Here is a 68145-nt window from a genome sequence, read left to right as displayed (position 1 = left end):
AGTTCAGGTCAGCTGTCCTGGCTGTGCTTCCTCCTGGCTTCTGGTGCACCTGCTTGTTGAGAGAGCATGAGATACTCCAAAGTCTGAAGTAAGCACTACCCAGTAACTACTGAACATCCATATGTTATCAACATTATTCTCATCCTAAATCCAAAACACAGCATTGTACCAGCTAGTAGGAAGAAATTTAACTCTATCCCAACCAAAACCAAGACACCATCACATCACTCACAAGTCTCTGTTCACAAAGAACAGGTCCAGCTGGGTGCCTCCTCTTGTTGGCTCACTCACCAACTTGCCTAAGATACAAATGTGCCAATAGTGCTTCATTTTATCCAAAGAGTTTTAAAAAAATAATCCTAAAGGTAGTTATAATCTCAAGACGGGATGTGGAGACTATATGCAATGTAGTATCACACGACTGTAAGTGGAGCACCATTGCCCATACAGAGCAAAGATGAATTATGTCTCTTAGGATGGAAGATGAGCAAATCTTCACCTTATTCTCAGCTTGAAGGTATTTTAAATTCTAGAGTTGAGAATATTTGTTCACACATCCAAATGCACGTCTGGTCTGGGAAATCATAATGAAAAGAAGATAATGGCAATTTTTTTTTCTCCATCATTTCTAGATTAAATTATTTCAATCAGAAAATGGTCTCTTTCTTTACCTAAGGAGGTCACTATTTCTTTATCCTACTCTTGTAGAGCCCACACTTCCCTTTTGGTACCAACTCAGGACATAGCATAAATCAGCAACCTGTCCTTTCATGGCTTCTCCTGTTTCCTGCCTTTGCTTATGTACCTCTCTTGCCATAGCATGGCTGCTGCAGTTCCCTCCAGCTTGTCTCCCTTTGCCTTGGCTGCAGCACTGGTGTTTTGAACTGGTGTCCTCAGCACATGCCTTCTGCTGGACTTAGCAGTACTGCTGTGATACCACCATTTATTTGCACTTTCCCAGCAGATAGGGATAGATATAGAGATATATAGACAGATATAAAGATAGATAGATAGATAGATAGATAGATAGATAGATAGATAGATAGATAGATAGATAGATTATAGACAGATAGACATAGATGATAGAGAGAGATGTGTGTGATTGAGTGTGGGCATTTTTTCCTGGTGGTTTCTAAGAAGTGATTTTGCTTATTTTGTTCCAGGAATGGGCAGAGGCAGTAGCATTTTCTACTGTTGTTTTGAATAATGGTGTTGTGTGAATAATGGTGTTATGCCTAAAAGAAGAGTTTGTTCAAACAAACACAAAAATTTTCTCATTTCAGATATGAACCCAGCTGAGTCTGTCTTCTGCAGACTACAGTAACATCTCCGATAACAAGCTCAGTGACTTTCCCTTTTCTCTTGGTAGATCACTCAAGAAATAAGCCTTATGGGAGAGAGATCAACAGTCATTCTGCATTTTGAGGATGTGAACAAACTTTCCAGGGTGATTTGTTTTCAGTCTCTAAATATCTACCTTCTATACAGTACCCTTAAGTGATACGTAGCTGAGGTTTTTTAAACTCTTATTTTTACTGAGTTGTGTAGGGAAAACCTGTTCAGTCCACATAGCTTTAAACCAAATTGGGATCAAAGTGCTTTATCGATCTGTCAACAATATGGTATTAAGCAGCAATCAGTGAAGTGTTGCATTCAAGTAGTAATGCAACAAGTAAACCTCCAGACTAGACACATTAATGTTAATGAACACTGGCAAATTTCTGAACACCCTCTGTAACAAATGCAAAAGAGATTTCTGAAATGCTGCAAGTCTGCCCCTGGCTACTCATGCGCATTGTGTTAATGCTTGTGAGCATCGACTCTGAAATAGGTTCAGAAAAATAAAACCTTTTTTCCGCTTGTAACCTTTCTGTGTGCTTGAGAGTTTTTTTTGGAGCTGACAAAACCCTGGTATTTCATGCAAATAGTGGTGTCACTTTTATTAAACTAATTGTGAGTTCAGGCAATAGAATAGGTTTAGATTACATATTAGGAAAAAAAACTGATGGTGTGCATGTTGATGGTGCCTGATGATTGCATTATTCTTTAAATGTCTTTCTTAGTACCCAGCATGATCTACTCCATAATTTTTCAACGTACTGAATCCATTTTGCACATCAAGTTGCACACCAGTTCTACATCTCCACAAGAAAGGGACTGTTATAGTGCATATGTTGAGGTCTAATGATTCTACTGGACCCCACTGTAATTCAGGGCTTTGTGTTCAGTGGATTCTTTACCATAATTTGAAACTATTGACCTGAAACCAAAAAGCACTACAGAAAACCATCTTCCTAGTATTTTAAAGAAGTGTATATTAGTGAAATCATAGATAAATAATGGAGTCTTCTCTGCATAACAAAGAAATAGTACTTTTATTAATTCATTTTTAATCATATGAACAGAGTTGCAGTTTGGGTTTTCAGTCAATTTTCATTTATTTGATTAATTGAAAAAAAACCAGATATATACCTGTAAAACTATTAGAAAGAAGAAATTTTTCACCAGGACAAGGAAGGCAATCATGTTATATGCTGAACCTTCAAACTTAATACTCCAGCTCTTGTACTAGGCCATAAATCCTGAGAAGGCAGTAAAATCAGAGATTCAAGGGAGAAACAGCATCTCACCTTGTTTTCACAGACATTCTACAGTTGTTGCAGAAACATCACTGTCTTTAACTGAGCAGCATTTCTGATTATTCTGTATTATTCCATCTGTTGTACCTGATTACTCTGCAGTTTTGGATGCTATTGGTAAACATTTCTTGGTTTTGACAAGTCACAGCACAGTTGATTTTGAGTAAATGCATCTCTCTGAATCCAAGATTTTATGTTTGGCAAGCACACCATTGCTCTCACTGCAATATAAAATCTGACAAAGAAATCGGTCAGTGCGACACTTTGGATGAGGAAATTTAAGGCAAGAGATACCACAAAGATACATCTGAGACATATGTAAAAGTGAATAAAGAGGTTTTGCTTCCTTAAGAAACCAGGAGTTACGAATTTTGATTTTCAGTATAATTCTCAGTGATGTCTGTTCCAATAGCCTAAGCTGCAAATTCTCAAGTATTCAGTAACTGATGTTAAAAAGTCATATATTCTTTTTCCTTAACAACAACCAAAAGCTAGTTTAAACTAGATAACTACAGTTAAACACAAATAAAACAGAAAAATACTGCCCATAAGCAATAACAATTTCTCGTTAGTGTGGACATGCTATGGTCAGCAATCTAAAAATATCTCTTATTTTTGTGGACAATCCATTTCAAAAGAAGCCAAGAGAATGACACCAAGAAAGATAAATACTGTTATGGCGGCTACTATAAAGAAGTATATATTCTCACAAGTTGGACAACAGGAGACTGCTAAATGTATTTTTTTTCTTCCAGTGTCTGCAATTCGAAAGCTGCTTGAAATTCTTTACCCAACTTTTTTAATTACCAATCAAAAGGCAGGCAATGAATTGTGACTCCGGGTTTCCCAGAATCACCAAATGCTCTTTATACTAAACATACTGGGAGGGTAAAGAACCGAAAACCTATTTATTCCTTCCATCACCAAGCACCACAAGTAGCCTGGACAAGACACATTTATGTTGAACAAAAGCCAGGTGAAACAGTGTGCAGGCGGCACGCTTCCAGTCACGTGAGAAATCTTTGTGTCCTGACAGTGTTAATCATTGCACTAATGATCCAGGTGGAGGCGCTTAAAACTTTCACTTTTATAGAATAATACAGTCTTTAGATAGTATCTTTAGTAGTCTTCAGATAAAAAGCAGAATTCATGGGCTTCCTGTTGAAATTATGTTGTTTTTCTAAATTGTCATGGACCCAGAGGTGGGCGTGTCTGTCAGTATTCTGCACATCATTGCTTAGAAAACCTATCTTATCCTCTCAATTTAGAAAAAAATCCTAGTTATATCTATCTTTTTTGAATGAGTTGTTGACTTACAGTTGGTTTTACACCTGCAGGGCTAGTTGAAGGCATAGTTGCTGGGTTTAAGCATTTAAAAGTGTAGTTAGGTATAAGACATAATTTAGATATCTCACATATTGCTGCTTTTATTTCAAATGCTGTGGCTAAATCAACAAACCCTAACCCATCTGCCATCGGTAATGATGGTGGTGATTCAATAGATGGCACTCCAGCATGGGATTCATGTTTTTGCCTGCACCCAGCCCTGTCAGTCTCCAGCAGGTGGAGTGGCTGGGTCTGCACTGGCTGGGTGGGCATCGACTAGGGGAAGATGCTGGGGAACCACAGAGGACCTCTGAGAACACCTGGTTGTTCATGGTCTGAATAGCGTTGTGGTCTTGCAGGGAGTGAGTTACTCTTGTGCCATCCTGTGATGCCTAAAATGGAAAAAAATTCTCCAAACAATATTGGTATAGATAAGGTAGGGAGCAGTTCTTTAATGAAAGCTTTCAGGTGCATGGAGTACACAGGCGCACACCCACACACAGAATTCTCACACTTTTATAACTTCAACTGATTACCATATCTAGTGGGTACATCCAACCTGAAAACCATTTTGCCCTTGGTACCATCCTCAGAACTGCCCTATTGGAGGCACTCGAAGGGTTCTGGGCCCTCTATCTTGTTTCGACTAAAATATATCTTCTTATTCTGGTCGAGGTACACATCCCAAACAGGATGTCCTTGCTAAAATATCTTTCCTTGGAAAGATTGTTAAACAGAAATTCATTGGAATGTTGCAAAACCGTGAGAAAAAATTAAGTAACTGTCTAAAGTGTCTAAGGTGAAAGAAAACTATACAGCTATATTAAAATCTACAAAATGGCTAAAAATCTTTAGGCATCATCTGCTGTTAACTCTTCCAAGAGTTTCATGGCTAAAGGGACCTTAAGCTGTTGTGTTTTAACAGCAGATTGCTGAAGTCTGTTCCTCTCCTTTCAGAAGCTGTTGATGCCTGGGGGGTGATGTTTGCGTTTTCCCACATAACTGCAAAGAATTCATAGCTGGTGTGCTATGCTCCAATGACATACCTTTTGACTGCTCCATAGGATGGAGCAGTCCAACCTACAGAATAGTAAGGATTGGGGTCAAATTAACAATGTACTGTTTCTCCATGTTCAGTGCTCCTCAGTAAATTTGCTGCTAATGCCCTCTCTAGGTATCATATTCAAAGTACTGTGCACCATCTTTCTGACAACCACTAGTACCAAATCGTTCTTCAGGCATATCGGCCCTTATCTTGGTGGACAACTTTGACGAGTTGGAAGATGGGGCTTTGAGCAACCTGGTCTAGTGGAAGGTGTCCCTGCTCATGGCAGGGGGGTTGGAATGAGTGACCTTTAAGGTCCCTTCCAATGCAAACCATTCTGTGATTCTATTCTGTGATTCTTTGGCACTGTGACATAGCACAGACAGCGCTGGAGAAAGAGGATCATGAAAGCAGCTCCTTGTGAAGCTCCACTTAGGATGTACTTGTGCCAAGAATGGAATGGCAAGCAGTGGCCAAAGAATTTCAGAGGTGAACAGTGACTTCCCTCAAGATGGTTCCAGACATTGACACCTCCTTCAGGAATCTAATTATGCTCATTCCTTTCTAGTGACTAATCTATTTGCTGCCAGTAGATCAGCAGTCAGAGCTGCTGTCATGAAGATTAGTGCCTCCATTAAGAGGATGTTGTGTTCATTTAGAGGGAAATAAATGGACCACGGGAATGAAGATAGTAATGTAAGTCTTAAATATTAACGGCTTAAATATGGATCAGGGTTTGAATAAAGAGACTTCGATTTTTTTTATCTCATGGCAGACATGCAAGATCCATGCTGAAGTTTGTAAATGTATTTTTAGGATGAATGACAACTAAATGTTAAAGTTAAAAAGGAATAAATTAAGTGGAATAGATATGTAAGATAACATGAATTAGAATATTAAAATCCCTTACTAAAGACATTGTAAAGGACTCTTCTATCCTGTAAAGGACTCTTCTATCCTGCCAATAGTTCTGATGAAAAAGAAAAACTTTTCAAACTGATTTTGGGAGAGTCATATTTACCTTCTTGCTTGTGATTTCATGGCTGCTAGTCACACTGGTGGTGATGTGATGTCCTGAAGATACAACTTACTATTTTCTTCATTGGTTTCCAAATGTCTTTACTGATTTTTGGGCAGGAGGCAGAAGTTGTTTAACTTCATCCAGGGCAGGTGTGGAATAGCAGGAGAGAGCAGATGTGGAGGAATGCAGACTAGCTGTACATAGTGATGTGCACAGTTTGCCTGCTGTGCCTACGTGCAAGAGCAATGGAAGAACCAGATCAAATGGTGGTAAACAGATTTGGTGGTAAATTTTCTCACCAGTTGGAAGTGTTGCCTCTGCAGAATACAAATATTTCAAATTAGTTAAAAGACTATGCATTGATAAATTACTACCTTTCCAGTAAAACTGTTGTGCTGAAACAGCCCTTGAAGAAGCACTCACTGAAACATTCCAGTTCCTTTTGCAGTAACATCAGTAAATGCTGGACTAGACTCACAGAGCTGACCTGCTGATGCAAGGCTGACAATGCAGTAAAGTGCCTGAGGAAAAACAGTGGAAATAAATGACAGCACTTTATCCATACAGATAGAATTATTGGAATATATACTAAGGATGTTACATGAAAAGGACAGACATGGAGCATTTTGCTTTTTTTTTTTTTAACACAGTTGCAAGAAACCTACAGTACCAATGCCATCACAGGCTTAATGCCTAGTCCCTCACTCTTTCCCATGATTAATAATAACTGCTGCCAAAATAAGAGATGCTGTATTTTTAAAGAGGGGCAAACTGGTATGATAGTGCTTTGGAAAAGCAAAACTGAAGTTTAAGACAATACTAAAGCTTGAACTAGTAGAGGACAATGTATGTACCTAAAGCCATGAGCACTGGAGTAGATTTCGAAGACAGAGTTACAAACTCTAGAGATACTCTCTGTTAGTGGAGAACTGAGGCTTAAACATCTGAAGCAAAACTGAGGTTCAAACATCCTGCTCTTCCTTAGCACCCTTCATATTCCTTGCCATCTGAGGCGGCTCAATTAGAGTGGCTACAGACTGCCCACTGCTTCTGTCTATTTTGAATAAGCACAAAAACAGATCCAAGTTCATCTTTTTGTGTCTGGCCCAGTCACATTTCACTATTAAGACAACTTGGCAGGCTCTCATTTAGAATTTATGTACTTAGTGAGAAACTGTACTTTCCTATACTTAGTGAGAAACGAATTCCATAGTGTCTGAGGCTGGTCTAAGTGGAGTTTGGTGTATCAAGGGCTGGACATTGCAGACATGAAAGAATACATGCTATGGAAAGGCATGTGAGAGTGACAGGTAAGGGAGAGTTGCTTATGTGCTCCCTTGAAATCTTAGTTCTGCCTGTTCCCCAGATATTACACAATGTATCTGTAATCAGAGTATAATCTGTATAAGGAAAACAGCATGCCCAGCTACCATGCTCTCCATTCACAGGGACATAGTGCTTTTTTATTATTTTATTTTATTTTGTTTTAGTATTACGAAAACTTTCTGAGAAAACAAATAAATTATTGCAAAAAGGCTTTTGTTTTTTTGCTTAACTGCGCTAATGAAGTGAGAGAGTGCAGCACAGTACAGCATGGAAATACTTACTTGAAATCACAGCAAGCATGTGGCAGTCCCACATCCCCAACTGAGATGAGACAGGAGGCATTACCAACAAATCTGAAGGTCAGACCAATGAGTTTTGTAAAAATTTAACTTAAAAATTCTTACCATTCTTCCCATGTTACACTAGTATCCAACATTGATTACAAGCTAATTAAAAATAAACCCGAATATTTTAGAATTTGAAGTCAGGAAGAGGGAATAAAGCCACAAGTGGAAACTAGAATCACTCAAATGCCCAAAAGCATGTTTAATTAAGTAACACACTTCAGATAGACCTTTACATTAGCTTTTTTTGCCAAGCAATATAATTTAAAAAATCACATGAGGACATTAAGGGCAGACAAAGCAATGATCTACACCACAGGGCTTGTCTACACAGGAAAGACCTCAGAACAACCACTGCAGAGTATCTGTTCTGCAACAGCTCCCCGAGGGGATATGTTTTTTTGCACTAACGATGCATTTGTGTGATTTAGCTTAATACACATGAGAAGTGAACTATGTTGAAAGCAAACAAAGGCATTCATCATGGAAAATAAGTGCATCTACTGGAGGAACTGGTACACCATAACTGGTGGCCTCTCAATTCCGCACTTCAGATTGTTTCCCAGTAACCATCTTACACAGATCAATCCAAAGTGCACTACTCCTTCATTGTAAATGTACAAATTGAAGGAAATGGAACAACAGACCACATGGATTTATGATGAGGTAATAGTTAGCCAGAAGCTGCTTGTGGTGCTGAGCTATTGCTGCAACTAATACATTTAGTCTCACAAAGTCCAGGCTGCCAACTGCAAAGAAGCAACAATAGTCCAGCAGCACTCACACCCTCCAAGGTGTTTCTGTGGCCGTAAATGGCATTGCAGGTGTTTCTAAGTCAATTAAGAAGCTGCTTTAAATGTACTAGTGAATACAGTATAATTCATATTGTAAGTTTAAATATTACATAGCAGTGACTGCTTATTCCCCATAGATTTTAGAACTAGTCTGAAAAAAATAGCAGCATTTCTTCACTGTATTGACTAAAAGATAATAGATATACTCTTCTAAAAGGAACAGAATACATAGTAAACAGGGAGGGCAAAGCCTGTCTTACGTGGCTGTACCAGGAAGTAGGAGATACCTGATCCACCTGACTTACTGTTGAAAGAACTAAGCAAGACCCCCTAAAATATAAGAGGGAATTCTGAACAACAGATAGTTTAGCTCACCCATCTGCTTTGTTGAACAAGCCGGCTGGTTCAGTAGATTTCAGCCATAGGTACTTGTAAAATTTATTCAAAGCAACAAGGTATTGATATAATTAAAAGTGACAACCATTGGCATGTTAAATGCTGTAGTTAGAGGTTGCCTATGTATGAGAGAGAGTCATAGCATCACATGGGAGTAGTATCATTCTAACTATCACAGAATCACAGAATCACAGAATCACAGAATCACAGAACATGCTGAGCTGGAAGGGACTCACAAGGCTCATCAAGTCCAATCCTTAGCCCTGCCTTCCTCATGTCCACAGTTGAGGTTTTGCTGCCACTTTTCCTCCTGCCAACAGAGATTTTAAACTCAATCTCCTCGTGGTCGCTGTGGCCAAGATGTCCACCAATCTCCATTTCTCTCATGAGATCCACTCTGTTGACAAGCAGTAGATCAAGGAGGGCATCTTTCCAAGTTGGCTCCCTTATGACCTATTCCATAAAGTTGTCATCCAGATTTTTTAGCAATCTTCTGGCCCGGGTTGTACCAGCTGTGTGATGCTCCCAGCTAATTTCTGGCAAGTTGAAGGCCCCCATAAGGACAAAGGCAGTAGACTTGGAAACGTCCCTTAGTTCCTCAAAGAATAATTCGTTGGCATCAGCATCCTGGCTGTGAGGTCTGTAGCAGACTCTCATGATGACATCCACATTATTTTTTTGCCCCTTGATTCTTATGCAGAGGCTCTTAACTGTGCCATTGCCAACTGTGAGCTCCATACATTCCAACTCTTCTGTTACACACAGTGCCACCCCTCCGCCTCTTCTGCCCTGCCTGTCCCTCCAGAAGACCCTGTAACCATCCAACAGGGCACTCCAGTCACAGGTCTCATCCCACTAGGTTTCACTTATGCCAATGATGTCAAATCTCTCTGGATCTGGGCCAAAGCAGGTGTGTCTAAAATAATCAATACTTGTCAAAGATTTCACTAAATTGGCATTAGGAGAGTGTAAGCTTATGATTGTGCTGAGAAAGAGCATAAGTTATACTAAGGTAACATAGCTTTAAATCAACATGATACATTAATAGTAGGAATTGTACCAGTATATTTATTCTGGTAAAAAAATACCGCCCTAAACAGCACCTACACCAGCACAAACCCTGCATGTAACCAGGCTGCAGGGCCAAGGGGTGATAATGGCAGGAAAAATCCACCATAGGAGCAAGCTCCCATTGTTCCTTGGCCTGAGAAATCCATGTCAGAGCACTGGGAAAGCAAGGTGACAGGCTCTAGCTTAAAGTTTTCTTGTTGCCTCCTAAAGGAGATTGTATGCTCTGGTATTTACATGAACCAACAGCAGCGTCAGTGAAACTTGGCTAATGCACAATAACTTGTTCAGCTGCCACATCTTTGGCAGAGGCGTAAGCCCTGAGCCTTTGCTGTCAATGTACCAATGGGAAATGTTTGTTTGGTGTGTGACTGGAACAAGCCCTCCAGCTGTTAGGAAAAGGGGTCACCTCCTCAGTGACCCAACCACCTCCAGTAATGCCAGACCCTGTAAATCTTGGTGTTTCAAAACCTGCTTCTCCTAACTGCCTCTCGCTTTCTTGATCCTCTAACTCCATTGGTAGACACCTGGCTGCAACTTCTCCTAAAATATTCACCACCAACTTGACCCCTCCCATCTGTACTCATCTCAGAAAAAACCCTGTCAATCCAAACACCTTTCAGAATGACTAATTCTTTAGTCTTCTTTATTGTCACCCCTGCTCCCCATCGCTTCAACTTCCTTCTGCCTGAGGGGAACAAAAAGTTACCTTAGCAGGTCAGTGAACAGACACTGTCTAGAAGTCAACTGCAGAAGTCACCTCACTGGATGCGACCCACCTGCCCCTCAGTCTTGGAGTACCATGAGCAGAAGAGGCAAATTTCCAAGACTTCAAGAGTGTGGTGAGAACTGTGGGCTAATCTGCCAAAGGAAACAGATGATCATTTGGAAACACACACGTACAACCTGCTGAAAGCAGGGGTCCCTCTAACGTTTATAAAGAATGGCTAATTTTTTTAATTTCATTTTATTTTTCAAAACATGGAATAAATGGTACATGAGAGTTTATCACAGGTTTCTTTCACTGAAATTAAAACCAGAAAGGTTTGTACTAACTGAGAGTATTTGGACTGAGAATATCACAATATTCCACCCTTTTTATGAATGTATCAGGACAATGGTGGCAGTACACAGTAGTCCACATACGTACTGTCTTTTGTATAACATGCACATTTTCTGTGCTAACCAAATACCAAATGCCAGCTCATGGCCAAAACTACCATTTTATAGCCAGCCTGACCCAGTCATCTCCCACTTGAGGTGTAGAATTGCCCTCAGCTGCTGCCCTGGCCCCTGGAGGCACAGGTGTTCTCAGAGGACAAGTTAAATCCTAGGCAATCTGAATTGTCTAAAAGAGATGTTTGTATCTGCCTTGACTACAAACATCCAAGTAACCAGTATAAGCAGGGAAAATAGGACAGCCAGCTCCTTGGCCTTCTCGCCTTTCATCCCAGTAAAAAGGGACACTAATAGGAAGGGAAACTGTGAAACACTTATCTGGAATCCCCTTCAAGAGGAAGATTGTTCTGGTCTCATATTCTGTAAGAAACCAGCACACAACCAGTTAAGAAACTGCAGATGCAAAACCAGTGCCTGAGGCTCTTCCAGTCAACCACTGCTTTATGCTGTTGTTACCTTCTCTGTAATAGTCACAAATATCAAGCCAAATTTGAGGGCTATATATTTTGTTACTCTAGGATTTTCCCTGGATGTTGATTTTAATTTGTCAGTCTGGAGGATTCATGAAAGTAAACACAGTGGGTCTATGTTATTTTATTAAACCTAACTCAGAGAAACAAAGTTCAGCTGAATAAAAATTGCCTAGAAATAAAGGGAGTAAACAACAAAAACCTTGTAAGAAGCAAAGTTAGAGAGGAAAAAGGAAAAGAGAGTCTATATTACTTTGCTTCTATCAAATGTGTAAAGGAGGAGTCCTTTTAAAATATTTCTTTTTCTTTCATCCTTGCTTATTTTTACTGCAGCATATCATGCAAGTCCTGGCTAGACAACTCTGTGAAACACCAAGTGAATGGCAATGAATCACAGCTCTTTCTGATGGTTTTCAGTTTTTAATAAGGCATTTGGCTTCCACTCTAGTTCAAAAGATGGCATAAGATTTCTTTAATAATCCTTTTTTTCTTGTAATTTTCTTCTTCACACTAGAAACACTGAGGTCTTTCATTTTACCATGTCTTCAGATCAGATATAATACAGAAAACTGGAATTACTTATGAGTAAAAAAGAAAAAAAAAAAAAAGAAACAAAATAAACAGTCCTTTTTCGTATTACATGCAAATCCAAATAATCCCCTCCCTCCCAGAGTCTGACCCAATTTTGCTTGGGCAGACTTTGTGCTTCTAAGCCAGGCACCTTTGAGACTGCAAACTTAGCAGATACTACTGAATATGAGAGCACAGCACTTGCAAAATCAAGTTTCAAGCTATTGCAGTTATGGCACTAAAATGTCCAGTGTACTGGCAACTTGCCTGTTCGAACCAAAGTCCTGCCTTACCCATGCTCACATAAATGGACAAGCCAAAGCCATGAGTTTTATTCCTTGAGCAATTTTAGATATCAGAACATCTGCCCAAACTGCATGAGGGAACATCCTATTCACAAGGAGAAGTATTTATCGCCATACATACTTGGAAAATGGATACAAATTATTAACAAGACATCAGCAAATGTGTGGATTTCATGCTTTATTACAAATAAGCTACAAAGAAGTCACTACTTTTCAAACACAATGTGACATCACAGTTGAGGGACAACTTGTTTTCCACCACAGAACACAAACCAGTAAGGGGAAATATTTGCTGAGTTCTTTCTATTATTCTTCTCACTGTTTTCTTAATCCTTACACTTTCAACAAGATGAAAACACCGAGCATCTTTACTAAGAGTTTTTCAGAACTGCAGTCCTTGCCACAACTCCTCTGCACTCTTTATTGATGCTTCCTGATGGTAATTCCTAAAATCCCACTGCAGCCTAATGCTGCATAATTTCCTCCTCTCTTTAACCACAGAAAGGAAATGATAGAAAAATCTTAAAAATACTTTTTTTAATTTTGTGTTCATAGTATGCCATGTGTCTTTGTTCTTTAACTCTAGTTCTCTAGTTCAAAGCAGTACACTCTGCAAATTTAAGAATCTTTCTTTTTATCTCTAAGTTTTCATTATATGATCAAGCAGTCAAGATCCAGGGAGTTCTGTAGCATTTTCTGAATGCAGAAATTTATTCAAATGTAATGAAATAATCACTCTATGACTTAGGATAGGTCTATATTAGCAAGCAGCATGATGCCAACAGGAAAAACTCTGCAGTGCAAACCAGTTTCTGTGGAGGAAGTGACCTTCACCCTCCTCATGCTCCGGAAGGTTTGTTCCAGTCTGGCTTCATCAGTGATTGGAGTGCAGCTTCTTGTCATGTTTCAGGTGAAGCGTTTCTTATGTGTCTTCTGGGGCTGCTCTACAAAATGAATTAAAGAGTAGGAAGGGAAGACAACCAGAGATTTGCTTTGAACAATACATACCTCATCTGAAACAAAATGTTAATGTAGATGAAGGTACATTTAAGTTTATCCATAGGAATAAATGGATGGCCATAGCTGTGGTAGGTTTAATCTGAAATAAATCAAACTGATGTAAAGATAGCAGAATAAAACCTCGTTTCAGTAGAAATTTTGAGAGCTGTTGTGGAATGAAATTCCCCTCCTTTTTGCCTGAACCATGAAGAAAATACTTTACATAGATTCAATAACTCCCTAAAACGCAATTAGTTTATCACAACATTGAGAAGGAAGTTCTTGGCATAGAGGAAGAAGTCCCCCCAGACCAGCAGGTCAGCCAAGGCCAGCAGGAGGCTGTATCACTCATACCAGCACCACAGCTGCCCCCTGAGGAATGCTCACAAAAAACCTTGAAGCAAATGCATTCTTGGACATCATCTCTGGACACAATTCTACTGGCACAAAAAAAACTGGACAAAAGTAGCATGAGAACTTAACAAAAAATGCACAGGAATTTCCTTTATGCAAATTCTCATCTGTCAACAGAACTAAATTGGCAAATTTAGTTCCAGTTTGCAGTTCTCTGGTAGCAAAAACTGATACATTGACTAAACTAAGCTATGGAAAGAGAAATCTACCCCTTTGAGGAAGTTCATCAAGGAGGTCTTGGACAGACCTTCCACTTCAGAACCACAAAATGTAGATATTATGATGATTGGCATCTGGTCCTTTTGATGCAAGCTTTCCTATCAAAATAGGGAGGAAGAAAAGTCCTATAGGAGCATCATTCATGTGTTCATTCTCCTGCTTGCCACGGTCATCTTAGTAAGGCCTGATGTCTTTCAGTTTCCATTCTTTTCTAGAATATATCTGCACACCATATGCTTATGAAAAGTGGTAATTCAGTATGGCATTGAAGTGAGATCGGACAAAAACAGTCTGGAAAAGGAATTAAGGAATCAACTCCTACAAATAAGTGGTTTGGAAGTTTGAACAGACCTTTCTTAAAAAATAAATTGTTCTCTTCATAATCGTTCTTTAGATTTTTTTCATTAAGAATGCTTGCCAGTTTAGCCTGTCTTTGCTAAATTTAACTATATCTAATTATGATTTTCTTTTGTTGGCAAAATTGTGTGGCTTAGAGGTAGGAATATTCACTTTTACGCAGAGATAACCAAGTTTTATAAACCTCATTGATAATATTTTTTTAATACTAGAATATAAGAAAAAATTGATTTCTGAAAATGAGTTTATACTGGCAATCTGCAGAGAGTGTTTTAATTACCAGTTAGCCTCATTCTTCCCTTTCATTTCAGCCTTCTTCTATGCTGGCCTTCCTCTGTGAATCACTTCTTGGACAGGGTGGTTACTCAGTGCCACTGCTCAGCACAGCATCTGACAGTAATAGCAAAAAAAAGTGAAGTTCAGTCTTGGTGCTTTCACCATCCTACCACAAAATTTGCCACTACAGCACAAGTGCCACTCGGAGCACTGTCCACACCCATATGGGGTTTCCACTGCCAGTGATGGCGAACCACCACTACAAAAAGTGGCAAATATTTTGTGGAAAAGGCTGATGTAGCCACCTCATGTAATACCCCCCGTAATTCTCTGTACTCTGTTGCTGTGATTCAGTAGTTATTAATTTTGACCTCTACCTGTTTGTGTAGAGTTTTGCTTAAGGACTTTTATCAAATGAAAGCTTTGGGGTACTCAAGGCAAATTAATAATTATTTTCTTTGAGAATTTTTGTCTTAGAATTTGCTTCATATTTTCTTATATCATGGGAAAAATTAACCCAACGGTTTACAGAAAAAGGCTAAGAAAAGAAAATATTATGGGGTTTCGGTATTTAGAAATAAAGTAAATATGTATTATGGTATTAAAATTATTTCTTTTTTAAAATAGGAGAAGTTGCTGATTCTTATCAGAACATAGATAAGTAAAGATCATTCAAGCTTTTCAGAAGCAGAAACACCACTTCTTCTTGTAGCAGAAAATTTACTCTTTTCCTTGCACTCTCATTAATGGATATTTCCCAAGGTGCTTTCATTTATTCCTCTTAATTTCAGCACTAAGAAAGAGCCTCAAAATCAAGAGACAAGCATTCTCCCAGATAAATTATTTCCCCCAGCTTGCTAAGCTCCTTTTCATAAGCCAGATTCCAAAGGCTCTGGAGATGTTGGCATAAAATCACCATACTATTATGAAGAAGATCTCCAAACATTGGCATATGATGTTATGTATTTCAAATCCCTCTGGGATCTTTAGCATCTAGTCAGTAAGGAAACAAAATTACTGGTATCTTGGTTTCCTGAGAAATCAAGTAAAGCTGAAAATAAACCTTCATGGTAGATTTTATTCAGTCTTCAAAAAAATTTAAAAATTAACTTATCAGTCATGGAGTCACAGAATCATTTAGGTTGCAAAAGACCTCCAAGGTCATCAAATTCAACCTTTGAGCCATCACCTCGTTGTCAACTAGACCATAGCATTAACTGCCACATCCACTCATTTCTAGAATGTAATCAGGTAATCAGGTGTAATCTTATTTTCTTCCCCTTCTGAATCGAAAGGCTTCTAAGAAGCCCCAGTAAAACCTGTGCTTTCTTCATTCTGAGTAAGGTGCGTGATTAGGGTGCAACATCATAAAGCACATCGGGTGCCTTCAACTGAGGCGTTACAAGGTGTAAACATCAAAGAGCCCAACTCAGTCGAGGTGATTTGATCACAGGATGCAGATCTGATCATGATGCAGATCACAGGGAATCTCCACGCCCTGTTCCATCAGCGGGGCCTCAGGACTCAGCACCCCATACACTCATCTCCCGAGCTTTTGCGACTAAGAAAACCTCTGTTCGAGGAAAGCCATTCCGTGCGTCCCGAGTTTCCAGGGTGCGGGCAGGGCGGGGGATCGCGGCCCCGCCCGCTGCCAGTGACGCGCCGGCTTCTCCCGATCTGCGTGCGGCGGGAGCGGCGGCGAGCGGCGGGTGAGCGGGGCGGCGGCGGGGCCTGGGGGTGTCAGCCCCTCCGGACAGCCGGGGTCACCGGAGCGGTGCGGGATTGCTGGGGCTCGGTGTGCGGGGGGTGTCTGTGTGCAGCTGGAAGCGGCGGGGCGGTGGTGTGGGGCCGCTCTCCTCCGCTCTCGGGTGACGGTGGGGCGCTGCCTGGGCTCGGTCCCATCGGCCGTGGTCCGGGCAGCCGCTCGGGAAGCCCCGGTACGAGCCCGCTCGCCGGGCTGCCCGCGGCGGCGGCGCTCGGCTCCACCCGGCCCTTTGAAGTGTGTTTGCTCCCCTGGTTTTTGATAGAGGGCTCCGCCGCGGTTTACGGCGGTGTAAATGACAGGTTTGAGCAGTGGCTAACGCCGGGCAGGGGGAAAATTCGGTTTGAGTCATTACTAATCTTGTTTTAAACCGCCGCTTTTTGTTTCGCTGTGGCAAATCCATCGCCTTTGGCAACTGTGACTTTTACAGGGATGTGCAAAAGCTCCGCGTGTGTGTATATGTATATATACACACACGTTGTTATTATTGTGTATACACCTCATGCATATTACTTTATATACTAATATACAAATCTATAATGACACCTATATCATGACTTCATTTGTATTAAATGTATTCATATTCATTGTACTATTTTCTTAGTCAGGAGACTGCCTTGTTTTTAAATTCTGTGTTAATCTAAATTAAGCAGCGCGAGAATTTTTAGGTGCATACGAAGACAGTCTTTGGAAACAGAGCGTGCAATTAAAACTAACCAATTTATAAAGCAAAGGAAGTTCCAATGACTGAGAATTGGTGGGTTTGCCATGGGATACGTTCTGGAGTTGGGCACAATAGGCACAGGGGCAGCTGCCTGTGCTTTTCCTTGAGGCGCCTGTGTTTGCTGTTTGTCTCATACACACTCACTGGGATCATCCCCGTGGAGACAGACAGTCGCCATCGGATCAGCACAACAGACTGGGTGTTCTCACAGCCCTTCTAGGATGTGGCAATTCTAAGTAAATATTGCCTAGTTCTGCTAGCAGTGTCGAAGGGATAAAGGGAGACGGAGGTGTGGAGCCAGGCCATGGAGGATCAGGGTCTGTCCCGCTCGGGTGTGTTTGAGGCTGCCACCTGGCACGTGCCCACGTCACCCCTTGCCCAAGGGAAACAGCGGCTGGAGGTTTCATTGCCCACTCTGCTTCTCACATTGACAGAAATAGCTCAAGTGAAGGGAAAGGTCTTCCTGTTTGTGCTAAGGACAACTGAAAGCGAAAGTAATGCAAGGCAGGGCTTTCCTGAATGACACAAGACTGGACTTCCTTTAGAAAAGTGGAAATGCCAGTGTTTTCTGTGTGTAGAAGATGCAAATTATAGTTATGACTGATTTAGCCTAGGGTATTATTTATGATGCTTGACTTGAAATCCAGGTGTCTCTTGTTTACCATGTATATTTTTGTTGACTCTAAAGAGTATTTACCTTTTAATGAATTTAAATTTAAAATTCTTGCATTGGTACACCATACTTGTATTCATATAAATAGTTTTAAGTATTAGCTTTATTATAGATTATTATTATTATCGTTATTACTTTAAATTTTTTTTGGAAAATAATTATATTTTAGTATTTTTTGAAAAAGGAGAAAAATGTTCTGAAAATATTACTACTAAAATATAAAGATTTGTGTTCATGTACCATTGCAAAACAGCAGTTGCCAGCTTGCAGATGCGCTTTTCTAAAATTAGCTATTTTATGATAGAATCTGCTGTAGTAGTTTTTATATTTGAATAAGATAGTAATTTATTTGAACCATGTGGTCAATTTATTTATTCATTGATTATACAATTAATAGGGGATGTTTGTGGTACAAACAGTCAGGGATAGTTCAGTAGAAAGCTGGAGTAGCATCACTTCACAGTGTTACTGTGTTTCATGAAATACTACCTCGATCCTCTCTCAGCAGACTTTAATTTTTTTGGTTTTCCCTTGTTCCCTGCCCTGCAGGCAGACCTGCATAAATATTGCCTTTACTCATCGAGACCTTTCTCTCTCATCTTTTCATACACTTAGAAGTTGTTTTCAGCTGTGCTTTTCCACATTAACTCCTGAAGAACAGCTGTTCTCAGGCAGTGTCATTAACCAGCCCTGGTGTACCTGCTTAAGCTGATTCTGTGATCACTGCATGCCCGCAGGGATGTGATGCTTTTAGCGCAGATGCAGCATACAGGTCAGATGTCAGCGGTGCCCTGCTGTGCCACTGGCTCCAAACGTCCTGGGACTTCCCTTCCTGAGCACAGTGCCATACAGTGCAAAAACTACTGAGGGTTTGGGTCAAACTGTGTCATTCTCAGACATAAGAGGAAGTGGAGCATTAAATCAAGCTAGCAATTGGTAGACATGTGATGTGACCTCTTGGATCGGTGATGTGACTAGTGCAAAGTAGTACCACTGACCAGATGAGGACCAGAACATGATAAGGCTGAAGGCTATGTTCCCAGAAATTTTAGAGTTCATGCTGCTGCTCCTGCATGTGGATGTCTTACAGAATAACTTTTTCCACCCAGAAAAATGTTGTATCAGTCATCAGTTGAAACATTCCTGTATCCTGTTTCTAGCTAAACAACCCTAGAGCACCTTTCCTTCATACTTCCCTCCTTCTTCCCCTGGTAGCTTATTTATCCCTACCATAGAGCAGCATTGCCTTTGGCCCACGGGGCTAAGCCTGCTGGTACAAAATATGCTTGCTTCAGTGTGGTGTTCCCCTCTGGCCACCCATCTCCTGATCCTCTGATCCTGTGGAGTGAGAGATAGGGTCGAGGGTATCAATTCAGAAGGTAGGACCTTTCTGACAGTAAAGGGCTGAATCAGTCTTGCAGTGTCATTTTAGTCAGTTTTTGCTCAGTGCTTTTCCAAATTGTCATAATTTCAGGTTACTGCAACCTTCCCTGCTTTTATTTTGCAATTTTGTAATTTCATCATATGAAAGAAGGAAACACTTCTCTGGCAGGCTGATTTTTAAAAAAAAAGCAAACAAAAATCCAAACTGAAATAAAAAAACAAACCCCACGCTATAATAAATCACAAAGCAAACATTTACTCAGCAGGATGGACTGCTGGAGGTGTTTCTCGCTTCCTGGAAGTAGGTAGGTAGGATAAGACAGGTGACGACTTTGGTGTATCATATCTCTGCAATGTGTCACATGGATCTTATTTCCATGTGTATGGTATGCAACATGCATAAGATTTTGGCTTTTGTAAACAGACAAGTAATAGAGAGCTCATTAATTTAGGATATTGTGATTTTTCTTTCTTCTCATTAAACATTTTGCATATTTTTATTATCTAAAAAAAAAAAAAACCAAACCCAAACCTCAGCGACCTTTTTGTTCTTCTGATACTAAAAATACAAGGGGGAGAGTATAGCTGTGTCTCCTACAGGAACTTCCTGACTTCTTGGAAAGATAATTCTTGGAACAGAGAAGCAAATCATGCTACATGACTATGTGCACAAGTTTGACGTGTAATGTTTGGCTTTGGATCTTTGTAGCATTGCTTGCTAAATCTCTACACAGAACTCAAGAATGGAAACACCTTCCGTAAGCATTCTTCTTCCCCAGCTTAGAGGAAAAAAACAAACCCAAGGGAATCCTTGTGTTTACAAAATGTTCATGTTTTGCATATAGATATTGAAGAACAAGGAAGCAAAAATAAAAAGCTTATCATGTCACTTCATTGGTGGCTGCAGGTGGCTCACAGAAAGCAGCCTACCACCATGATTTCCTTGTTGGCAGAAGCTCTCACTGAGTCACACACTTGGTCAACAGCTCTCTGTGCTCTTAAAATCGAGTGTCCGTGGGAGGGAAAGAGCAACCAGAGAGACTGCAAAGACAGCTTGGAGCTGAAACCACTTGCAACAGCCCTGGCACAGACTAGCCCTCATGGCTGGAGATGTTGCAGATGGAGCAGAGTCTCCTGAGCAATCCTTCCCCAGTGCATGTAGCACCAAAGTGCTGCCTGTGCAGTGTCCAGCAGCTTGGGCATGGATCGGTTGCCTGCATGTGGGTGACTGGTGCCTTCCAAGGTGACCATCCAGAGGGTCCAAGACACCTTTATGAGGCTGGCACCCTGACACATGACCTACAGTTGATCCCCCTTTTCTTGGGGGGAGCAGCTAAAGAGTAAGTAGGACACCTTGTGAGCACCCACAAAGACACAGAATATTCATGTCTAGCTATCTGAATCCTACTTGCCCAGATTTCTGCAGACCGGGGGGAACAGTGGTAGTTTTAATGGAACATAGTGCCATGATATAGTCACAAATGATCCTGCATTTCTCACAGTGTTCCTCCAGGGATCCTCTTTCAACTTAGAGAACTTCAAAATAACAGTTATCTTCTCGAGGTCTACTTAGTGATATGTCTTCAGAGAATCCTTAAATGTCCTCAGGGCTCCTGGTTTCAGAAACCAGTTTCCTTTCTGACTTTGTTGGGCGTGTTCTTCACAGAGTGGGCTCTAAAGGAATCAATAGCCCACACTGTCTGCCAGCCTTGTGCTGGCCCTGGACTTGCAAGGTTGTGGGTTCAATCCCCATGTGGGCCATTCACTTAGGAGTTGGACTCAATGATCTTTGTGGATCCCTTCCAACTCAGAATATTCTGTGAATATCCTTTGGTACTTAAAGGACAGTCACATAAATAACATACATACTACATTCTTTCCTGTTTTCTTCTGTTTTGCTGAAGGTCTGCAGTTGAGCAGGGTATGTCTTTGGGTAGATGCCGTGCTCAGGATGTCCCCAGTACACGGGCACTGCACGGTGGCCAACTGGCACCTCAGCATGATTTATTTCAGACTGTCTCCTAGTATGGCAGATGAGTTCCTCAGCTGGCATGAACCTTACAAAAAACCTTTGCAAGTCAGCATGACCCTGTGAGGTACATGATTGGTTTGAAGGTAGTTTCTTTTTGCTCCAGCTTCTTCATGTGACTGGCATTACAGATTGTCACAGAGCTGATAAGCAGGGTGCACACCAATACGTTTCATTTGTTTGAGAATAAATAAAGCAACAATGATTTTGGTATGGATCTTCCCTCAGTTAACTCTTGTGTATAAAGAGAGTGCCATTTATTTTGTGTGCCTGCTTTTTTGTGGTATGAAGGAATTCCTGTTTCTTGGTACTGAAAGGATTTGTGGTTTAAGAAAATTACTTCTTCCTTTCATTTTCTTCTCTACCAGAGATGTCTAGGAAGATACACTCACTTATAGGTAAAACAACTCTTCAAAGCAAAACAGATGTTCTGCTCCGGTAGCAAAGCATCTGTTGTACTATGGAGTTGACAATGAGTAATTTGCCCTGACTTCTGTTTCTGTGCTGCCAACGCATCCTTCAAGTTCCTGCCCCTCCTTTCCCTCAGGGAAGTCCTAACTGCTCACCTACCTTGCTTCTTGTGTACAGCAACAGTCACCCGATTATAAGTTTGTGCCTTCTAATAGTCTCATCATTTTAATTGTTTAATGGTGATGTATGGTTTTAAATTAGCCATAACTTTAGCTTCTGTTTTAATGAGATCTTCAGTTGTCTTCCCAGAGGGGAAGGCTTTGTTTTCCCAAGAGCAGTGTGCCTTTTCCCAGAAGAAATGAATTTCTACTAATGAGGTATGAAAAGATGAGGTGGTAACGGTAATGTTGGTGAGTGGTTACAGAAAGAAGGAGATATCTGCAAGTCTCAGGCCCTGAAGGACATGCTGATAATGCCAGAGCCTGTGACGTGCCAGGTACTTGTGTGTATAAATAGTCACATTGATGTGTAGTGTCATTGTGGTCATGCTTGCCTTGAGAACAGCTGAATCTAATACCCTGTCTCTCATGGCACAGCCCAAAGATTCCCTCACATGTCTTCAGACATGGGAAATAATGAGTCTGATGTTTAACCCCTGTGACAACAGTTGGTCTGCTCCCCAAGGATTTTGTGACTTGTTAGATCTCTCTGGTCACTGAGTGCAGGTATGACTATTTGGAGTTGGATCAACAGGGTTGTTGGGGAGACAGGAAGGCAAATCCCTTATTCCAGATGAGGTAAAGTCCCTTGTTTTGCCCTCTCTGGGTAGACAAAGGTAGGGGTTCCTGTGCAGATGGCAAGGAAGGCAGCTAAGTGCCTGTGTTTAACAGTCCCTCCACCTCCCAGACCATGAAACTGAGTTTGGGCAGTAAGGTTGAAGAATCAAAGAGAATTTAAGGCCAAAATATTATTTTGGGGATTTTATGAAGAACTTTTATGAAGACATTTGAGGCACATAAATACTTGTGCAGAAACAAGGCCTTCCTAATCTACTCATCTGCAAGGAAGCTTTCTAGCTGCTATTTTGTCATCATCACATATACATTTGGAAGGAAGATCTGTTTGACCTGCTGGCCAGGAGAGGATGTCTACACTGAGTGTGTAGTTGAAGGCTAAATCTTAGAGTAGGCATGTAAGATCCAGCTGAGGTCTTTTTCTATGAGCTTTCCACAGCCAAATCACAGGGGTTTAATGCAAACCCCAGGAGGTTGGTGTTAATAGTGCAGGTCACCTCACAAAGAAAGCAGATAGATTTTCTCAGAAAAACTATCCATCAATACTTGCATCAAACCTTGTAACTAATGCAAAACAACTGTAAAGATTATTTGGAGTAGCGTGGACTACTTTTAAGAAAACATAAAGGCCATCTTAGGCTTCAGTCAGGTTAAAAAAAACAGTACATTGTAGCATATGTTCATAAGCAGTGATTTTCTTTCAAAAATGATTCTTCCATTTTCTCCAGGATTTCTAGAGCCACAGATCTTTTTGTCCAAGGAGAATTTTGCAAATTAAATATCTTTTCTTAGAGTAGTATGTTTGTTTGGAAACATAAGGCTTTGGGATTTACAGCATTTGAACAACACTGCAACAAACACTAGTTGACACTACAGAATTATTTTTACTGCCTGAGGATCACTAGAGCTTCTGTCATTCAAATCTTGGATAGTAATTGACTTGTCCTAGACATCTGAAATATAAGTCTGCTAGCGGTGTGGAAAAATGATTGAGTCTGGTGCATATGATTATCCTTCATTGGATTTCTACCAAAACTTAATTCTGAGGAGAACTGTCTTTTCTCCATGAGCTCGGCTAAACTGGATAACTTTCAAACTTTGAATAGCTTTAGTCTGTGTTAAATTCTGGATTTCAGCAGTCATTTAATGGCTAGCTTTTACAGTTGCAAAAGCTGTGTTGTTTTTAGGCTTGATGACAACCATTCTTGTTCCTGTTCTCCTGCTGGAACAGTAATACAAACCCTGTCAAGGACAGTGCTATCCTTATATAGTGCTTTCTGAGTATGTAAGGCACTTGCCTTTGTATAAAGTGGTGCAGGATTTGAAACTCACCTATGAGGTGGAATGTGTCCTCAGTAATGGCTGTTTACATCTCTGGTTGCAGTAGTGACCCAGTTGTGTCAGTTCTACAGAAGATTTACAGGCAGCGACAGAGTAGGCTGGATACCTGCGGTGGGGCTTTTCTCTGTGGGCTCCCAGCTGCAGAGGATGTGCTGTAACTGGTACCTTCTGCTCCTCTTCATCTGGGCCATTTGTTTCATTGAGTTGCCTTGATTGCAGTTTTGTTCAGCCCTGGGCTGAGAAACTGTGGCCCCTGCGACATTACCGTGTTTCTACAGAACAGTAGAGCGGGACAGAATCTCTTGGTGGTTGTCCGATCCCACCAGCCATGTGATAGATGTTTATTATGGATTTAACTGTAGGACCACAAAGTAGTATTTTAAATATGTCCATACAGAATGTGTAGGTTTCAACTGGCTATAGCTAAGGGTGCGATTATATAAATTGACACTTGTTCTATTTGAAGACCGAACTGTGCTTTTTTTGGCCTGAAATAGATATATTTAAGTGAACTTGAAATAAGCCTTATTTAATACAAACCAGTTTCATCTGATCCAAATCTTGCAATACAAAATCTGTGCAATCTGCTCATTTAGGCAGCATCTGCTCCATGAGTGGGAAGTCTTTCTCCTACTGAAGGCAGAAGTTGTCCTTCAGACCACTTGGTCAACTTGAATTAATTGCTGGAAAAATATCACATGGGTTTGGGCACTGTGAAAACAAGCTGTGGGTTATATTTGTCCTGCAGGCATTAAGTTTTCTGTCTTTCCTTCTTTTATCACTTGACCTTGAACCAGGGTTTTTTCCAGACTGATCAGCAACTTCTTTGACTTGGCTGTGATGGCAGAACAGTCAAACCCAAGTGCTGCTTTTCTTCTCTCCCTCCCATTTTTGTGTGTTTGACATGTGTCCTGCTGTTCTCTCACAACTTCTGAAAAAAGTTTACCATACTAGAAATGTGCCTTCTGTGCCAAGAGCTGGCCAAAAGGTGATGTCAGCCTTATAAAGTCCTGCGGCAGCAGTGGGGCAAAAACAACTAAAATCACATCTTCAGATTTAGTAGGCACAAAATAAACAAGAAATGGAAAATCCAGGACATGGTTGAATCACTGATTTTCCACCTGTTTTTCTTATTGGTCAGTCTCATGAAAAGTTCCTCCTGCCAAATGGCATTTGCTTCTCAGAATTGTCTTCTTTAGTAATAAGTAACACTATTTAGAAGCTATTTACTTCTAAAATACTGTTTTCAGGCTACTGGCGTAGGCTAGCACAGAAAATGAACAAAGGCTGTTGAACAAGCAAACTGCCCAGTTGAATTCATTGTTAATATACTCATAAGTGGTTAATTTGATGGTCAATACATCCAGCTCACAAACTAGTGCAATATGTGGATGCAGCTACACAGATACGCAACAACAGTAAGGTTTTGTGGTAACAGTGGGCCATCTGATACATTCTTCAGGGGAAGAGAGCCTGAAGGGTGAATTGCCACATTGTGAAAGACTGGACATCTGATCCAGCTGCACTGTTGTAATGATCCCTCATGGGCATGGTCAACCTAAAAGACAAGAAACACAGCAGTTTGAAGAGAATTCATCAAAAAGTTTTATGGGCACACTGTATTGACTGCGGTATTTCCTATCTTACCCACCTGTTTTGAGCTGCAGTTATACAGACTGCTTAGGATCGATCTGTCTCAGGATGTTACTGCTTAACTGTTCATTTTGGTTTTGTCTGTATTTGTGCTTGGTCTTTCCCAGCCATCTCCCCAGACAAATGTCATGAGACTGGGACTTCTAATTCTGTGGTTATGGTTGAGACATGTCTTTTGCTTCACTTTCCTCTCTGGGGACAAGACCAAGTCCTAGCATTTCCTGGATTGGACTAGGTGGCATGTCACAAAACCAGCCGTTTTGGTAGAATAAGGAAATCTGCAGCAGGAAGGAAGCCAAGCTAAAACACGCAGCACTCTAAGTAACAACAATTCAATCAGCAGACAAAAATTGTATCATAAATTAAAAGAGTTTGAAATGAACAAAAAATGAGAAATTTCCAGCACATGAGATTCAAAATGTTCCAGCAGGTGAGTCAGGAAAGGAAGGATCAGGTGATGGCAGCATTTGAGAGACAGAGAAAGAAATGTTGCAATAAGACTGCGTGGCATTTGCTGAATTTGCTCTGCTTACTCAGCAGCAAAGATACAGCTTCCATCCGCCCTTCTTTTCCTGTGATAAGTAAAAATTAGTTATTACAGAGAGATACCTGGAGGAAGGTGCTATTTTTAAGGCAATTTAATTTCTGAACCTTTCTTCAGAAGAAGCATTTAATATTTTTCATAGGAATTTCATCTGTGTTCTGAAATGCTGATAATTTAGTTTCTCTTTACAACCCCCATCTTGTTGGTTTGTAATCCAACTTGTAAAGTGAAAGCTGTCTGATGTGTTGTTTGTAACTGGCATCATGTAAAAAATACCTAGGGGTTGCTCATCTGTCCCTGTTGGTATATCTGATAAAATCTGGTGTCATTTATGTGTGCACAATATGTACATCTTCACTCATCACTTTTGTAACTGAACATAACTCTCACTTGGAAAGTACACAGGTACTATGTCAGCAAGTGGTTTTAGCCTGGAAATTACTTGCTTTTTTTCCCTCTGTTTTCAAAAGTAGTTTCAGTGCCGGTGGTGTGCCCTTTCTGTGTATCAGTAAGAAGCCTAGTGCTTGTCCAGTATTTTCCATCTTAAGTACGGCTGTAGCTAAAAGATGGTTGAATTTACCAGATTGCCAAGGTTGCTGTTTCTTCTGAAATTGGTTTCTTCTAGCTCAAGGGATCTCAAAAGCTCTCTGGAGCAAGCATGCTTTCTGAAACTTCACCTTGAAAGTCACCAATGCTTCCCTTCAAAGACTGCCTTATTTCTTTATTGGCCTTCTGAAAATGCCATAGCAAAAAACCGGCCAAAACCTGTGATCATTTATGCCACAAAATCATTTCATGTAGTTTAAGCTACTTACTTTGCACCATAATAACTGGAAAGAGTAGCAAAGGCAGGCTCACATGGCAGACCAGCTTGACAGGCTGCCTGGAAAACACAGGAGCCAAAGCTGCAGGAGAGTTTTGAGTGGTCCCCAGGTTGTCTGCAGAAACTGTGGCAAGCATCAGATACTTGCTGTGAGGAAGTCTGACAGGTACTGTTCTTCCGGTGTCTTGACCTACAATTACTGTTCACTAACCACTGCCTAAAAGTCCTAGCTCCCAGTGTTAGCCTTATCAGTATTTTCTAATATGAGAAAACTGAAGTAATAGTTGCTCTGGGATCAACAACCCACTGAAACTGCAGAATATTCATGAAGTCCTTTGGTTGAGGATATGTCTGCAATTTGAGACTGAAAAACAAACAAAACAAACAAAAAAAGAAAAAAGAGGATGATGAGGAAACATCTGATGCTCTCTCCTACTGTGAACAGATTTCTTAGTACTTATTCCTTGTTTAGGCTTTTAGACGTTTCACAGAGGCTTGGTGGGTGAGTCATGCTGCTGTCCAGCAATATGGTGTTAATTTGAAGCAGTTCAAAGTGTGGTATAATACCAAGGTAATTGGAAATCTGTGATCCACACCTGACACTGTAATCCATGTGATGTATTTATTTTGGAGGGGAAAGGGAAATTAGTATCTTTGATTAAGTCTTTGATTCTGAATTTTCTCTGAAATAAATTAAAATTTCTTGTATAGTGTTTTGGTTTGGGTTTTTTTTTAAATGAACCAAATTCATTCTTTTGGTAAAACAGGTCTTAATATCTAGGAAGATTACAGGACAAAGGAATGGCTGACTGGGGAGAAATGCTAACATAATGGTTATGTTAGCATAACATACCTGGTGGCCATAAACAAGCATTTAGCAACCAAATGGACTGAAATCCCATAGGAAAGAAGTAGTTAACTAAGCCTCTTGGCGGTGGAGGCTGGAAATCAGAATTTCAAGTGCGGCCGCAAACGCGTGATTTTTTTGGCAGTATGTTTCTTTGTGGCGTTGTGGTTGGAGGGAAGGTGTGTGAATTCTGTCAGTGGTTTGGAAGGCTTTTGTTCTTTTAAAAGCAGGTTAGACGGTGTGCTTGTTTCCTGCTCAGCAACAAGGTGATTCTTCTGCTACTGTTCTACCACACTGATGGAAGGGGTACCTTGACCCTGGAAAGTGAGATGGATTTGCTAAAGGGGTACCTTATTTTCTTGACTTCACTAAGTAATCTGTGCACCCCTGACTGTTGTGCAGAGTTTAGATGAAAATGCTGATGTCTTTCACATTCTTTTCACTTCTGATGAGCAGACCCCTATGGTGGTTTGCTGAGAGAGGGTGAGGGGTCATCAGAATAGATGAAAGAAGGGAAGATGCTCTGTGACCTGCTCAGTCTGGAGTTTCAGTCCTCACCATCTGGTTCATGGACAGTGAGGAACAGAAGGCAACACATGACTCTGATCAGCACAGTTGGGTTGACCCCAGGTATTAAAGTGGACCAGGTGAAGTACAAGACATTCGCTTATGCTGAGACTGAGTTTCTCTGGATAGACTGAAAATCCTTGCTTGGGGAACAGCATTTGAATAAGACTTTTTCCCATCAACAAGATGGGATAACCATGATAGCCATGTACACAATTGCTGTAAATGCCGAGCTGTGTTATGATGTGGTCAGTTTGGCATCACAGAATGGTACACTTTACACAGGTGGCATACATTTATACATATATCATTTTCATAGTTTTCCCCTCAGAACATGGGATTAAGCACTCAAAGTGTTGCCTGTTTCTTGTACTCTGAGGTTCCACTGTGAGTCACCATCTAAGTCATTGTTGGACTAGATGGACCTTTCCACTAACATATGCACTATATCTGATCTTATGGTTTCAGGCAGTTTTTTTCCATAAACAAGTTAACATTGCTTTCTCCCACTTATTATCCTTTCATTTGAAACCGATAGTAATATTTCATCCATGCTTCTGACTAGCTTTGAGTTAGTACTAAGTGGGGATTTAGCTCCTTTATTTCCTATTCCCTTGCAACAGCAGTGGCACAGACGCCTCTTAAGTCCTCTGATCTATCCAGGAGCTGTGAGAGATGGTCTTTCTGCATCAGTGACTTTCCCTGCCAGTGACTGACCTTTAAGAATTAGTCCAGAACCTGATGCTTCTGCAAATCCAGTGAATGTTCCCCAAAAGAAATTAGGATTATCCTATCCCAAATCTAAGTAGCAGTTTTGTTTTAGCATGGAATTGAGTTTATTATGGTCTTTTTTTTGAACTCTACAGAGCTAATATCTTCTCTTATTTATTCTTCCTGTTCTCCCCCTCCCACCATCACCCCTGCATGTATATCTTCCATATAAATCCATATGGATTACTTGCCTTTCGGGAACATAGTGTGGTCAGGTGCATGTGGGCGCGTTCTGTGATAACGAACTCAATGTATGGATGCAGCTGAACTTTCTACAGGCTTTAGATTAAAATTATTATGACTTTTTGAGTCTTGAATAAGCCAAACATAAAATACAGGAAAGATCTGAAAGCATTTAGAGATTCAGTTTTCATCTCTCTCACTTGGTCACATTGAAGCCCTGAATAAAAGTTTCATTTGATACTGATGATGGGAACAACCTTGAAAGTGCAGCTGAGGGCTTTGCTTGTGACTGGATAGTGCTTTCAGTCATCACCAAGGTCTAAAAATAAATCACACTTCCCCATTAAAGCCTGAAGGTGGTTGTTTAGTTATATGATTAGAAATAACCAAAGGTGTGTGGATAGATGAGCTGAAGATCAGCATTCATCCTTGAGGGGAAACACTGACCACATAGAATCCATCAGCACTCCCAGAGTGGACAAGCACATTGCATAGGCCACTGCCCAGCAAGGAATGAAGTAATAAAATTTCAGTGCAACTGAACACAGCTACTAGTGAGGCAGCCAGGAGGATTTCATTTGTGCATGCTGTTCCGTTGTCATGGATTTTGTCGGTGCTACAGCTTCAGTTTTCATCTTGCAGTTTGGCAATGTAGGGGACAAGTTACTTCCTCCTTTAAGAGCAATACATTTACATGATAAAAGGGTGTTCCCCTAGTAATATCAAATTACCTGTTTTAATTTAGATTTTAAAATATAAAATAATCTCTAAAATATTAAATGAGATATAATACTCAGTATTATTTATCTATTACCCTGAAGAAGAGCACAGCAGTTTACCTGTTTTCTCCAGGAAAAGCACTGCAGTACTTGGGTTTGTTCCCCACTTCTTCACGATTCTCTTTTAGGCAACAGAAGTATGGCAATTCATCCTGTGTAATCTTTTTGCTTTGGGGTGATTGTTGTTGGCATTTGTGGAGCTGCTTCCTGGTAGTTTTGTTGGTTATGCAATTAAGAACCGTCAAAAATATGTACTGCAAGGAGCAGTTGATATACTAAGTATATAAAACTAACTTAAAAAAAAAAAAGGAAGTCTTCAGACTGATAATGGGTCAAAAGCAGAACAAAAACATACAGAAACCAATGGGGTTTTTTCCCAGTCACAGCAGAAAGTGTTTTATCAAAACTACAGATCTACCACTACCTTTTTTGATTCTTTTTCCTGGCAGCCCTTCATTTCTCTGTCAGAGGAAATTTTTTTTAATGACTAAAGAGACCAGCAGCCTTCTCTTTGTCTTCCAATGGCTGCTTCTCTCCATCACTGCTATTTTGGGTAGGTTTTTTCTCAAGATAAAAAGACAACTTCTTAAGCAGAGAGTTGAACCGTTCTGCTTCACTGGCTTCTATATGTGTTAAAGAAGTCCCCAAATATATATCTTGCTACCAGACAGAATGTTGCGTTCGGTGTGTTTGGAGTGGCTGCAGCATGACTAGGCAATCTCGCTGAAATCAGTGGAAAAAGGCAGCTTTGGGGGGCTTGCGTTTCCATTATTGATTTTTTTTTTTTTTTCAAATTACTTGATGAAGAACTGATGTATTTTAAATATTTTAGGAAGCTTTTTTGTGTTGAAATATTAATTTTCTGTCACTAAAGGTTTAAAAGTGGGATGGCTGTTCAGAGTTTAAGCTATTCTTTCTAACCTGCACTAGCACATAACTCAGTCTTTAGAGAAACAGATGAAAAAATGAAATGTATTATTTCAGCCTTGTCATTCACGAGCTGTGTCAGGAATGAGGTATTTTGGGCTTGCATAATTTCTTACATAAATCAGTTTAGAGACAGGGGAGAAACACGCTGCAGCATTTGATGGAATAAAGATATATTACTGAGGAAAAAAATTGAATTGCCATTTTGAAAGAAACCACAACATATTCAACCAAAGCAGAAAGGGGGGAAAATAACCTCAAACTATATAGGTTTACAGCTATACCAAATGGGAAGAGATAGGTTTGTGATGTGGGCTCGTGCTCTCCTGTAACATAAAAGCTATTTATGTCCCCAAAAGGAAAGTTCCTAATATACTTTTGTATTAACATTAGTTAGAACCAATAAGCCAAAGTCTTAGCCTCACCTTGCAGAGGTACTTGGAGCTGCTGAGCCTGTGCAGCAAGAAGTGTCTGAGTGCTCTTCTATGCCTTCAGCTTGGAACATACATGCAAGTTAATCATAAATACATTGAGTAAAAAAAAAAAAGGAAAATTTGTTTGGAGTGTGTTTTTGATATTCCTCTGTGTTTTTGTCAGCATCATTCTAGCTCTAGAAGTGAAATGATGGTGACTTATCTTCATGGAGATGGGAACTGTACAATGGCACCCTTAGGATGTCTGAAGTCCTGTGTATGGACATTTTGATTTGAAAACAGAGTATCCTATTTTGATACAATTGATCCTCTAGAAATTTGGCAACAGTGTGTTTGTTCCAAAATAATTTCTTGGTGTAAGAAATGTATGTGTGACTATCTTTGTTCTGTATTTTATTAAAGTGAGTGGAGTTTGTAATTTGAAAGTTAAGCTGTTTATAAGAGGCATTGGGCAGTGGTGGGGTGTCCAGCACTCCTTAGCTGGGCTTGACCTAAATATCTAGTTGTATAATAACAAGAGCGTCTTCAAGCTTTGTATCACTAAACCTTAACGATAACCATGTCCAAAAATACAGCCGTGTGTCTGCCTTGGCACATGTGAACATTTTGCAGGTGGCTGAGAGCAACTCTAGGGATTGCCTAAAGAAAGCTGCAAATTCACCTTTTCCAGTGCGAGGTGCCTGCCTGGAGGGATGTGCAGGAGGATTTTGCTCAACTTCTCCTGCTCAAGCGGCATCCATCCTGACCATGGCATCAGTGTAGGGAGTTATAATCCTGAAGTGAAAGGGAGATCCTGCTTGGGTCAGTTTGGAAAGAGGAGGTTGACTTTTAACAGCTGAGGAGGCAATGGGATATTTCTAAAGCTGGGGGTCAATGTAGGTGTTAGCTGGCAGTGGCTGGCTGGCATGTGGAAGAGGTAATGGGGAAAGGCAAATTGCAAATATATTGGAAATCCTTTTCCCACAGCAGTTGTTTTCGGGCAGGTGGTGTGTATGTAAGCTGGCAAGTAAATAAAGCTGTCCCGGTCTTCCCATGTGGATATCTGTCCTAAGCAAACTGTCTGGTTTTTTGGACTGCAGAGGTCGTTAAAAATTTATTGGGATTTTCAGTGAAAGAGTAGATTTAAAACTTGAGTTAATGACAGGATGGTTTGATTTGATCTAATTATACACTTCCCTACATGAAGGTTTTAAAACCACAGACACTGTGAAATTTAGCCTGAGTTTTAGCTAGCCTGTTTGTCTCTCCAGTTCTCTCCATTTCAGGGAAATGGTTGAGAGGGGCATTTGGTTCTGTTGACTCAGATGTTTTAGAGTCTCTGGGCTTCAGCTGCAGTCACGCAGACCTGTGCTTGGGCACCTGGGATGAGGCTCAGGCAGTACTGCCTCAGCTGTGTTTGTGCACTGGGAACACTGGCTGCACAGAGCTGCTGGGAGGTGGGTGCAAGGATGAGCCCTGAGAGCGCTCTTGGAGCAATGAGGAAAAGCAGTGACTTCAGAGATGGACAGGCATCGCTGGACTGTCATGTATGACAAACACAAACAGAAAGGGACTGGACCCAGTGCTTCTAAAGTGGGATTTTTTAAAAAATGAATACTTTCTGAGGTACAGTTAATGCAAGCATGTATTTTCTAGCATATATGGCACTAAGCCTGGCTCTTTCCACAGTCTACTAGTAAGTAGCAAAAGTGATAATGACCTTAAAAAAACTACTAAATGCCAATCTAATGTCTATTCTGGGTTTTTTTCAGGTTGATTTTTATTTTGCTACGTACCAGTGAGGATGACACCAAAACATGAAAAACAGGTAAGTCATGTCTAAGCTTTAATAAAAAAGGGTTGAAGTTTGGCAGTTGTGGATTGAACTTCATTAAGGTTCACGTGGATCAGAGAAAATTGGCTGCATTCTTCATCCTTTTAGTTGCCAGGATACAGAATATTCTGAAGTGATGGAGTGCCAGTTCCTTGTGTTAAAGTTTGATGGAAGAATCAGATATTCATTTAGAGCAAGTGACTGTGCATAAGGGGCTCAGACACAGTGACAGGAGAGAAGAACTTGTATGGAGTCTTCTTTTCATCAGTCTTTAGATATTTTCTAGGACATAATGGTTGGAGCTGGGTCTGAACTCTGATTACCAGCTGTGTGGACCACAATTATCATACTTGCCTGTTCTATTTTACTCATTCCAGTGAACACCAAAAGTTTCAACAAATTATTTTATCTCAGCTTATAGTCTCTTATCAGCCTTATTACACAGCACGTGTGGAGTGAAGATGCCAACACCCCCAGTGTGAAAAGCCCCATGTCCTTTGTGGCTGATCCTTTTACTGTCAGGCAACCTGATGGGATATGCTGTTTTTCTTGGAAGCTTTATGGAAAATGACTCTTCAGGGATTATTGACTAATCAGATGTGTAACAAGAGCACAAGGTTATCACCTGATACAGTCCTGAGCACAGAGATTTGAATTAAAATGCAGCTGGAATGATTAATGTAAATAATCAACCAATGTGAGACGTTTTTTATTCCACCTCCTTGTGTTAGATTTTTTCCCTCATATTAAAAATAGATATTTCCATGTCAGATTTCCTATTTCCTAGTAGGAAAATGTTAAAGAGACTTTTCAGAAAGACAACTTTTGTGGTCAAATTCTATATAATAAAGCTTCTGATTTACCCTTGTCTCTAAACAATCCATTGCATTTTGCAGAAATGTATCCAACAAGAGAAAGGAGAGAGGGGGAAGAAAAAAAAGAGAAAAACTAAAAGAGAAGACTTTTTGTGTTTGCTTCAGCTGCCTTTTTGGTGTGTTCTTCGTTTTGAGGCAAAACCAAATGGGAACGTTTCGGTTTTCCATAGTTGCGTCTATGTGACCTCAGTGCTGCCCTTTTACTCTGCTATCTAAGCACTCATGTTCTTTGCACAGATCTATATCCATGAGGGAGAAGGTGTAAACAAGATTTAGATGTCACTTTGGCCATTTTGTCAGTGACTCTAACTGCTTGGACTACTCCCAGCCTTGAGGACAAGGTAGCAAAATACCATCAGTGCCAGGCTTAAACTGGCTGTTTTAGCCAGGAATTAAAAGGCACATCCAGTCAGAGAAACTGCTCTGCAATTCCTGCTTATTAAGTAGTTATGACTACTTTTGCTGCAGATTTGAAAATTCTGAATATTCGCGAGGATGTCCAGGCCAGCATGGCTGCTGGGACCCATATCAAAGCTATAGCATTAGCAGTTTGGACAGGAAATGTTTTGTGTTTAATTTAGCAGTTTGCAGGGAGAAGGAATAAATGGAGATGACACTTCAGTAGCTTTCTGTTGAGTCTATATTGTGTCTAGTGCAGTAGGCCTCCATGCCCAAGCCTGGACACTTTGAAGTGTCAGCAGTAAATTCTGGTTTGAGAGAATTGTTGCACTGAAGTGTTACAGGACACATATCATTCTTGAATGCATGATATATATGCATGTGTTGTGCCCCTCAATTAGAAAAAGCAAACCAGCACAATCAAGCAAAAAAACCCAAACAAAACTGAAAGTATATGTAGTGTTGCATAATAACTAGATCTGCAATTCTGGAAAAACCAAGCAGCACTAGGCAGGAGAAGGAGGCACCTTGGAAAGGTTTGCAGCTGGCAAAAGTAAAAAGTCCCTGAAACCTTGTCTCTCTTTGGGCTGAACTTCCCATGTTGTACAGCTGGTCTGCAATCCAGTTTTGTGACAAATAATTAAGTTAGTCTTCAAGTGGGCTGTGGGAGGAAGAGGTCAGCATCACCTCCCCCAGGTGGACAGAGGATAGATGTGTCTGTTGAGAGTATCCTAATTTTTATAGGAAAATAGGGAAGGAGTGGAGTATAAACAGAGGATAAAGGCAATTATTACCCAGAACTGCTGTAATCTTGTGATTGTTTGTGAGTAGTGAATGCAGGATGGACTGAGCATAAAACAGCAATCTCACAGAGGAATATTCTGCCAGCTGACTCTGCTTGGACCCTAACATAGCCTATATGTGAATATTGGTCTTTACAAGCCTACTTTTCTAGGGATGCAAAAGCATAAACACCTTTTCTGTGAGTGGATCGTCATTTATACTGGACAGTTAGGACTGCTTTGATTAAATCAATACTGTTTTCCCTGAGGGATCTTGTATCCTGGAGAAGAATTAAAGGTCAAAAGATAAGGAGTAGTCTATATGTGCAATGACACTGTTTCAGAGCAGCAGAACCTTTGCAAGAGGAACTGGGATTAACACTTCCTAGATTCATGAGGTTTCTAGGGGAAGTAACACTAGATCTTGAGAAAGGCTGTACATTATTTTTTATTTCTAGTTGCCTAATGTTTATCTTGCTTCATTCTAAACTCAGTATTAACATTCTTTGGTAAATAAAGGGGAAAAAGGAACTTCTGCTGAAATCCTGGTGTGTTAAATCAGAGCTGACAATGACTGTATGAGGACTGCAGTTCGCTGAGGTGCTCTGCTGTCCTGCAGATCATTTTTGCTCTTGGCTCAGTGCTTTACTGCTTAGACACCTGCCTGCCAGAGTGCCTACAGCAGGTCTCTTTAGTAGGTAGAGTGTGAAGGGCTTTAACTTCCTCTGTATTGAAATTCAGTGATTAGTTAAGCGTGAGTTGAAAGAGTACAAAACTTTTTGTGTAAATCTTGTGGTCTGGAATGATTTGCAAGGTAAGCCATAGCTAAACCACAGCATATCCAATAGCAACTTCGGTATAATAAAGGTTTGAAAGAAGTATTTTACTTCAAAGACTATTTTGATTATATACAAAGGACAGGGTTATAGAAGGTTACGTGGAAATGGAGTAATTTGGGGAACCTGGTCAAAAGGAAGGTCAACAAGAAACTGATACAGCAGTAGATGAGAGGAAAGGGACTGAGATCAGGTTATAAGCAGGCTGTCTGCAGTTGTGACTCCAGGGCTGCAGCAGTTGAAGGGAGGAGGAGAGCAGCATCCTGTTGGAAGCTTCCTGGCATAATTCCTCTTCTTCCTCTTACAGGACTGATGCATTTAGTGCTCAGCAAAGAAAAGACAGTGTGTTTAGAAGTGGTTGCAGCTCTGGAGAGGAGTGGGACACAGGGAAATAGGAGTTTGGGGAAGACAAAAACTTGGGAGAACCTCAGACTGTGGATATGAAAAGATGCTACAGTGGGTATGAAAGTATGTTCTGTCTATATATGCATGCCAAATATGATAGACAGTGAGGCAGGTGGAGAAAAGCAACCAAAAAAATGGTCATCTCTCCCGTGTCCAGCACATTGCTCATGATCATCTCAGGAGTGGGAATAACTTCCTCATGTCTCCCACTGGTGTTCTCGTAAAAGTAAAGGCATGACCCTCAGCTGGTGGAAATGATTACAGCTCTGTTCATTTGTTCCTCTTGTCTCACACTGGCACGGGGTTTAAAAGCTGCAGAGGAGAATTGGCCCTCCAGTGCTCTTCAGTGAGGAAAGAAGCAGCAGAGGTTGTGGGAGCCTTTCAAATGGTCTTTCTTTGGCAAGGTACTCATGTTACTCCCCAAGATGGTATCCAGCAATAATGCAGATGACGCTGCTGTGACTAGGAGCTGGACTAAGTGACATAAAACTGTGGGTTGTGTCCAGCCATCAGGCACAGCCTGAAGCAGTACCACCTGGAAATCAGAGTAGTAAATAACTTAATCCAGACCTTGAATACCTCCCTGCCATGTACTGAGTGCAATGACTGTTCAGGGAAAAATATATCTTTTCCTTTCAAGGTTGTCATTGTTCCCCTGTTGGTCCGTTGAAAGTTGCCATTGGTGACATGTTGAAGTGTGTGGCAGGGGCAGAAGACTTGTCTGAAGAGAAAAGCTTTTATTTTGATGTCTCTGGTTTGGGCATGGGAAGACACATTTTGAGAGCTTTCTAGTTCAAGATTTCTTGATTTATGCAAACATGTACTAAAAAAGCATGTTATTTACCAGAGACACTGTCATTCCTCCCACAGCTGAATCCTGTACCTGGAGATCTTGTGCAGTGCCTTTCTCTCGGGGGGGAGTGTATCTACAGCTTAAAGTGATATGCTTTTCTTTAACTGAGTCATTGCTAAGTGATTGGCTTAGCTTTTTGGGTGAATAGCTTATGTAAGCAACTTGAGTAGGGCAGCCTGCTTGTTTGCTTTGGAATAACGGGGACTTAAGCACAGTTTTGACCTTTGTATTTGAAAGGAGTCTTTTCCATCTTAGTATGAATATACAGATTTATCAGGCTTTTTGGTTTTCGTTTTCTGTTTTTTCTAAAATACAAGTTTTGATCATTAGCTGATGATACTTGGGAACATTTAATTCTTCAGTCTCTTCTGACTCCTGTTAGGGATGACCAGTTACATTACAGTAATTCACACAGGCCTCTTTTTCTCTTTTGGAATCCCTCTAAGTTATTATACAAATGTAGAAATTACAAGGTAATAGACAAGATATGACAACTTCTACAACAAATACGCTATATCATTGTCCCCCTGAAATGGGGAATTATGCTCTACAGTGCAGCTGTGTTGCTTCCTTGGACAGGTGGATGGGCAGATTGGAACAGAAGTGCCCAGGTGCTGCATCTTCGTCTCTTTGTAAATGTTGATTACAAGTGTGGGGAAAGCCTAAAGTACCTGCATAGTTCTCCTTTACATGTGCAGCTTTGAATATTAGGTTTTTAGTTTGTAGCTACCAAGACACATCTCCTGTGCATGAAACATGTATGAGTTTTCACAGTATTACTTAATCTGAAATACTCCTTTTCAGATAGCAGTTTGGCAGGGAATTTCCCAGACACATGGTTGTAGCTCAGATGATTCATTGCTTTTTGCTTCTCCATTTATAGGGTTGCAAAATTCAATAAAACAGCAGTTTAGCTTTTAATCTGAGCACAGTAGTTTCTGGAACAGGAGAACAATCAAGAGAGTCTTTAAGTCTGCCTTTGCTTTCTGAAATTAATTGCTTGATTTTTATTATGCCCTTGCAGGAATTTGTAACTGTCTTGGTGAGAGACCCCAGGACACAGAAAGAAGACTCATGGCATTCTTACATAGACTATGAGATATTTATACACGTAAGTATAAAAATATCACCACAGATTCTTTGTGCTCTTGTTGCTGTTTCTGTCCAAGCCAGGGTTGTCTTTGGGATATTAGTGGAATTTTCTGTATACTGCTTCTGGAAGGCTGGAGGCTATTATTGTCCTTTCAGCAACTGAGATGCAGTGAAACAGGTAAGGTGAGTTGACCAATAGCCATGTAGTAGGTCTGGGAGGGTTGGAAGTTGGACCTGTTTTGTTCACATGTGCATTCCACTATGTCTTGCAACAGAGATGATTCTTAGCTTTACTTATCAGCCAGAAGACTGTCACAGTCAGTGACATCTTACTGTTATAGAACAATGTTGAGTCCAGGTATTGGTGGGAAAAATCTTTCTTTTAGAGTAATTATTTGGTTATTTGTACTTCAAATTCTCCTCAGTTCTTTTTGCCAAGTTATTTGGTTGCTGCAAGGTGGTTGTTTTCAGCATACCTTGGCATTCATATTGTGCTAGTTTACTTGTGCTTGGATGTGTCAAATAACTGCATTTGGGTTTATGATTGTAGTCCACCATATGTAATGGAAGTGCACCTAGAATTATGGTTCTTGTGTGCCTTAAATCTGTCCTATACCTAATTTTGTTTTCTTGATTGTTCTTTGGTGGATGACGTATGGAAGGTATTATCCTGATTTACCAAATCTAGATCCAGGGATGTTAACTGCAGTGTGAAATAATTTTTTTGTGAATTATATCTACTAAAGGTAAAGAATTGGAGAGCACCAAGTTACATGGTTAATGCTTGGCACAAGACCAAAAGCATTTCCTTCCTGTGTGTGGAAGAGTTAAGCATTCAGTGTAATGAAATCAAGCAGTCAAATGATGACTTATTAAATGTCTGTGTGACAAGTACTTCTCTCCTGTGTAGCAATCAGAACTGTGAAACTTTTACATTTTGCAATTTTCTTCAAGTGCTGGTTCCAAATCAATTATATTTTTGATTTCTGGTAAATAGAAATTCTGTGGACTTGGCAGGGTGAGTGCTATATTAGTTTCACTGGCACTGGTGCCTCTGAATAGAAGTGTGTTACTGGTTTTCTCTGCAATTGCTAAGTTGGAGAGATTGCATTTAGACCCAGTGTGTCATGATTCAACCCCAGCTGGTAACTAAGCACAACGCAGCTGCTTGCTCACTGCCCACCCTGCCCCACCAGCAGGATGGAGGGAAGAGAATTGGAAGGGTAAAAGAGAGAAAACTCATGGGTTGAGATAAAAGCAGTTTAATAATTTTCAATAATAATAATCATCATCATCATTATTAAAAAGGAAAACAACAAAGAAAGAGAAATAAAACCAAAGAAAGACAAGTGATGCAAATGGAAACATTTGCTCACCACCAACCAACCAATGCCCAGCCAGTCCCTGAGCAGCGGCCCCAAGCCAACCTCCACCCTAGTTTATTGCTAAGCATGACACCATATGATATGGAATATGCCTTTGGTCAGTTGGGGTCAGCTGTCCCAGCTGTGTCCCCTCCAACCTCTTGTGCAACCCCAGCCTGCTCACGGATGAGGAGCAGAAAAGACCTCGGCTGTGTGCAAGCACAGCTCAGCAATAACAAAAACATCCCTGTGTTATCAGTGCTGTTTTCAGCATGGATCCAAAACACACCCCATACCAGCTACTGTGAAGAAAATTAACTCTCCAGCACTGGGCATCTGTGAAGCTGTTAAGCACCAACTCAGCTTCCTGCCATCACAATGCCAGGGCTTTTGGAGACCAACTCCCTAGGTCAGTCCTACCATCCAGACTTCTCAGTGGATTTAAGTTATTCTGTCTGCCACGCTCTTAAGCCAGCTGAGTTCCTCTTCTACCCAGCTCCTAGAGCATTTGGCTTCTTAAGCTGTGAGATATCCTGGATACTCCTCTATTCCAGAAAGCTGTCATCTTTGTGCCCTCTAGAGTCTGCATCTTCTGGAGCTATGGCTCCTGACAGGCGAGGAGGGTAGGTTGGGCTGCTGGTAGTTTTCTGATGGAGTCTTATGTGGTAGGTGGGATTTCAGCTAAATGTATACTCCATGGGAAAATTTGGCAAAAGTATTTAATTTCCACAAATTGTTTCTCTTTTGATGAATTGTCATTTTTCCAGTGAACTAAGAGTGTTCTTTGGGAAAATTTCCAAATGCTGCTACTTGCAGAGAGGAGTCACATTGGTTTCTTTGGTTTGATATAAGTGAGATTGTACACTGGAAGACCTCTATGTAGCTGTTTGCAGGATTATAACTAGAATAGCTAAAGATGATCTTTTTCCCCTGCAAAGATTGACATTATCTGTTGAGACTTTTTTTCTGAGGTCTTTTTTTCCTGTTAGTGTAAGTTGTACAGTAATCCAAATCTCTTCCTTTTAAAAAGGAAGCAAATGAAAAATACTTCCCTGGGAAGCAGTAGAAACTGTCACCAGTCCTGCCTGAGATAAAGCAAAGTCCTTAACATAAACTGAATTAATGTCAAGCTTTCCATTTGTGTCTTGGGCATTATTATAGAATCTCAGATGTGTTTTTAATACCATTCCTGCACTGATTCACAAAATAAAATGTTTTTTTATTTCCCAACAGACAAACAGTATGTGCTTTACAAGGAAAACATCCTGTGTTAGACGTCGCTTTAGAGAATTTGTTTGGCTTCGTCAGAGGCTTCAGAGCAATGCGGTGCTTATGTGAGCAACTTTATACATGGCTATTGCATAATCTGTCAGGCAAGGAAGGGAAGGATTGTTTCGTCTTAATTCTGAGAACCACAGAAATCAGATCTGAAAAATGTCCTGTGTTTCTTACTTGGACAAGTTCATTCTGTACAAGGCATTTTATGTGCTTTAAACCCAGAAGAATGTGGTTTGTACCGATAGCCTTTGTTTGGTGAGGTCCCCTCTAATTTGTAAGAGATTTGATCTGTGTTTTCTTTTGCTATGCACAGGTAACAGAAATAGCAATCTAGCATAGGTGTCTGCACCTCCTCTCTGCACTTCTTGAGTCTGCTTAGGTTTTGCAAGCACCATAAGAGACCCAGCCAGACATGCATGCAGGCTTAACAACTGGACCAGAAAAATCAGATTAATTTATTTTCCCCTTTGAGGTGTGTGAGAAACCCTCCAGTTTCTCAGCCTCGTGTTCCCAAATTGATTTCAAGAGCTTCTGGAACATGACCCATGATTTTCACCAGCTTGGGGTGGGCATTTGCTTATTGCATTTTTCTCTACTGTTTCACATTTGGTTTTAACTGCATATTTTCTTCCTGTTAATAAAGACAGCTACCTGAACTGCCATCTAAGACTCCCTTTTTCAATATGAACAATCCTCATCACGTGGACCATCGCCGTCAGGGTCTGCAAGAATTCCTGGAAAAGTAAGTACAGCCTATCCTAGAAATGTTGGAATTTTTATGAGGTCATCAATTTCTGGTTCAAAATAGCTCATCTCTGGTACTTGAGAGCCACCGTGTGGTCATCTGTATTGCTACACATTTGGTTATATTTTTTATTTGCACTGTCATATTTCATCCATGTGACTTCAGCTCTATTGGTTATAAGGAAGCATCAACTGGGGCTTTTCCATTCCTTTTCATTGCATTGGTTAGAAATGCAGTGTTTTGGATTTAATTCACTTTGCAATTGTGTACTGAGATTGGGAGATCTTTCACTGTGATGTCTGTTTCTAGCTTTCAATAATGACCTAGATATTCTCATACAAAGATGCAGACTAGTCTCCCTCTTTATGTTCATGGAAAATCAGTGTCTTTGGTGGGCTAAACCCCTGGGAACCTGGGAAAATTCTCAAGTGAGATCTCCTAACACAGAACTTTTCCATAATGCAAATTACTTTGTTTACCAGTCCCACTAATATAAGCAACCTCTAGCAGCTGTGAGGTATAGCTATATTTTCTATATTTTCAGTATAGCTGCAATCTGTCTAAAATCATTCATCAGGCTTAGCTGGAGCCTGACCTGTGTTACAAGGCAGTACTGTGAGTTTCAGTACTGCATCCTTCAGTCCCACTGCTGTAACCACTTCACCTTCTGCAGTGGCAGAGACCCTGTTGGTGTAATTTTTTGCTTTTTCTCTGCCATTCTTGTAGTGCCCTGGCACTGCTGGAATGAGAGCAGGCTGCTCACAGCTGCTGGGGCAGGAACCGTGCATACATCTGCAGGCTGTCTCGCTGCTGCTCGGGGTAAGGGCATGGTGGAACACTGCAAGTAGAGACTATTCATCTTCTTTCCAGTCAGTGTGTTATAAGCCTCCCTAACAGATTACAAATCATTGGTCCTGAGCTACATTTGTTAGGCTTAACAGCTGAAGGCAGGGAGAGCTAACTGCTGCAGGAATTGTATTCTGTATACAGTTATATAGGATCTGTGGCCAAAAGGTCAGCCAATAAATACTGGTTGAAGGCATGTGAGACAGGGAAGGGAAAGCAGAAAATGATCAGAGGTTTTTTTCTGCATCTCAGGAAAGAAAAATAGTGAAATGGAATGACTGTGCTCATAGAAGCATAATAATGATGATACAAAGGGTGTGGTAGCTCAAGTTCCAGGGTCTGAGCAGGTCTAGCTTAGCTGTTTTGCCCCATGGAGTAGTGCGTTTCAAAAAACACTCTCATTTTAAAATAGTGAAGAGGCCAATCTGGTAACAAGGTACAGTATATCAGCATCAGAAATGTTCAAAACCACTGTCAGTGCTTTAAAAGGCAAAACAGAGAGGTAGAGTCTCTTAAAACACATCATCATGCTCCAATTTTGTGGATGTCTGCAGTTTAAGTGGGTACTGGCAGCAGAAAACGACAACATATGGAGCATTTCACTTTGCTGCTGTTAGTCCAGGACTGGGAAAAGAGGCAAACTCAGTTGTCAAGTAAGGATTTAAATATTTGAATGTGACTACTAGAAAGGTATCAGCTTTCTCTCAGCCCTGGGGAATAACTGGAAGGAATTTTCAGAGGCTGTGTTGTGGTGAATTGGCCTGGCACCTTACATGCTGTACCGTTGCCCTCTGCTGGCTGGCACCTGCGTGCTGCTGCTCTTCACAGGAGGCATCTTTCCAGTGGCTCAGCCGTGCTGCCATGATGCTTCCCCCCACCCCCATTTTATGACTGAATCAAAGGATGATTCTTTCTCTGAAATTGAATTTGTGGGACTCCTTAAGAAGTGTGTGTATATATATAATGTACATTTATATAATATATAGGTATAATATACACATATATTTTGTAGATGTGTAGGTTCTATATTTATAATATGCATATATGTATAATATACATATATTATGCATATATATATCTATATATCTATATGCACTTGACTTTACTGAAGCTGTGGGTCTGGATGCTGCACGTTCTGTGGTGTGGCCATGCCAGGTGAAGCAGAACCTCTCTGATGTGTTGGAAAGGCGGTGTAACCCAAAACTGCAAAGCTGAAAGCTCCATTCACCCCAGCAGTCACTGTGCACAAGCTCACAGTCCCACCAGTGTTTCTTTGTGGCAGCAGGAAGAAATGGGATTCGAACCTATGTGGACCTGTCAAGGGAGATGTTTGCAGGTAACAGTTTTAAATGCCCGCATGCGATGCAGGAATCCCAGCTCGTGTCTGCACTAGGTGCCTTCTGATGTTATCAGGATCCAAGCCATCTCTGAAAAGGGGGATTAGATCTTTCAAAGTCTTGGTTTGTGCCCCGTGCCTGTTGCTGCATGAGCAGGTTACTGTAGTATCTACATGCAGGAGCCATGTGCCTGAGGAGCAAGGATCGAGCAGCTGGAGCCTCTCTAGTACTCAGTTTCTGGCCCTGGGAACACCTCCATATTGCCTGTATGTGGATGGATACAGAATTCTCTTGTCCTCCTTGGCTTCTCACTCCAGGACAAGTTAGCAAAGGGCAAGGTGCATACTTAGAGCCTTTGTGAAGCCTCTCTGTGCTGAGCACAGTAGCATAAGAATTGGGCCAACAACTGGAAACTTAAGCAAAGCACTAGATTTTGGTGAAATCTGGAAACAGGTGTCCCATTTAGATTTGGTTTTGCTGCGCAAATGCAGGGTAAGACCTACTTGTCTTACAGGTTATTATCTCTGAGTGATGAAGAGCTGTAAGGCTCACTTCTTGTCTGGCATAATTTAATATTTCAAGAGGCCATTTGCATTAACGGAAGTCAGCTAGCCCCTTTTCAATTATGAATTACTCAGTAAGAATAAGGAAAATTATGTGTTTTTCCTGGTAAGTATCCTCATACTTCAAGGATGCCTGTAAATTCACAGGAAAAGCTTATTCTTAAATTAGAGGTCAATATTAAAACACTATCTTGTGATACTAGGTTCTGTAAGATCCTCTTTGCTTTCATCCCTTTGTAGCTGTACGGGTTTAACTTTGGGATTTAGATTACTCCCCCAGAAGATCATTTGGATTTGCTTATGAGAAAACTAATTAACAAAGATATTTTGAATGAAGTTGGGTTCAATCACTGACTTTATTTTTTTTTTAATTGAATATAGTTGGATCTCAAAAAATTAAGTGATTTAGGAAAAAGGAGTACTCTTCAATTAGTTTTCAGACATGCAATTTATGATGGGGTGGAAGACATAGCAGGAGTTTTGAGAAAGGAAGTGCTTGGATCCACAGGAGATAAAGGACATCCACAGTGTTGGTGGTCCAGAGGGCCATGTATTGGGCTTGCCTGGTGCTGGATTGAGCAAGCCACTCAAAATTTGGCTGCCTAAGGCAGAGCTATTCCCTGAAGGTGGCTGGTGTTTTGCCCTTTTCTTCCCACCTCCCTGCCTTCCCCACTGCAATCCCACAAGCAGAAGCTGGTACAGGATCAGAGGTTTCTTTTGGAGTTGTCTCCACTGGGTGCTCTCTCAGGGATGTGGGAAGTGGGAGGCTGGCTCCAAAAGGGATGGATGCCAGCTTGCTCCTACCAGGGGCTCAGGCAGGAGTGTCAGCAGCTGTGGGGCAGGTGGATCTCCTTTGGCAAGTGGTGGTTGCCTCTTTCCAGTGGAGCCTTGCTAGTATTTCCTATCTGGTGAGTGAATAATGTCTAGCAGGCATGTGTCACTTAATCTTTTCCTAAACACACACATTATCAGATACCCAACAGTTGCTTCGCAGTTGCTCGATATCAGTAACATTTCCTCCCTTATAAAAAATGAAGGAGGAAGCAGAGTCGGCTTTTTTCTAAGTGGGAACTGGGGCTTTGTTTGGTGTGGGCTGGGGCTGAGGGGCTGGATGCTCAACAGAGGGCACCACAGCACAGGCCGTCATCCCTCGCCTCTCAGCTCCTTGGTTTTTAACCCTGCTCTCGTGATATGATGTAAATGGGCAGAGTAAATTTGTCGAAAACAAAACCAGAGTGTTAACCTTCCACACACATGCAAGCATGCATCTGTCATTGTATTAGGTTACAGGAGATACAGGAAATCTTTAGTTAGGATTAAGTTGTACTGTTCAGCCATATGTTGTTCTCCTCCAGCAGAACAGTGTATAATATACCTAATAAAATCATGTTGAAGAAAACCAGATTTTGGACCTTATCCAAATAAGACAAAACACATGTTTTGTCTTTTGTAAATATTTTTGCCATAACACAGGGAAAGAGAAATATTCCTTGTATAGTATCCAGCATTTCCTCAAAAATGACATTATTTCTTCTGGTTGTGAAGTGATGTTTTTCGGCCCTGCTTCCTTAAAGGTCTAGAGATCATGAGCATTTACTGAAAGCTTACAAACAAAGATTCACATGACTGTGAATAAAAAGTGATTTTATTATCTCTAATTCTAATGTAGAGCCTTATCCTGCAGCCCCCTTAATCACATAAGCAGTCATTATGCATGTGAGCAATCTGGCCAAGAGGAGTGAGATCTCTGACAAGTAATGACTACTGATGGGATCAAGACTTGCAGGATTTAGCCTTTCGTTCTTATTCCAGGCTTGCATAGAAGGTCTGTTGTTCTCCTAAATATGCTCAGTCAGTTCATAGGAATTATTACCGTGAGCCGTGACTCCTCCATTAGCGCAACGGCAGCGAGTGCTGATTTACATCACTGTAACCATAGCCTTGTGCTGACACCGGCTGCAATAAAAGTGTTGAAGAAGCACTGGGAGTGCTACTGGTCATGTTGAGACTGCGCACGCATTCAACCTCTGTGAAGACATCCCAGCATTAATATTATGATGCTCCTCCCTTCCTCTTGCCTTTTTAATTTGTTAGGTAGTGGTTTGTAATTTTGATTTTTAAAGTCCTTGGAGCCAAATCTATTTTTCAGATGTACAGCCCTTCATACAGTGAGTCCCCAGGACAGTGAAAGCCCCAGAGTGCAACTACTATACCAGCACTTAATGCTACTAGTACCATCTGGTGACAAATATATGGTTATTTCCTTGAAGAAGGAATATTTTGAACAGGAAAGCATAACATTTATGGGCAGCACAGAATTTATTTTTCATTTTCATTGCTTGGAGAATGCAATTAAAAAGCAGTCTAACCTGTTGGTTCAGATGGGGTGGGAAAAGCAGGAGTTATTTTTTAATTAAGAGAAAAAAGAAATGCTTCAAGAGTACAACCAGGTGAAAGATGTTCATGTATTTGCTTTCAGGATGGTTTTAAAAGATTTGCAAAATGCATTGAGTGTTTGGTCACATTGTGAACACACACACACACATACACATATATATATATGTATGTACCCCCCCCACACACATATATATATGAGTGTGTGTGTGATTAGCTTTATAAAGATCTTTCCATTTCTTCGCCTTGGTTTCTCTACACTCCCTTCGCCTCCAGATGGCACTATGAAGCAGAAAAGAAAATTACTGTGAAATAATGAGTCCAATGTAAAGTAAAATTGGAAATTGAATTATAGCTGCAGAAAAAGGAAAGTAGCCTTGAGGTCCTGATCAGTCTGTACTCTTATCACTTTTGTTTGCTGTTCCATATGTTAGGTTACTGCTGAGTTAATAACAGTGCTTTAGCAGTTCAAGGCTTAGCAGAATTGTACTGGACATGAAATAAAGCTAAAATGAATTTGTGTCCAATATCATTGACATTAGTGCTCATTACTTCTCTGGTGTAATGCCTCAAACCATCTTAAATCAATTTTAAAGATTAGCCGTTATTTTATAAAGAAAATAAAATACATTTCAAACAGCAACAGAGCTGTAAGTGTAGTGTAATCTCATGAACAGTTAGTTACTTGTGTTTCTGCTGGTTGGCAGGAAACTTTTGAAGGTACGGCAAGAGGAAAATCTGTGAAACTAAATGCCATCCACAGAATTTAATGACTTCGCTTTTTGCTTGGTTACTTGGTATTAGACACGCAAATGTTAGAATTGCAGAAATGTGCATCCCCTCATGGTGCCTGTGAGAAACAGTAACAGTAGTTACTCTACAGTCAACTCCAGCATGTTATTTTTCTTTTCTTTTTCTTTTTTCTTTTTTTTTTCTTTCTTTCTTTTTGAGGGGAAGGGAAGAGGAAGGAGGATATTTATTCCCCCGATTGCATAAACTGTAAAAGTGGATTTATTGTCTGGAATGATACTTTTACTTTTTGTTGCAATGTTTGTCTTTGTTTGGAATGTGTGTTTATCAAGAGTCAAGGCTGAAATCCTCTTTTAGTGGCTGCTGAATGATGGCTTTTCAAACTGTAATCATGAAGCTGTTGCTGTCAAGGTGTGTGGACCTCTAAATTCTGTGTTTTGAATCATTTTTACACAGCATTTGCTGGCTGTTAGGCTACAAAGTTTTTCTGTGTATTAATACACTACACACATTGATTTTTACACGTCTATTTACTATGTTTGTTTTTAAGTAAAATTGTGAGAATTTAGATGGGATTAAAAAGTCTTTCTCCAGGTATGAGTGTGTGCTTATTTTGAACTTCAGCAAAATCTGGTCTTTCTGAGACTGAATTTCAGTAGTACCTGGGTAGATCGTTAGGGTCATTGCAGACATTTCCTCACTGGAAGGTGTAAGAGTTTGAGTTATTTGTTTGAGACTGTGTGTGTGTGTGTGTTTACCTAGGCCAGTGAAATGTGCCTGTGTGCAAGTATCTCATGTTTTCAAGTAGATACCTCTTATTGCTTATTTTTAATTTGACAGATTTTATAGGCTTGAATGAAGCCAAAAAATCCTTTTGTGTGTTTATTAAACATTATTGTAATGTTGGCCACTTTAGAGAACAGTTTTCAGAACGTATTTGTGTTTTAAAACATTACAGTCCAAACACACCATTAATCTTATTCAAGCAAAGGAACTAATCAGTTATACTTTTTATTTTAGTCAAAGTACCTTTAAAATGCAATATTTCTTTCTGCTCTTACTAGTTCTTACATTAATATAATCTCTTGTTTCCTGTTGCATAGTAATATTTTTTTGGTGAAAATGGGTAGAAATAGGTAAATATTGACTGACTCTTAATAGTTTTGAGTTGTTTAAAGATATTTTAATAATTTTCTTTGGCATGGTCATAGGCTCTGATGTCTTTATTACATGAGTAAAATTACATGCACATATAAAAGAAGTCTCTTGTTAATCATTCTAGGATTTACATATTGAAGAATTCCTTCTGTAAAGAAATGTTGAAGAAGAGTTGCATATCTTTTCTTTTTTTTCAAAATAGTGATGATGATCCTCAATTCTGAGGCTTTGAAAAAGTAACTCTGCAACTTTCTGTGTTACTGGAATGGATTGTATTTTGTTTACTCTCATGTGTGTTAAGTAAATACACTGTGCTAAATTTATTTGGAGACTTAAAATATATATGAACCAAATATTAAAATGGACTTTTTAAAATAATAACTGGAATGAAATAAAATTTAAGAGTCCCTGAAAACTGTTTGCAAGTAAACTGAAATCGATATTCAGTATTAACATTTTCATTCTAGCTTAAATATATGCATATTTGTAACAGAGTAAATAATTTTGTCTAATGTTGGCTCTATTGTTTACAGGTATGCCAAAGTCTTGATGTTGCACGTGTATGAAATCTGTTCTGTCTACACACTGTCTCTCTACATACTTCTTTATTCCACCAAACAAATTGATGACTTGTAATTTTTATAAAAGTTTAGCTATTAAAAGAAAAAAAAAAACAAACAAAAAAGACCAAGTTTTTGTAAGAGTATATGCCTCCAACTGCCTAAAATTCATTAATTGATCCATGTGGTAATAACAGATGGTTAAATGGAAGAAATGTCCTTGAAGTTATTCTAATAGCAGATGTGCCTAACTATTAGCTTCGTGTTTTTACTCACCTAAAATTCCAAATAATGCAATAAGAAAGTAACACGCACCTAATCATTTTAATATGTTCGTTACCTTCTGTTACTGATTTAGGATTCATCTGAAAACTTAAAAGCAGGACATAATTTAGAATTCGTTCTGAGAAAACAGTTTAGAATATATGTGTCTGTGCGCAGCTTATATATAAACATTTGCCTTTTTTTCTTTTTCCAGGATCCTACAAGACGCATTATTGCTTTCAGACAGTAGACTTCACCTCTTCTTACAGACTCAGCTTAGCCCAGAAGATATGGAGGCTTGTGTGTCTGGACAGACCAAATATTCTGTTGCTGATGCGATTCACGAGTTCGCCTCTTTGAACAGACGTTTTCCTATAGAAGATGAAGAGAGAAAAAAAGGAAAAAATGATGCAGACTCTGATTCAGAGAGGTGATTTCTGTATTTCCTTACTTTCTGAGGTTATATATCCATACGTACACACGCGCATGCTTCACTTTTTTTGTTGATGTAATACTAAGATAATGAAAAAATTAATTGACTGAGATTTTATTGAGCTGTGACAGCTCATCATAGAAGTCTTCACACACACCTCCACACTGAATTAATGAATGCAGTAGAAATTCAATTATCTGCATTCTGATTATGTGAATTTCATTTAGTCAGACTTGAATTATTCGCGTTTAAATTATCTTGCTAAAAAAATATCCAACTGCACTCCAAATGGCTAATTAAAAGTCCAAATTTCCTGTCTCTCTTTGTGACTGGAGATAATTAAAGTTCTCCTCTGTTACTCAGGCTTTGAGTGTGTTGTGAAAACCAATTTCCTCCTTTTATTTTTTTTTTTTCTCCCCCCCTCTCCCCTTTTCTGCAGTTCATCCTCCGGGCTCCGACCTAGTGATGACAGCATTTCATGTGGATGTAAAGCAAGCCCAGCTTCTGAAGAATCATGAAAAATCATTCCTCTGTTACTATCTTAAGGACAGTACAAAGCAGTTCCTGCTCTGTTTACTGGTTACGTGTGCCACATAAGCAGGGCTGTCTGGTAACGCGTACCTAAAAGACCCATCATCAATACAACCATATATCCTTACGAAATAGTCAGAACAGACCTCGATACTATCTTTTTGTTGATTTTTTTTTTTTCTAATGTGTCTTGATTCAGGTCTACATGTTACCTGTTTATGTTTTTGTGACTATTAAAATCTCAGTTATTGGGTAAGTCCTTTTCTGGCATACGTGGCAATTAAAATATTTCCCTCAGTGAGTGCATGTCTTGGATCAGAAAAATAAAGATAACTTAATTCCTCATCTTAAAAGTTGGTATATCGTATTGAACATATTCAAAGCATCTTTTTGTAATTTGCAGCAGAGAAGTTTCATCTTTAGAAGTCATTTAACACTGGTGATGAAATTACACACCCCACCAAGGTACTCACTTTTTAAAGTAGCTCAGCAACATCAGCAAAACAACATTCATACAAACTATATGCTGCTGACAATTTGAGATATAAATAAATACATGTTTCCATGGTCTTTCTGTAGTGTTTACAGAAAGCCTGGTTTTATCATGCGCGAGTACTGAAGGCAAAAATTTTCGAGTATGGTTGCTTAGAAGTTTAGAAATATAAATAAAAATTACATAATTTCTAGGCTTGATGGAGGTTCTCAGTTCCCAGGGAATTATGGATACTCATTCGCAGTGAAAATCCTGGCTAAGGCTCCTTGAAACCGATGGCTGAATTTTGCAATGACCTTGCTAAGGCCAGGATTTCATCCAACATGTTTTACTTTTGGCACTTATATTTGAAGATGCTGGGAGAGATGTTTTAGTTTAGCAGCTGAAATGGAGAGGTGATGATAATCACATAGCTATAACACGCTGTACGGATGTTGTCCTCTCCACTCTTTGGGAGTAACAGGAGCTGCTTATTTCATTGTGGCTGTAGTTAACACGTTGGAATATTGACTTTTTCACAAACAAAAGGCAGGCTTAAACACAACTTCGTAACCACCAACACTTATTTTGATTAAATGTCAGTTTTGCTCTTTATTGTTCACAGCAGCTGCGTAGTGTCTTGTCCCAGATTCTGTCAAAGGAGTATGTTTCACTGTGGTGTTGTATTTATATTTGACATTTAACTGCTATTAAAAAGAGCTAGGGGGTCTGATCACCCTAGCAAAGCTTCCATTAACTTCAGTGCTGTAGTTACCGGCCTAGAAATGAATATAAATACATGCTTGCTTTTTTTTTTTTTTTTTTTTTTTTGTTAAGAATTATGTGGTTACTTTCAAAGAAGGAACATTTTAAACCTGTGAATTACAGAAACAATGGATTATTAAATGGCCAGCTAATAAGGGCTAGCATAGACATGTGTGGGCATGCTTTTTTAAAGCATCCATATGGGAATCTGTGTAATTTTAGAACCATGTTTTAATAGCCTTGAGAATAACATCTCTTAGGTAACTGCTTTAAGCCACTGTATTTTGTTGATGGCAGCACTTTTTAAAGACAAATATCCATGTTTCTTTTCCTTTGGTCTTACTGATTTGCACAAATGTATCTATTCACTTTCTCAGCTTGTGTGTGAGTTAGCAGCAATGTTATTTTAATCTAAAAGTGATAACATTTAATTAAAGCAACAAGTTATCAAAAAAAGTAGCTAAAAAATAGCTGTTATAACCAGGCACAGATTTTGATTTCTTGACTTCTCTTCTTTTTTTTTTCTTAAATAAGTTGGCACATTACAAGAAAAATTGTTTAGCAAATTTATTTAAAAAATGGGAAGGATATAAAAACAAAAACTGGAATAATGTCTGAGAAGGATACTAATGTTTTTATTTAACACAGTGTGGTTTTTTCTTTTGTTTTAAAAGACTGAGCTAAACTGTTGAAGCACTTTACAGTTCTGGCCTCCTAGGACATCTTCAAGATCTGCAAAAAATTACAGAAACACAAGGTTTGGAAAGCCTTTGTGGTGGTTTTTTGATTTTTTTAATTCTAGGAGCTTATCTGTAGGCCAGTGAGTGTTTTTCAAATGAAGATGTTTCTGAAATAAATATTTGTTTTCTAATAGCTCTATTGTTGTTCTGTTATTTTCTCGTCACTCTGTTAAAAAATTTTAAGACTACTGTAACAGAACTTTCTTCTCTGCTTTGACAGAGATTTGTTTAAATATTTATCTTTTGAATGTTGCTTGTGTAGCTAGTATTACTGGAATTTTTTGTATGAAAGGGTGAGGAAAAGTATTCCATGCTCTCTAGTATGTCCACTTTCTGTATCAGCTGTATGTAATGGCATATAAATGCTTTAAGACATTTTGTTTTATTTGGAACATTAAATATAACTATTACAAATTTAAATGTTAAAAAAAAGATTTTTAATGTCCTTTGTGACCTCAGTGATTTGGTGATTTCTCAACACTGGCATGCAGTTTGATCAGTTGATCACTGGTATTTTGATTCTCATTTTTTAGTTTTAAATAATGCTGACATTTCCTGTTAGTTTGTTTTGTTTTTAACAGGCTAATATCTAATTTATAAATTAGAAATAGTAATCAGATTACATTCTGTCTAATTGCAGTATTTCTGCCCTCAAAAGCTGTGCTTTATCTTTTGCTTAGAACTTTATATCCTCATTTTTATGATGATTTCCTAAAAGCTTTTAAGTAATTAAATAAAACAAGTTACTGCTTTCTAGCTCATGTTTAAACCTGACAGTGAACTTTCCTTTATTTCAATATCAATATCCTAATCACCTTATGACTTATCATGTGTGATTTACTCTTCAATTATTTTTGTAATATGTATATATATACACACATATGTAAATACACTATATATATATATACAGTGTGTATATATGTGTGTTTGGAGAGAGAGAGAGAGAGAGATACACACACTGTGTATATACACACACCCACACTGTTGTGCTTGGGTTTTCACTTCATTTTGATTTTTACAAAAAGAACAGCAAAAAAACACCAGAAAGATGAGAAAGATGGTGTATTGGGAATGAAATATGTTTAAGTAGCAATGCAGATCTATAGCATTGAGGAAAAATTATACTCAAAATGCCTCACTGCAAACTTCAGTGTCCAGGTCTTTTTTTGACATGTGATATACCGATATTTTTTTTTTTTTCTCCAGAGGAATATTTAAATTTTTATAATTATTATGAATTATTAAAACACAGTGTTTGTGACTCGCTCTGTTGTAAATTACATAGTGCAGATAAAGTCAAAAGAATAAACCTTCCATGTTCCTGTGTCGTCTCCCTGTAATTGCAGGACTAGGCACAGGACGAAGGACGGGACTTTACCCTTCTTCTCTAGCTTTTACAGTGTTGCAAAAATGTAAATAATGATTTCCAGTCTCAGACTGATTCTTTTCACGAAAGGCCTAAACGCTTTAGGAAAGACACCACTATTCTCTTCTTCGGCGTTAAAAATGCTGTATAACTGTTTAGCTCGCTTCTTTGCCTTCTGGAACAAAACCTCCTTAGAAATTAATTCAAGTGGCCTTGTAAAACAGAAATCGAACTCTCGCCTTTGAGCTCGAATCCCGCGGGTTTGACTTGGAGGCGCCCATAGCATCCGTACCGGCGGGGATGGGAGCGGCAGCGCCGGCTGCCCGCGGGGCTCTGCCGCCGGTGCGAGCGACGAGCGCGGGGCAGGACTTAAAAAAAGGAGGGAGGGGGGAAAAAAAAACAACCAACAGGGGAAAAAAAGGGAAAAGGCAGGCAGCATCCCAGACCGCGCTCCCCGCTGCGCCCCGGCCCGGCCCTTCCTCGCGCCCTGCCCTGCCCTGCCTTGCCCGGGGGACGCGGAGCGGGGCGAGAGCCTTACCTGGGGCCGCCGCGCTGTCCGCCCCGCTCCGCCCCGCGCCCGCCGGGCCGGGAGCGGGGCCTCCCAGCCTCCATCCGGTAACTCCTGGCAACCGCAGCCATGGCAACGGCGGGGGCGCGAGGGCCCCGCGGAAGGAGGGCGGCACAGCCCGCCCGCTCCCCCGCCGCCGCCCGCACGGCCACCAGGGGGCGCTGTGCGCCAGCGGGAGCGCGCCGGCGGGCCCGGGCCGGGCGGGGCCCCGCGCTGCGTGCGCGCTCCCTGCGCGCTCCGTGCCCGCGGCCCTCCGCGGGGGCGACCGAGCCTTTTTCCTTTATCTCTAGTTCTTTATGCTCCCCATCAGCCCCTCACCTCTGAGCCCCTCCCGCAGCCGCGCAGCTCCGCAATCGGGCGAAACAAGGGAGGTGCCCACCGCGCTGGGGATGGGGCGCAGCCGGGGTAGGGAGGGGCTGCACCTGCCCCCCACGGCTCTGCTGTGTTTTTAAAATATATTTTACGTGTTGTTTATTTATTTATATTTTTATACAAAAGCAATTAGGGCGCAGCGCAGAGCAAAGGCGAGACATTTGCCAGCCCCGGTGGCAGGCAGGCGGCTCTTAAATGGAGGCCTTTCTGCGGAACAGCAAGAGCCAAAAGGCCTTGTGTCACCCAGTTATGTAAGACACAATCTCTCCTGAAAATGCACAATGAATCGGGAAGGATTTATGTAATTAATTGACCAGTCTTAACCTGTTATCGTGATGTAAGGAATTTGGAACTCATTAATTTGGGCCCTGACAGATTTCATATTAGAGCTGGCAAATATGGATTGAGCCTCTTATTCTTGTAGCAGCTGGAATTTCCATGACAGTGAGGATTAGTGAAGAAGACCTATTGCTCAAGTCAAACTGCCTCTTTTGTAATCAGCAGCCCTGCTCTGCATTAAAGGGGTAATGGGAAAGAGGAAAAAAATAAATACCCAAAGAAAAAAAAAAAAAAGAGAGAGAGAAATGTATTCATGTATGGAGCAAAGCAGGGGAGGGAGAGGAGGGATATATCCTGGAGAGCACAGGCACCAGAGCTGGATTTTCCCAGCTCCGTGGCAATGAAAATTGCCACAAAGGCAGCCCTGGGATGATGTATAGGGAAAGTGCCTGAAGGTCTGTAGCATCAGCATGGGCCTTGCTGCCTCAGGCAGACCTTCAGATGGAGTCTCCTGGGAGCCACTAAGCACCTGAGGCTGCAGTACCAGAGGTTCTGGTAACAGGGTCTAGGCTGCCAAGAGCTGGAGGGATTTAGAGATAGAGATGTCATGATACTGGGGAAGGCAGGAGTGGGAGGTACCTCTCTTTCAGCCTGGACTGTGACTCCCTCCCCAGTGGGGAAAAGGATGCTCAGGGTGGGTAAGAACCAGGTCCAGGGACAAGGACAGGCCTCCATGCAGCCATGGCAAGTGTGGCTCTGCTGCACATTATATGCCTCAACTTCAAGACAGGAGTAAGAAAACTCCCTTTGTCCACTGGTTCCTGACATGGTTTTTCATGGTGCCTGGCTGGGGCGGGCCCTCATCCCATTATAATTTCTTGGCATTGGTATAATAGTATTAACATTGAGTGCAGACAGTATGGAAACAGTCTAGGAGCTTTTATTTTCTCTCCTGGCAACCTGTTAATGACTGCCCTGGTAGTGAATATAGTTGTTAGCCAAGACATTAAAAGGTTTTCATGATGCATCATCATATTTCTACATGCTAAGTGTTTCCCTACTCTTGTGATAAATGCTATGCAGAGATGGAGGGGTATTTTTCCTTTTCTTACTGTTTCTTTTCTTTATGCCCTTTGATAGTTGAACATTTCCCCTTCATGATTGCTTAGATCTGCCATTTGCTTCTGTGGAGAAAGGAAAAGATGTAAAACAGGGGTTTGGACAGTAAACCCACAATTGTTTGCAACGACTATAAGGGCAAATGCAGATTAAAAATAAAACACAACTAATAAGGCCTATGTGGCTTGAGTCCTCTGGACATCTTTGGCCATATACATATTGTCTTGTTGTCCATCATTGTATTGGAATTATTACACGAATCACAGTACCAAAACTTGAGCATTCAGTCCTAAATTTGGGAATCTTCCAAGAGTTAAGCCCTTAGTGCTGGAGTCCTCACCACATTGTAAACTCTTTGAAGAAGGGCTGCTGTGTCTTGGGCATATAGATCTGGCTCCATTGTACGCTTCACATTGCTCTTGTAGTTGTCAGCTAATAATCTGGATCATAGTTTTAATCTCCTCCATTCAAAAGAACAATTAAACCCAATCCAGACCAAGAGATTGCAATTTGATTGTGCTCCTTCAAAGAATGTATTTTATTTTACTGTCTCCTGATAAATTAAAAAATCTTCACACGTGTCAGCTATCACACATTTCCCCAAAGGTAGGGAATAATTTATCTTCTGTGATGGTACTCCAAACTCAACAATTGTCTCACTCAGTTTATCTTTGCTTTTTTTAATGATCAGGAGGAGCAAACTACTCAGGTAGTGCTGCAGCTATAGGTTTTACTAAAATGTACTAAATTTTTATCAGTCACAACTAATTTCCATGTTAAATGTGCCAGCATATGCCTGAGCTTAGAATTATTTCTAACAGCAATAAAATACATTGTAAAGTTTAAATGGATGCTGTAATTACAAGTATTTGCACTTTCTCTGATTTTTTCCCATGGTTATATTTAAAACATGCCTGAGTGGTAGAACTTTCCTGTGGCAGTGATGATTTTGAGTGCTTGCAAAATTACTCATAGTGTCTTCTCCTTTTTTTTTTTGCTTTTAAGTAAGAAAACAGTCATCAGCTGAGATGAATATTTTGTCAGATTCTTACGTTATTTTTATTCTTTCATGGTTAATCAGAAAACAAAGCCAAAACATGATACAGAAAACTGAATACAGAAAAAAAACCAGTTAAGCCTTCTGAATAAAAACATATTTGCTTCAGGTATTTTGTAACTTACAACAATACCAGTACAAATACTAAATGCAAATTTCACAGTAGAATTGGTTAAGACATATCAAGTGCTGGTTCAGTTGAAGTCAGTGGAAAAAACTTCATGCTTCTTATGCTGAGGGTGAAAACATTCTATCTTCTGAAAGGCACTCAGATTAAAAATGACATTTTTGTTTGAACAAATAGGTGGCCTTTTACAATGTGCTATAGTTAGTTTCTCCCTCAAAACAGAAAAATGTCTGCTTTGAAATAGAGAACATTTTAAAACAATCATTTTCAAATATGGTGCAAACTCATTTTTCGTTTGTGAAAGATAATAGGTAGTAGATGAAGTTCTGGATTTATTTTCTCTTTTTGGTGTACTTATGCTTATATTAAGTCATGAGTCTTCAATGTGTGGTATCATAGGATCATAGAATGGGTTGGGTTGAAAGCAACATTAAAGATCATCTAGCTCTAACTCCCCTGCCACAGGCAGAGACTCTTTCCACTTGACCAGCTTGCTCAAGACCCCATCCAACCTGGCCTTGAACACTTGGGGGATGGGTTGTCAACAACTTCTCTGGGCTACCTATTCCAGTGCCTCACCACCTCACAGTAAAGAATTTCTTCCTAATATCAAATTTTAACCTACCCTCTTTAAGTTTAAAGCCATCACCCCTTGTCCTAACTGATCAATAATAGTGATGATAAAGTGGACTATGAAGTTTATCCTTTCTTTTTTGTATGTTTGTGCTTTTAAAGTGCCATGTATTTCCAGTTGCTAAAACCTTGCATAGGTTCTTGTTTCCTGTTACTTAAACAGGTAATGAAAACTGTTTCAAAAGACAGTATCTTCTTGTTCTTCAGAAAGGGAGTACTTGTGATTTTTCTGAAGTCACGCCTCTGATCTTAGCATCAGGAATCTTGATTCTGTTTTATTTCCTGTTTAAGCAATATATTCTTAACAGGTTTCTGTGAGGAAAAGGCAGTCAGCGGCCATAGGTGGTCAAACATCTTAAAAACTCGAGTTGGATGAAGGTGTTAAAAACTTGAAAATGCAGCCCTGAGTTCTTCAGAGCACTTCTCACTTGGGCCTGGATGCTCTGAGATATTTTAACAGCTCACTCCCTGAGTTGTGTTCATCTGGATATGTGATTACTTCTTGGAGGCTTTTTTCCCAAATTTTGGGCTTGTGTATTTATCCCTGTGTGGGGATGAAAACAGTCAGTGTGGGGCTGAGAGATGGGCAGGTCTCCCAGGAGGGAGGCTTCTTCCTATTCCTGTCTTGCCCTTGCAGTCGACTTTCAGCATTTGCTGGTGGCCCCTGTCTGAAATCAGATTCAGAGTCACAGTAACTGCTTGTTTGACCCAGTTCTTGCTTTTTTGAAGGCAATGGCTGTCAGGTAGTAAGATACAACTTGATCTGGATCCAGCTTATCCCTTGAAATTGGGCTTTAATGAGAGATCTCAATGTGGGACAGGAGTTAACCCACAAGGTCCAGGTTCCTGTGTTCCCATTTGTGTCTGCACACCACCTTTTACTTCCAATGATCATTTGAAAGCTCTGTGTGTTGAATTATGAGACTGAAGCACTAAAAATGTGGGCAGAGCTTTTCTCAGAAGTTAACATTGGCTTAGGGAGATTGGTTCCTAAACAAATTTAGTTGCTTTGACTCATTCCCTGAAGAAGCCCACCACACCCCTGATGTTCAAGGGTCTTGATGTTCAAGACCCAGTCCTATGACAGAAAAGTAACCGTGTGAATGTCCACCTTGGAACAGTAGTACTTAGCTACAAGAAATAACTTCATTGGAAGAGTAACCTGTTTATAGTAATAGGATAGCTTCTTATTGCATGGCAAGAAATGCCTTTTAAGTGTTGTTTCTATGAATCTTCTATTTTATTACTATTTTCTGCTCTCCAAAAGACCTAAAACTCTTGCTACTTCTAATGATCTAAAGCAGTGGGAGAGGAGGTGGGATATGACTGCCTACCCATAAAAATACTGCCAATTTGGTCATGCACAAAAAGAAGTATAAAAGCAAGTTTTGATCCTGGATGGTTTGAATTTTACTGGGAAGTCAAAGCTCCACCCTGGCACTAGAGTCAGCACATCATGGGCTGGATATAGGAAGTTAATAATTTGTCTGTGTTTAGGATAAAGCTTCCCCGTCCAGAGTTTCAAAGCCTTTTGTGATGAGGAATTAATTCATCCTTACAATAAACAGGATCTACTATTTTACAGCTGAGGAAACTGAGGAACAGTGAAGTGACCACAATGATGTACCAGGCATCTCTCACAGATAAGGGAAGAACAGTGTTCCTCCTGCTGCTGGGCTCCGCTGCTTTACCTGATGAGAGAGACAAAGTGCCATGCTCTTTGTGAAAATCTCACCCCAGCTATCAGCATGTAGCACTTCTAAGAGGTAGCAGAGGGGTCCCAGTTATTGATGTTTGATTTAAAACACCTGAAAGGCTTTTTCTTTTACTTCCAAGCACTGTGCACTCCGGCACTTGGAAATCAAACTCCCTCTGGCATCTGTTGCATTTGAAAATTTTGGGCTAATTATCTTTGGGGTTGCAGTGTTCAGAACAGAAATTTATGTCTGTTTTGTAAAAAGAGAGTTACTCAGTCTTCTCACTAATTAAAAAATCAGGAGGAGAGAAGAGAGGCAATCAGGGTACCTTGTTTAGCTTGGTTAAATAAGCAGCACTGACAGGATTTTCTCTGAGGGATACTTGGAGAAGTGCTGTGGTTTTGTTGCCATCAGATGGTGTTAACATTGGAACTGGACTGAAGGAAGTGGAGCTGATGTTGACTGAAAAGTATAAGAAAGATTGACTTTGGCCAGATCTTTCAGTCTTTACTCACCCATCCATGACAGTACTTACTAAAACAATTTGGAGCCGCTAGCATGAGTGAAGACCATTTGTGCGAATGAGCACAGCAAACTTCCCTTACCAAAGTTGTGTTGCCTGTTCAGCAGATATCCTCATGGTGTGAATTTCTTCTGCTGATGGGATGTATGGTCTGACCTTTCATAAGTAAAAAAAGTCTCAAAAATTGACTTAAAATATAAGCATTATAGGTAAATACAATTTTTTTTAGATTACAACAGCTCATTTAAGTAAAACCAAGAAGAATCTTTTAAGGTTCATATTTTAGTTTCTGGGCAGATCTTTTTCTTGAGGTGGCTGGTGACTGAAACACTTCACCAGAAGGCTCTGCAAGCCTATCCTTAATTCTGCATTGTTTGTAGAAAGAGTCAATGACTTCTGAGAAGGAGATGAAGACTGTGCCAAGGACAGGGCATTGTGCTGTGCTGGAGCTCTACTGCATCTTCCCTCCCACTTTGTTCCTTACTAATCACAATGGCTTCCTACAATGCATTTATCAGCACAGGCCACTGCCTGTAAATAAGAAAGTTCTTGTCCTTTCCAAAAGCCAGAAGTACAATGTTATCTTTCCTCTTTCCCACAGAAGAAAGCCATTAGGAAATTCCTTGGTTTAGTTTGTCCCTCCTTGTTCCTGGATAATGTTGGAGCCATTGTAAAAAGATGAGGCTTATGTTTCCTTCTGAAGATGGCAAACTCATTGATGCTTTGTATTGAAGAGCTGGATGTGCCCTGATGTGTTGCATCCTGTAAGGAGAGGAGTATTCTGGGCTACTTCAGGGCTTGGGATTCCACAAAGAATTTTGCTGGTCTGAGAACCAAGTACTTGGTGTTTTTCTGGATGCAACACAGGGAAGCAGAGTCCTGAATGTTAAATTTAGTGAAACATAATTTGGAGAGCCAGTTCATGACCGTGGTGGTGATGTGCTTGCACTAGTTCATAACTATCAACTTTTGCATGCCCTGAAATTTCTTTGCAGGCAGTGTCCAAATTCCCCTGTGGGAATAGCTCAAGAAGGAGAGACCTCAAAGATTTGGCTTTGTAAAGTGAAATGTAGTTCCTAGAAAAGGATCTTCCAGCAGTTCTCTGTTTCTCTGTTTGCCATAGCTGGGAAGGCAAGGAGGAGCCCCTGGATGAAACCATCCTGCCACAGCTGAGGGAGACTGGCTGTGGGTTAGTGTCAGGCATGTCAGCAGCAGGAAAGTCACTTCTCTTGCTCATTCCCTGTTTGCACCACTTTGATGTGGTTTCACCCTGCCCAGATTACCCCCAGGAAATGGTGCTTTGAGCTCTGCTGAGAGACATGTGCTGAACTCTGCCACTTGAATGCATGACTCTTTGCATTCCAGCTCCCATGATAGATCTGGAGAGTTCAAGCTTCCCTCTCACTTAGGCAGGTATTAATACTGTGCACATGCAGAAACTCTACAGACAGATAAAAGATTTTACTTCTCATGAATCACAGATTAACAACCAAATCACCCCCACTTACAGAAGTCATCCCCTGGGGTCAAAAGAACCATTTGTGTTAGCAGGAGAGGCAAGACCTCCCAAGATGTGCCAAAATGATCCTGAGATGAAATTGCTCTGGTCTTCCCGGGAGGGCCTGCAGCATCTTGCAGGGTCGGCTCCATAAATTGTATGTTCTTCAGGGCAAGGACCTTGCCCTGCGATTTGTCTGGGAAGCACGTGTTCAGTGCACCATACTGCAAATAATAAATAACCACTTTAGCTGCTGGCTGGGCTTGCGCTTATGAGTCAATTCTCCCTCCTGATTCATTTCTTATTTCGAGATACCAGCAGTGCAGTTTTACTGGAGTATGTCAGCGCTGGTGTTAGCCTCCTGCTCTTCCCTTGCTCATGGTAAGGCAACTGTCATCTCCTGTCTGCAGCATACTTTACAGCACTGAGGAAGAATATTAATAAGATTCCCAAAAGGCTTGCTGGCACTTTTGGTGGAAAGGTTTCCTGCAATGGATGTGTAGCAAAACTCCCAGGAGACAGATGGAGAAAACCCTCCCACTGAGAAGAGCTGGTGTCATCCCATTTCATTGTCTCTGCGTCACTGCAACACTCCTGTGACTCTTGACATGCTGCTCTGTGCTGCTCTAGCTTGTGCTGCTCAATGTAATTTCCTTGGTTGAACATCTTTATTTTAGAATTGTAACAAGGTATTAACTAGTTTCCCTCTGCCTAACTGTTGGCTGTCAGCGGTTTAAGTAACAGGATCCTTCCTTTTCAGGTCAGCTAGACTTCTGCTTTTGCCATTTGATTTTGCATCACATTTTAAAAAAAACTTCAACCTTATATGCTGTATTTCCATGCAGGTTAAGGGCTCAGGATCACATCAGTGTGTGTGACGAGGAAACCAGAAATACACTTTGTCAGTGAGTAACAAAAACAGTCCAGTAGACAAGAAAAAAAGGCAGACGTAGAGAAACCCAATGTCAGGTGATGAGGCCTGACATTTACTAGATCTGTTTCTTTTGGGGGAGCTGGCAGAGTTTACTTGTTTACTACAAAACTGATAGGAATGCCCTTTGAAAAGCAGTGGGCACCCTTGCTGTGGTTTCTTAGCCGTGTCTCACTTGCTGCCATCACACATAAACCTGTCTGGGAGGTCCTGGAGTGTGGCCACCCCTGCCCTGCTCTGGTGGGACACTTTGTGCTCTCACTGTCCCTTGCCAGGGTTCACCCTCCTCTCCATGAGCGCTGTGGCAGGGTTCAGCTCTGCCAGAGGCACCTTGTCAGGGTGTGCCTGACATCAGTGAAAGGGGACAGGCTGCCTTTTCCAGGTCTGCTCCTGAGGACACCCCTTAAATGCGATGTGGGCATCCTCAGTAAGTCTGTGGACATAAGTAGGGTTGCTTTCTAAATTAAGAGATAAAGTGCAAAGAAAGAAGGCTTTTAAAGTAAAAAATCCGTGATATTAATCTTTGAAGACCTCCCATTAGATGCTGGCAACCGCAAGCCAATCCTGCAGCTGCATTTGCAGATCTTGACCTTTGTTATTTTTATCTTCTTTGGGTTCAAGGAGACAACTCTTAAATGGAATTAGGAGTCTATGAGCTGGCTCTGTATTTGTAAGCTGATGCTCATCCACTTGACCAACAGATTGCCATACTTTTTATTGCTTCTTCATGCATCATATATATATATTTATACAGTTGAACAAGCGTAATACTTTGGAATGTTCAATCAATATATTAACTGCATCATCCAGACTTAGCTTTTAATATGTAGCGCTGATATTTCTTGGTGTATTCAAATAATAAGTTCCTAACTACTGCATAAGCCACACTGAGTTTTTGTTTCGTTTTGTTTTCAGATTGAAAATCTGAAACCAGGAAGCCAATGTACATGAGTTGGCCTGTTCTGAATCTTTGTCATCTTAGACAGCCCTGCTTATTGCCAGCTCATTTCGCAGAGATCTATTTCAAATCAACTCATAAATTATTAATAGTACATGTGTAGGTCAGAGAGACGCTAACCCTGACAATCACACCCTAATATTCTCTCTTTAGCATCAAAAATAAGAAAGGGGATGTGAATAATCAATATTCAACAACCATGGTACATCTCATACAGATATGGTATATGCACTTAGGAAAAAAACCCCACATCTTTGAAAAACCTGTCAGGCTGGCATTAATCTTGCATGATGAATAATGTGGCAATCTATGAATTTTTAACACCTTTAAAATGATAAAATTGTGGGATGTGATATCCAAAAGTAAATTTGTTCAAATTGGAGAATATTTTTGATCAAATGGAGATATTGAATAATGTGTAGAAAAATATTTAAGCATCAATTTAAATTGCACAGCAGGCAAGACAGTTTGTACGGGTTTGTGACTGGGAGCAGCTTTCCGTCACAAATAATTCGCCTGCAGATTTAATTATAACTCAAAGCTTAAGCAGTAACTCTTCTGAGAAGAGCCCTCACTCTGGAGGCCCTGAACAGCTCTTGGGGCTGTCTGGCAGCTCTTGCCCCCCAGCCATCGCTGGCACAGGAAGGGCCACATAGTTCCTTGCCTTGCCTGGTTCCTGCTGTGCAACACCCTCTACAGAAAACGCCACCAAATCAGAGCAGGATGCTTCCAGAGAGGATGTAACACAGCAGCAGAAAGGGGTAGGAGCAGAATTTCCCCTTTTATTCACATTAGGGCTGAATCCTGGAGGTACTGCACACACTGGGCTCTTGGCTACCCCCAGGCACTGTCGGCCCTCCCCAGTGAATAGGATCAGGCACTTGCTCAGCTGATAGTGCTTGGTGGAAGAGGGCAAGTTTGGGTTTCCAGTCTGGAAGGAAATGAACCGCTAATACATAGGAAATAATGGAATGGATGCCGTTTTAACTGAAGTTCAGTACAAATTTGTTGTTGACATTCATGGGGACAGGATCAGACTTTATATTTGAAGCTGCCTTGCTCTGAGATTGCCTGACAAACACTAAACCAAAATGCTTCATTTAGAAACTGTCAAAAAGGAATTACTAACATTTTATACTTATTAAAATTGCTATAAGTGTTCATGTAAAGGAACTAGACAGCAGCTGGACATTTTAATTTTCACTCTATACAAAATAAAAATGACACTTTAGAACTTTACCTGTTTTTTTAAATCCTTCTAATGAAAGCATTTTATTTTACCTCATTTTTATTGGATGGAAAATAAAATGTGTTTGTTTCCCCAGATTTGAGGAGAATTAACATGTATCTGATTGTTAATATTTGATCCTTCTTTAATTATTTATGGTATCAAGGAATGAATCTGTCAAGTAAATAATGAAATGCGTACATGCAGCATATGTAATTAGGTTAGGTGCATAAATCCAGAGTGTTCACTTTATAGTTGTCAGTGCAAAATTTATTAATAATGAGAAATGCTAAGTGAAGAAAATTCCTAACAGTCTACTCATTAGTGTAGGTTAGAGCAGTTGCTGAAAAGGAAAGTTATCATTCCTCTCTTATTGCATTTCATCATTTCAGAATGTTAGTAAATCCTTATATATTTTCCTCATCTCTGCTGTAAATGTATAAGATCAGTCTTTAAGTTGTGCTGGGAAGGTGCACTTTGTCATCACTCTGCAAACAGACAGCTATCAAAGTAGAGGGATTTTGCAGCTTTGTGTAATTTAAAGCCCATAATGTTATCCCCCAACCTTGCTTTCCTTCGGACACAGGAGTTCCTATATGTTTAAAGGGGATGAACTGCACTGTATTTGCCTCCTGGTACTTTAGGACTAAGGGTGATGACTGAATACTTATACACAACCACAAATGTGACTGTACATTTGTAAGGGAGATAGGACACAGACAGCACAAAATGGTGGGTGATCCAGCCCATGTTTATTTGTGTTGTGTGTCATCTCCTGCAATAGCAGAAGTCACACAGCCATAGTCTTCACACAATGTGTCTGCCTAGAACATACATGTATTAGAAAAGCTCAGCTTTTAAAGGTCCAAGTTCGTAGCCAGTTGTAACAAGTGTGAGACCATCTATTACAAGTGAAGTGGTGCATCTGAGTACTTTTTGGGCCATGGGTGATTTGTGTGGTCCACACAATCACAAACCTTAATGCCAAGGGTGGTGACCTGACCGAGGAGCTGTGTGGCTGCACCTGCACCCAGGAGTATACAAGCCACACTAATAGGCTTTAACAATGGGACTATGTCCCATGTCACTCTTACCACCCCTTTGCCTTAGCTTGCTATCAAGTTGTTTCTGCTTTTTGCAGATTAAGGAGAAAATGGTTCTAGTTAATAAAAAACAAAACAAAATTAATCTGTGAGTTTATTCCTTCTGGGGTCTGAGAAAAATGTCTGAGAGAGATGAAACACCTGTTTGAGACAGAGAACTGTCATTGTGGGACCACAAAGAACATTTCTCAATCCCAAAAGGTACTTTTCAGAGCTCCCTCTCTGAAAGAATATTTGATTGCTAAATGTATATTTAAAACAATATTTCAATATCATTTTGAAGCTTATCATTATCACAAGCACTTCATGGGCTAATTCTCTATATGCAAGGATAGGCATTCACCCCAGCTCACTTTTGCTGTGGAAAATTAGATATCTAGTCTGAATTAGTCATCTGGGCTCCCTCTACACTCATTGAGATTCATCGCAGCCTGAAACTGGCGCTCGAGGCTAAGCCTAAGATACAGGAGGTGAATCACTCTCTGGAGATGCTGTGTCTCTTCTTGGGCTGCAGAAAGCTGATACTGGAAGCCTAACTAACTAAATGAGATGAGCTGAATCCCACACTATGCATCTGTGCTGTATCTGACTTCTACCCATGATCTTAAGGGGAAGGTTATGACACGATGACCCCAAGGTAACTGAAGCTCTTGGAGACTGACCATGCAACCACAGCAAAGTGCTTATGCTGGCTGTGCCTTATTTCTCCAAAACATTAAAATAAAAAGGACTGGATTTGCTGATCAGCAGAGGCTGACCTAAGTCTGGGCTATCACTGAAAGCCCCCAACCTGAAGCTGCATAACTGTATATCCATATCCCTCACTTCTGCTGGCCTCAGCATCCACATAGCACAGCAGGCAGCTGCTTTGAGAGCTGATTTGGCTGAGCACAAGTCTTTGGGAGGTGTCGCAGGGTAACTTTTCATTTTTAGAGATCTAGCTGACCATGCAGCCCCACAGTCACTAGTGCTGGCACAAGGGAGAAAGAAGATGGGAAGGCAGCAGTTGCCAGTGTTGCGAAGTGGCAGGGTTGCTGCTGCTGGTAGCAGTGCAAAATTAAACGGATTGTGAAATTGAACCCTGAGCAAAAGGATGCTGACAGCCATTCATTAAATTTTGTATCACGCTGTTAGATTTTAATCACAACATTCTGGATCAGAATCACAAATCCTCTTATCTGCCGTAAGAGCTTCTTTCAAGCTTAACATTTTTATGCCCCATATAGGATGCAACAATATTCATCTCTGCTAGTCAAGCTTAGAAATGCATTAAACTGTCCAACCAGAAAATCGGGAACAGGCATTTAGTGATGCAAAATGGTCATTCTGCAACCTAATGCCTAAGGGACAGATCAGTCATCACAGACTCCCACTTCTGCCTGAAAAGACCAATTAGGTGACTCTGCCTATTCAACTATCAATACAGGATTGCTCCCAACAGGATATTCCCCTGTGCTTTACCCACTCTAATTTTAAATTACTCAAGTGCCAAGACTTCTATCACTTCCCTGGGGTGACCATTACACAATTGAAGGCCTCACCGTGAGGAAATGTTTCCTGATATTCTGTCACAATTTTCCTATGCTTAGACTCATCCCTTTTTGCCTAGTTACACATTCTTGAACAGCTCTACCTTCTTTCATAGCCACATCATTGCAAAACGTAATGAGAGCTAGCATCGTCCTCCCTGCCTGCCTTTTTTTTTTTTTTGTATAATGATTCCTGGCCACCAAACACATAAAGGAAAAGTCAGTTATTTCAACCACTGGTATCATTATTGGTGATGTTCAGGTGCTGAGGTGCCCTGATCATTCAGCACTGAACAAAGTTGCTCCAAGAGGAAGAGTTTTCTGCACACATCCTTTGAGGAAGGATGATAAAGGCTGAACAAAGGGAAGTCTAGGAAAAAAACCCACCAACTTCAGGTGTTATGTACTACTGTGGAAAGAGGAGTTTGCTGCTCACACATGAGTCCCCTAACAAAAAACAATTAGGATAAAACTCCTCAGAAGAAGACCTTAAGGCTCACTCTGTATTT

General features: G+C 40.5%; 1 protein-coding gene and 1 long non-coding RNA gene across 3 annotated transcripts; one reads left to right on the top strand and one right to left on the bottom strand.

Moving 5' to 3' along the window:
- The first annotated feature begins 16396 nt into the window (after nucleotides 1-16396).
- On the top strand, nucleotides 16397-52781 carry SNX10 (sorting nexin 10). Of its 2 annotated transcripts, XM_051808452.1 has the most exons (8): nucleotides 16397-16457; nucleotides 33145-33200; nucleotides 38381-38467; nucleotides 41046-41146; nucleotides 41734-41832; nucleotides 43964-44017; nucleotides 49922-50137; nucleotides 50580-52781. In XM_051808452.1, the coding sequence occupies exons 2-8, from the start codon at nucleotides 33177-33179 to the stop codon at nucleotides 50656-50658; spliced, it is 660 nt and encodes a 219-aa protein (XP_051664412.1). In that variant the 5' UTR covers nucleotides 16397-16457; nucleotides 33145-33176; the 3' UTR covers nucleotides 50659-52781. The 2 variants fall into 2 exon arrangements, with proteins under 2 accessions (XP_051664412.1, XP_051664413.1); XM_051808453.1 differs by lacking the exon at nucleotides 43964-44017.
- Nucleotides 46864-54749, bottom strand: LOC127480368 (uncharacterized). The gene is made up of 3 exons (XR_007907851.1): nucleotides 54553-54749; nucleotides 49965-50079; nucleotides 46864-47257 (listed from the first exon to the last, which is right to left on the bottom strand). It is a non-coding gene; the product is annotated as an uncharacterized LOC127480368 (long non-coding RNA).
- Nucleotides 54750-68145: the final 13396 nt, after the last annotated feature.

The sequence above is a fragment of the Manacus candei genome, unplaced genomic scaffold (genome assembly GCF_025592945.1).
Source record: "Manacus candei isolate 608988 ecotype Guabito, Panama unplaced genomic scaffold, ASM2559294v1 h1tg000072l, whole genome shotgun sequence".
Classification (NCBI taxonomy): Eukaryota; Metazoa; Chordata; class Aves; order Passeriformes; family Pipridae; genus Manacus; species Manacus candei.
The sequence above is the reverse complement of the archived record's forward strand: the minus strand, read 5'-3'. Positions and strand labels throughout refer to the sequence as shown.

Bases quoted from the DNA above. Each gene is read 5' to 3' on its own strand.
- SNX10 (XM_051808452.1), top strand. From the start codon at position 33,177: ATGACACCAAAACATGAAAAACAG. The intron at 44,018-49,921 runs GTAACAGTTTTA...TTCTTTTTCCAG, and splicing joins GTCAAGGGAGATGTTTGCAG to GATCCTACAAGACGCATTAT. The intron at 50,138-50,579 runs GTGATTTCTGTA...CCTTTTCTGCAG, and splicing joins GCAGACTCTGATTCAGAGAG to TTCATCCTCCGGGCTCCGAC.